We start from the raw sequence: 50626 nt of genomic DNA on the forward strand, positions 1-50626 counted from the left end.
TTTCTTTCATACACAACCAATGATTATTTTTGCAATAGCATATATAAAATGTATTTATTAGATTGTTAGAATGTTCACGTCCAAAAGACTCATCACTTGCTCAAAGGGGGGTCCCTCGAGGCCAGGCCCTTTCTAGTGGTAAATGGTTTGACCATCCAGATCTGTTTACACTTGATTGATATCCAGATACAATGGGTCCCTGACTACCTCCAGAGGCGGTCAGAAAGATCTGATCGCATTCAGATCACAATGCGTTCTTTAATCGTCTACACCTGTCTTAAAAAATATGTGCACAATCAGAATATGGACAAGATCAGGACAAAGGATACATGTTAGCACAAGGTGTAAACTGGGCTATCGAGACACATTATATCCTCTCTCATGGCAGGTCATTACTGTAGGTAGCCAGGTTAGGCAGGACTGATTCTGGTACTGTAGCAGTATTGAGTGTCTGCAGTATAGACATTGAATGGTTTGTGGGTAATCATGTGTGAGTTGAATTACAGTAAGGTTGTTTGGACAGGTATCTGTTTGCTTATATTCAGGTTTCGATAGTGTTTTAAGGCTTGGGGTGAAATGTGTTGATGATATGGTAGGCTGCTCATTTAAAATGTGATAGTTGATATTTGATCATTATGGGAGGAGGTTTTGAGCTGATCCTTCCAGAGTTGGCAGTGAATGTGAAAATACAGAGAAATATACTACTGTACCTTCTTTGAGAAAAATGCATAAAGTAGTTAAAACATTTCTCTATGTCACAATGGGGGATCACATTCCTGGCATTAGTATGGTCACAACTCTATGTCCTCCCTCAGCAGAAACAGACACATAGAAACTAAACTAATGTTCAGGGTATTTTCTTTGGTCTCATAGTAAAACCAATTGCGTAACAGGTCATGTTATACATAGGCAATGAGTGGAGGCTTAGAAAAGTTCAACTGAAATATATCATATGTTTCAACAAAGATGCGCCAATATGTAAAGTAAGTAAATTCTCTGAATAGTATGAGTGTTATTTCCACGTATTTAGGTTAACCATTAAACACACAACAAACAAATGGTTTTGTTTACTTCTGCAATCAATCAACCAGCCGCCTAGTATGGCCACCCTTTCATGCTATACAGATCACTTCTTAAAGTAACACAGTCATGTATCAAACTCAGATGTCATATTTCACTATCCCATGAGTACTATATGTCAGGTAAGGTGTGTTGATTGTAATCTTAGTGTCTTGCTTCTGGGAGGCACTTGATTCAAATCAAATCAAACTTTATTTGTCGCAAACGCCGAATACAAGTGTGGACTTTACCGTGAAGTGCTAACTTACAAGCCCTTAACCAACAGTGCAGTTCAAGAAGAGTTAAGAAAATACTTACCAAGTAGACTAAAATACAAAGTAATAATAAAAAGTAACACAATTAGAATAACAATAACGAGGCATGAAGAGTTAAGAAAATATTTACCAAGTAGACTAAAATAAAAAGTAATAATAAAAAGGACCACAATTAGAATAACAATAACAAGGCTATATAGTGGCTTGCGAAAGTATTCACCCCCTTGGCATTTTTCATATTTTGTTGACTTACAACCTGGAATTAAAATAGATTTTTGGGGGGTTTGTATCATTTGATTTACACAACATGCCTACCACTTTGAAGATACAAAATATTTTTTATTGTGAAACAAACAAGAAATAAGACAAAAAAACTGAAAACTTAAGTGTGCATAAGTATTCACCCCCCAAAGTCAATACTTTGTAGAGCCACCTTTTGCAGCAATTACAGCTCCAAGTCTCTTGGGGTATGTCTCTATAAGCTTGGCACATCTAGCCACTGGGATTTTTGCCCAATCTTCAAGGCAAAACTGCTCCAGCTCCTTGAAGTTGGATAGGTTCCGCTGGTGTACAGCAATCTTTAAGTCATACCACAGATTCTCAATTGGATTGATGTCTGGGCTTTGACTAGGCCATTCCAAGACATTTAAATGGTTCCCCTTAAACCACTTGAGTGTTGCTTTAGTAGTATGCTTAGGGTCATTGTACAGCTGGAAGGTGAACCTCCGTCCCAATCTCAAATCTCTGGAAGACTGAAACAGGTTTCCGTCAAGAATTTCCCTGTATTTAGCGCCATCCATCATTCCTTCATTTCTGACCAGTTTCCCAGTCCCTGCCAATGAAAAACATATCCACAGCATGATGCTGCCACCACCATGCTTCACTGTGGGGATGGTGTTCTCGGGGTGATGAAAGGTGTTGGGTTTGCGCCAGACATAGCGTTTTCCTTGATGGCCAAAAAGCTCAATTTTAGTCTCATCTGACCAGAGTACCTTCTTTCATATGTTTGGGGAGTCTCCCACATGCCTTTTGGCGAACACCAAATGTGTTTGCTTATTTTTTCTTTAAGCAATGGCTTTTTTTTGGCCACTCTTCCGTAAAGCCCAGCTCTGTGGAGTGTACGGCTTAAAGTGGTCCTAGGACAGATACTCCCATCTCCGCTGTGGAGCTTTACAGCTCCTTCAGGGTTATCTTTGGTCTCTTTGTTGCCTCTCTGATTAATTCCCTCCTTGCCTGGTCTGTGAGTTTTGGTGGGCAGCCCTCTCTTGGCAGGTTTGTTGTGGTGCCATATTCTTTCAATTTTTTAATAATGGATTTAACGGTGCTCCGTGGAATGTTCAAAGTTTCGGATCTGTACTTCTCCACAGCTTTGTCCCTGACTTGTTTGGAGAGCTCCTTGGTCTTCTTGGTGGTACCCCTTGCTTAGTGGTGTTGCAGACTCTGGGGCCTTTCAGAACAGGTGTTTAATATACTGAGATCATGTGACAGATCATATGACACTTAGATTGCACGCAGGTGGACTTTATTTAACTAATTATGTGACTTCTGAAGGCAATTGGTTGCACCAGATCTTATTAGGGGCTTCATAGCAAAGAGGTTGAATACATATGCACGTAACACTTTTCAGTTTTTATTTTTTTGAATTTTTGGGAACAAGTTATTTTTTTCCAATTTGTGTTGGAAGCATTTTTATTTTTTGAAGATTATTGAAAAAATAAATTGAAAATATGTCTGAAATAAGCAGTCTTTATAGAGTTCAGAGTGACTCAGTGATGACGAGGTGCAAACTAAAATCAATCAAATGAATTTATAAAGCCCTTCTTACATCAGCTGATGTCACAAAGTGCTGTACAGAAACCCAGCCTAAAACCCCAAACAGCAAGCAATGCAGGTGTAGAAGCACGGTGGCTAGGAAAAACTCCCTAGAAAGGCCAGAACCTAGGAAGAAACCTAGAGAGGAACCAGGCTATGAGGGGTGGCCAGTCCTCTTCTGGCTGTGCTGGGTGGAGATTATAACAGAACATGGCCAAGATGCTCAAATGTTCATAGATGACCAGCAGGGTCAAATAATAATAATCACAGTGGTTGTAGAGGGTGCAACAGGTCAGCACCTCAGGAATAAATGTCAGTTGGCTTTTCATAGCCGATCATTCAGAGTATCTCTACCGCTCTGTGCTGTCTTTAGATAGTTGAAAACAGCAGGTCTGGGACAGGTAGCACGTCCGGTGAACAGGTCAGGGTTCCATAGCAGCAGGCAGAACAGTTGAAACTGGAGCAGCAGCACGACCAGGTGAACTGGGGACAGCAAGTAGTCATCAGGCCAGGTAGTCCTGATGCATGGTCCTAGGGCTCAGGTCCTCCGAGAGAGAGAAAGAAAGAAAGAAAGAAAGAAAGAAAGAAAGAAAGAAAGAAAGAAAGAAAGAAAGAGAGAAAAAGAGAGAAAAAGAGAGAATAAGAGAGAGAGAATTAGAGAGAGCATACTTAAATTCACACAGGACACCAGATAAGACAGAGGAAATACTCCAGATATAACAGACTGACCCTAGCCCCACGACACTTAAACTATTGCAGCATAAATACTGGAGGCTGAGACAGGAGGGGTTGGGAGACACTATGGCCCCGCTCGACGATACCCCCGGACAGGACCAAACAGGCAGGATATAACCTCACCCACTTTGCCAAAGCACAGCCCCCACACCACTAGAGGGATATCTCCAACCACCAACTTACCATCCTGAGACAAGGCCGAGTATAGCCCACAAAGATCTCCCCCACGGCACAACCCAAGGGAGGGGCGCCAACCCGAACAGGAAGATCACGTTAGTGACTCAACCCACTCAAGTGACGTACCTCTCCTAGGGATGGCATGGAAGAGCACCAGTAAGCCAGTGACTCAGCCCCTGTAATAGGGTCAGAGAATCCCAGTGGAGAGAGGGGAACCGGCCAGGCAGAGACAGCAAGGGCAGTTCGTTGCTCCAGTGCCTTTCCGTTCACCTTCACACTCCTGGGCCAGACTACACTCAATCATAGGACCTACTGAGAGATGAGTCTTCAATAAAGACTTAAAGGTTGAGACCGAGTCTGCGTCTCTCACATGGATAAGCAGACCATTCCATAAAAATGCAGATCTATAGGAGAAAGACCTGCCTCCACCTGTTTGCTTAGAAATTCTAGGGACAATAAGGAGGCCTGCGTCTTGTGACCGTAGCGTACGTGTAGGTATGTATGGCAGGACCAAATCGGAAAGATAGGTAAGAGCAAGCCCATGTAATGCTTTGTAGGTTAGAAGTAAAACCTTGAAATCACCCCTTGCCTTAACAGGAAGCCAGTGTAGAGAGGCTAGCACTGGAGTAATATGATCAAATTTTTGGGTTCTAGTCAAGATTCTAGCAGCCGTGTTTAGCACTAACTGAAGTTTATTTATTGCTTTATCCGGGTAGCCGGAAAGTAGAGCATTGCAGTAGTCATTTTTGGACAGAAAGTTTCAGATTTTTTCAATGTTACGTGGATGGAAAAAAGCTGTCCTTGAAACAGTCTTGATATGTTCTTCAAAAGAGAGATCAGGGTCCAGAGTAACGCCGAGGTCCTTCACAGTTTTATTTGAGACGACTGTACAACCATCAAGATTAATTGTCAGATTCAACAGAAGATCTCTTTGTTTCTTGGGACCTAGAACTAGCATCTCTGTTTTGTCCGAGTTTAAAATTAGAAAATTTGCCACCATCCACTTCCTTATGTCTGAAACACAGGCTTCCAGGTAGGGCAATTTTGGGGCTTCACCATGTTTCATCAAAATGTACAGCTGTGTGTCGTCCGCATAGCAGTGAAAGTTAACATTATGTTTCCGAATGACATCACCAAGAGGTAAAATATATAGTGAAAACAATAGTGGTCCTAAAAAAGAGCCTTGAGGAACACCAACATTTACAGTTGATTAGTCAGAAGACAAATCATCCACAGAGACAAACTGATATCTTTCCGACAGATAAGATCTAAACCAGGCCAGAACTTGTCCGTTTAGACCAATTTGGGTTTCCAATCTCTCCAAAAGAATGTGGTGATCGATGGTATCAAAAGCAGCACTAAGGTCTAGGAGCACGAGGACAGATGCAGAACCTCGGTCTGACGCCATTAAAAGGTAATTTACCACCTTCACAAGTGCAGTCTCAGTGCTATGATGGGGTCTAAAACCAGACTGAAGCGTCTGGTAACGCAAATAATGTTAAAAGGACTGAAGACGAGGAAGTTTTTACTATATTTCAGTTTCATCTAATAGGGTAACACTGACTCACACGGCAAAAGAGAGATAGGGAAATCTGACTCCTGAAGAACTGAGGCATCTTTAAGATTTAGCCATCTTTGAAGTGAATGGTGGTTTTGGGGTGTGAATGGGAGCCAGTGGGTGTGGAAGGCAGCCATCCTCTCTCTCCCTCTGGGTCTATTGAGGCTGGGTGATAAAAGCCATCTGCCAGGGGCCACAGCCCCCTATTGAGATTCATTAGCTACCTCATCATTAACGCTTTCATCCATAGAGATCATACATCAATCAGCATGCCTGCCCATTAACACTGTCTACAATTCATCTTCCAGCAGTGTCAGTCTCTCAATATGTATTGTGTAAAATGTTCTTTCTCTCCCCTCATGAAAAAGCAACTTCTTCAGAGGTGTCATGCCCATAGGGGTCACATGGGCACTTGCCCCCTCAGATTTGTCATCTTAAATAATATAAAATAAATAACGTTTTTGTTTTGTTAAATTAATTACTAAACTTAAGAGGGGGCACACTGACTGGACCAGGCAAGGAGTGTTTTGGGGTGTGTTTTGAGTCATTGTCCTGTTGAAAAACAAATTATAGTCCCACTAAGTGCAAACCAGATGGGATGGCGTATTGCTGCAGAATGCTGTGGTAGCCATGCTGGTTAAGCGTGGGAGACTTGTTTCTGGAAAGGTGGATTTTTAGAAGTAGAAGCTCGAATTGTTTGGGCACAGATCTGGATAGTATGACAGAACTCTGCAGGCTATCTCTGCAGTAGATTGCCACTCCGCCCCCTTTGGCAGTTCTATCTTGACGGAAAATGTTATAGTTAGGGATGGAAATTTCAGGGTTTTGGTGGTCTTCCTATGCCAGGATTCAGACACGGCGTGTACTAAAGCAGTGAATAAAACAAACTTAGGGAGGAGGCTTCTAATGTTAACATGCATGAAACCAAGGATTTTACGGTTACAGAAGTCAACAAATGAGAGTGCCTGGGGAATGGGAGTGGAGCTAGGCACTGCTGGACCTGGATTAACCTCTACATCACCAGAGGAACAGAGGAGGAGTAGGATAAGGGTACGGCTAAAGGCTATAAGAACTGGTCGTCTAGTACTTTCGGAACAGAGAGTAAAAGGAGCCGGTTTCTGAGCGCGTTAGAATAGATTCAAGGCATAATGTACAGACAAAGGTATGGTAGGATGTGAATACAGTGGAGGTAAACCTAGGCATAGAGTGACAATGAGAGAGATATTGTCTCTAGAAACATCATTTAAACCAGGTGATGTCACCGCATGTGTGGGAGGTGGAACTGAAGGGTTAGCTAAGGCATATTGAGCAGGGCTAGAGGCTCTGCAGTGAAATAAGACAATAATCACTAAACAGAACAGCAATGGACAAGGAATATTGACATTAGGGAGAGGCATGCGTAGCCGAGTGATCATAGGGGTCCAGTGAGTAGTTAAGCTGGCTGGAGACATGGCGATTCCGACAGCTAGCGGGGCGGGGCTAGCAAGCTAGCAGCTTGCTTCGGGACAGAGACGTTAGCCAGGAGTAGCCACTCGGATTCCAGCTAGCTAGATGCGATGATCCAGACGAAAAGCTTCAGATCTTGCGGTAGGAATTCGGGGATATGGAGAGAAAATAAGTCCTGTATGCTCTGGTTTGAATCGCGTTGTGCAAACTGGGGAGAGATTTCGGAGCTAGAGGTCAGCTGATGACCGTTAGCAGTGGTTAGCTGACTACTAGCTAGTAGCTAGTTAGCTGGCTAGCTTCTGTTGGGGGATTCCGGTTCGAAAGTAAAGAAAAATACTTTTGAAAATAGCAGATCCATACCACATTGGATGAGGCGGGTTGCAGGAGAGTATATTGAAGTTGAGGTTTAGGAAAAATATAAAAAAGATATGCGAAGAAAAAATATAATAAAAGATATATACACGGGACACGGCAGGACGAGGACAAAAGACGTCTGACTGCTACGTCATCTTGGATATTCTCATATATTCTCATCTTGGATGTTGCATGAGGTTATCAGATTTACTGTACTTGATATTGCAATATTTGAGTTTCCAGTAATACATTATCAATAACATTGTTGCGTCTGTTCTGGTTGAGAGAATACCAAGAGTATGCAAAGCTGTCATCAAGGCAAAGGGTGTCTACTTTGAAGAACCTAAAATCTAAAATATATTTTGATTTGTTTAACACTGTTTTGGTTACTACATGATTCCATATGTAGTAATGGTATGTGATTCCATATGTTGCCAGCAGGTATGCCTGGTTTCTAGACTTTAGAAGACACTAAAATTGCTTTAATTATTGGGTTATGATACTACATCCCAGTGGCAGTTGTACTAAACTCCTAAGGCATAAAAGTTCTTAAAGAATCAATGTGCATTATTAAAATGATAAAACTGCAGGAAAAAGCTGTTTCAGGAGTTGGAAAAATGCAACATTCTAAAATAATGGGTGGATAATAATGGCCCCTCTTCATCTTTACCATGTCATGCTTCCTTCCCATCTCACCAACAGGCAAGCATGCATTTTACCAGTTTAGAGAAGAATATCAAGAGGATGTGAGAACACAATTTACAGCAGAAAAAACATAGCCAACATTCCGGATGTTGTACCTTCTAACGTGTGCCTTTAGCATTTCTACAGCTAGAGGTCAGCAGAGTACCATGTACAGTTTTGAGAAAGTTATAAATAGTTGGTCGGACCACTTCTTTTCATTGTTCAATATTATCTGAAAGAACAAGATATTCTTCAATCTCAACTAAAACATTCTAAAAGTTATACAATTGAGACTTGAGCTAAAATAGTGTCTGAGATCATGGTCCAATACTTTTAACTTTACAGCAAATCACCACAGCCACCAACCACGACAGCTTAATATTTTGCAATTGTAAAGTTACTACCTCATGACAGTTTTCTGCTCCCCACTTCCCTCTTTCACCAACTACTGCATGAGTTCAACCAAGCACGGGACAAGAATTTCAAGAATAGTCATTCTTCAAAGCCCTCACAAGAGCCCCACCCCGAGCAGTGCACTCCCAGTGTGTGTGTATGCTGCTTGGGCTGACAGAGGGGCCAGAGATGATCCCCACGCATTTAAAAGGTTAATTTGTTTGTTCTCCACAGAATGGTGACAAATGCAGGTCACGACCTGGGAACAATGACCTGCCAGTCTTGCTGAGGATAAGAAAGCCTTGTCTCTACTCCCTTTCTTCCTCTGTAGTCAACTGTAAAATACCTTTAAAAATAATGAAGTCATATCTCCTAATGCAGCCTGCTTTGCACCCTCCCACATATGATGGGAGGGTGCATATCTCTTTAACACAAGGGATCAATCATGTCCTTTACCCCTGAGACCTTGGAGGACCTGCCCTGCTGTACTTTGGTGTCAGGTGCTGGACACAGGATCAATAGGCTTCAGCAGGAAAATACTGGCCCACTGAGCTCCATATTAAATATGGAGGGGCTGATATTGACACAGCTGCTTTGGCCAGACGATAAAATAATACGTGGAATGAATGAGGTCACCCTGAGAGGATCATAAAGCATTCACACACCACTGAGGTCAATCCTTTCATCTTCCTCATACAACTAAACACTCTCCAAAGTTGCATATTTTGTGTACCTAAATAGATTAGAAGAGACAGATGTGATCAGCAGTATAATTTACAGAGACAATAAGCATGTGAGGATAACTTTATTTAATTTTAGCAGGGTTTTTAGCAGGGTTTTTAGTCTCAGCAAAGTACAGATGTGTACACACAGAGAGGTAGCGGCAGTATTTCATCTCAACCCCCCACTCCAAAACGACTGGAGGAGGCACACAGCCAAAGGCCTCTTCATTCCATATGGCAACAGCCTTGGACGCCTTCAGAAATAATCCCTCAGACAGTGCAAATCATCACAGTGTAGCTAAACAGATCGATTGTCAATACAGCTCATCTGTAGAAACTCCCCCATCATATAAACTTGCATAACAGAGGACAGTCCCCTCCAACAGATAATAGATAGGCACAACAGATGCTTATAACAGGTACTGACTGTATGATCATATAGCATAATAATATGCTCCCACAGATCCACATAGCAAATACAAACACAGGTATTCAACAAAAAAAATATTGTTCATTTTATAGTAGATTGACTCGTATGTCCAATATTAACACTGTTTTGTTCTTGGAGGATATACCATAAACATAAATAGCTTCTTCTCACATTGTAACATGTTTCTGGTAAAAGTCATATTTCTATGAAATACAGAGATGAATCACTTTTAAGCAAAAGTAAGGAATGTGTTTGTTACTATAATGCAAAAAAATGGACTATTGACGATTTAAACAATAATCTCAGGAGTAACAGAGCAGTCCCGGTAGTTAGTAGAAAAGCCCAACTAAAAATACATAGTAGAACCTTGATTTGAGAACGGTGATCTAAACCGTCTTTATAAATGTTCTACTGTATCTTATTTTAATAAAGGCAGGGCTGAATACTGCAATAAGTCAGGAGTCATAAACCTGAAAACAGAAGTGATAAAACAGAGATGTTTTCCGTAGACCACGCTAACATCATGGATGGATTACTATTCCTTATTCAGGTTTTTCTTTTAAGATACAAAAAAGCATCTGTATAAAGAAGAATCCCTCATACAAATTTCCCTAAAAACATATTGCCCTTCATTCAGCCACTTCTTCATATATTCAACAGTAAATAAATAGCAAATATTTCACTCAAATCAATTTAAGACCTTAATGCCTGACTTCATTACAAAATTGAATAGATATTCTAATGCACAATACAAAAATGAATGTTTCAAATTACGTTTGTTGCTATCAGACTTGATAAGCGGCTTAACATATTTGATTAAGGATATAAAATCTAGTGAGGGATTAATACATTTCAAAAAGGCATAAGAGGTTACAGAATGCTGTCCTTTACAGTGCATTACAAGGTGAATAATTGGATTCCCTTTACATCTCATTGCTGGATCATTCATAAGATGTAAGAAGACACGTGCAATGATTAACTAAGAACTTAGAAATTGTGCTGATAATTCAACTATTGCTAAATTATAATCAATAATTTACAAGACATTGTAATTAATCAATAACTATTATCTAACCATTCCCTGTCAATCTATGTACTGTGAAAGGAAGAGCAAACACACATCACTATGCTATTTGACCAGTTTTCCAAAAGCACATTGTGACCTGAAAGTGGTCTCTCTGAATAGGAGTCAGTCCACTTGGTCCTTCTGTAGTTTTAATAACATTCTCTTCATTGTGTTGGTTCACAAAGAGAATGTTGATATGATGTTGTCTTGGCTAGAAGAGCGTTTATAGCCAGATGAAGAGCGGAAGTAGGTCTCTCCGTCCGTGCTAATGTCATCCTCATCATCGTCGTCCAGAGGAGCAGAGTTGGTCTTACGCCTTCACGGAGGGGAAACTAGTGTTATTCTGGGTGGAGGGCTGGGTAAGGTAGTTTACACAGTATGAAAGAGTTACAGTTTGAGAGAAAGTGGGCTAAAGCCTACACACATTGCATTTTAATATGTTCGTGTTAGACTACATTGCTCAGGAAGGTGTGAGTAATACCCTAGAGCAGTGGTAGGGAATATGTTCAGATGTTTTACAGTGGGTTTACATAATGTGCGTGCCCCTGTGAAACTTCATAAGCATGTGCTTTACACTGTGGAATCTCTTGGTGCATGCTGTTAGCTTCAGCTGGCTAGAGCTGCATTACAATTAACTAGGTGAACAAATACCAAAGCCGAATGAGCATGTTCTTAGCGTCTTCTGTTAGCCTTGTGTATTTAGCATTTTTACCTCATCTCGCTGCGCAGGGATTTGAGCTGGCTCTGGAGCTGCTCGTTGGCCTCCTGCTGTTCATCCAGGTCTCTCTGCAGCTTCTTCTTGCCGTGTTCCAGCCGGTCAATCTCCTCCTCCGCCTCGTCCATCTGCCTCTTCAGGGCCTTCAGACGCAGGTTCAGCTGCAAGAGGAACACAGAGGGTTAAAACAGCTGTGTGTGTGTGTGTGTGTGTGTGTGTATGTGTTAAACACGACTGTGTGTGTGTGTGTGTGTGTGTATGTGTTAAACACGACTGTGTGTGTGTGTGTGTGTGTGTGTGTGTGTATATATATGTGCATGTTGCATCCTGACCTGGTCCTTCTGATCCTGCAGTGAGTGGTGCTCTTCATCAACTTGCATCATCATCTCCTTCACCTTCCTCTCCAGCTTCCGGTTCACCAGCTGCAGGTTGGCACGGTCCCTAGAAAACACAGCATCATGGGTAAGACTACCGATCTGCTACATGTCACATACTGTAGCAGTACATAGAACGCTCTGGAAACCACAAGGTAATTTGCCATATGCCACATACTGCATACATCTACACATAGTACACAGTATGACCTAAGAATGTAAAACTAAACTAACCAACCCAATGAACCAAGGTTAAGTGCAATGTGACCTACTTAACTATGAGAGCCAGACAGCTTCTGTAATGAGTCTGTAGGCAGCACTGGTCCCTATATCAGGACCTCTCTTCTCCCTCCAACCCCTACCCCAACCCCACCTCTCCCTAGGATCCCATCTCTACCCCAACCCCATCTCTCGCTAGGAACCCAAACCAACCCCAACCCTAACCGTACCGCTCCTCTCCCTCCAGCCTCTCCTCCAGCTCCTGGATCCGGCTGTCCAGCTGGCTCACCAGGCCCTCCTTGTTAGACTTCTGGGAGCCCTCCAGATGGGCTATTCTGCTCTTCAGGTCCTTGTTCTGTTAGAAACAGTGTGAGAAACAACTTTGATACACAGTCTTAATTCTACTTCATTTAGCTAATGTTTTGATCAACAAGACCATTTTCAGAGCAGGAGACTATAGAGATGGAGACAGAGAAGGAAAGATAAAAGACAGAGATGGATTAGATGAGTGCATGTTTTGGTATGAGCCTAATGGACTTTTCACAGATAGACTGCTGTTGTTTCCCCCCAGACAGGAAGGGAGGAAGGAGTGGGCAGAACAGGGCAGTGTGTACCTGTCTCTCCAAGGTCATCTTGTCACACTCCAGGTCCTGTCTGTCAGCCCTCTCCTGCAGGAGTTCATTCCTCATCTGCTCTACCTGTCAACCAGAGCGGAGAGGACTGTCATCGCAATGGTTACACACTCTGAGAACACAATTATTATGAGAGGCTGCTTGTGTGTCGGTAGGAAGAACCCTTCCTATATGTGTAGGTGTGCAGTTGTTGTAGTGTCTTACTCAAGGTGGAAAGAGCCTTCCTGTAGCTAATTGGGGGTTTGGATATTCTTATTTGGTTGCATTCCCCTGAACTGATCTCACGTCAGCTCTCAGTAATCTACATTCAGATAGACTCAGAGTAATAAATCAGTCATATTTAGATGAACCTATCATAGCTAGTGCTAGGAATGCACTTAAGCCCCACAATTCCTCAGGGAGTTGAACTTCTTCCAAAAGCCAGACAGAGAAAAATGTAAATGTTAGCTTTTAAGCTTGACTATTTCTGTGAAAGATTAGCAACCAAGAATAATAAACAACCTTTGACTCCTGGTTGGTTTGCTTTAATTAGTTAGGATTACAAACTCAAACTACTTCATTGTGTGAGTGAGAGAGTGAGAGAGTGAGAGAGTGAGAGAGTGAGAGAGTGAGAGAGTGAGAGAGTGAGAGAGTGAGAGAGAGACTAGTTCAAGAGAAGGGAATACAGATGAGGATGGAAAAAAGACAACTAATCGACACATTTTTTTGCAAGGGGAGCTTAGTATGGGTGATATTTTATGCCAATTAGTGTGTGACAGTGGGCTGCTCTGATGAACGATGGGCCACATAACTGGTGTGCCCGGTGCAGTGCTTGAGGGAGCTGATTCAGCAGACTGGAACAGACAGCAGACACTAATCTGCTTTGTGAGAGACGGCGGGAGGAGAGAGGAGAGATTACTCTCATTTAGACAGGAGAAGAGCACCTGGTGCCAGGAGAGACGCAGGTGTTCTTCCTGCCGCCCCCGCCCCCCTTCACTTCCAGCCATCATGGCCATGCAGACCCCACTCTCTCCGTCCCCCTCTCCCCCCAACCACCACATCCTCCTATCCTAACCCCATCCACTTCCCTATGACTGTACACCACGCCACTGTTGCCTTGGCAACTCACCTTGGCCCAGTGTTGCGGTAATGCCACTTTGTCTAGTGCTACTCTTTTCTCTGTGCCAGGAGTTTCTTGCCTTTAAGGAAATGTAAGTACTTGTTCACTCCTTTTAGGCCTCTCATACTTTTGTTCAGGTCTTTACGTTTTCATCCATTTCAAGGTTGGAGGACTGTGCAGACTTAGCCCTTTAATCTTACCATTGCGGGACAATGAACCTGACCGTAAAATAACTAGTCCTATCTTTGTTAAACATGAAGCATGCATCATGATTGCATGATGTAAATCAATGAGAGCACAGTGAATTGCAGAGGTATTGCAACAGGGTAGATCCTTGGAGGTAAATGCCCTTAGCACGTGTTGAATAATACAAAATACATCCTAGAGTAAAAAGCTTGTCCTGTACATGAATTGTATCTGGAATAATGTCACTTGCTCATGAAAAAGCACCGAACCAACAGTCTCCTGATTTGAGTTAGCAACCCTTTCTGACAACAACTCTTTCTTCAGGAAGCATGTACTCTTATCTCAATCTGAGTTTATAATGGCTACATCAGCAGGTTTATCAGAGGGGAAGGAAAGGTGCAGTGTTGAGGTCTGACTCCCTCAGGATGTGAGAACTATGATCAGCCACAAGAAATGGATTTGTCCCTGAGACGCAGTCACAGCTAAGTGAACTCCATAGCCATAAACTCGATACATTTGGCAGTGTGCATATTTTGGCTGAGGTGGTGCATTAAAAGGGGTCTTTTGTGACTGATGCATGAAAATTGGATTGGCGCTTTTACACCGAGCAGGCAGCCTGCCAAACTGAACGATTATGCAAGATCCTCTTACATGGCAATAACCCCTCTGCTCTCTAGAACACAAATTAACTGGGATAGTGGGATTTTTGGGGAGCTGTTCCATACGGGGGGGGGGGGGGCCCACACACACACACGCAATAAAGAATGGCTCGGTGTGTAGGTCTGTGTGTGTGGGTATTTGAGCTGTCAATGGCAGGAGGGGATGGCAGACAAGCACAAATAACTGATACAGGGTGTAAGCTTAGATGTATTATGCCAAGCTGCTCTGGAATGACTGTACTTGAAATGCTTTCTGTCTTTTGCAGATGATAAGGAAGTTAATGGAGTTTAGGAGTGTGACTCCCGGTCACAGGAGAGTCAGAGACAAATTGGTGAATGACCTTGGTGAACCATGATTAATGAATGTTAGAATGCCCCACTGACTGGAGGTCAGTTAGAGCGGTCAGTCAGGGATAGTGGTAAGGGACTCACCTGTTCTCTGCCTCGGTCTATCCTGACAATCAGCAGGTCTCCACTTTGCTTTTCCTCATCCAGATCCAGCTCCAGCTGATTGATCCTGTCCTGCAGTACACAGCATCAACATTGACAATGGTAATAACAATGACATTATTATTTGACCTTGCTATAAACATGGGGTTGCTTTTCTGAATGACAGCTTTAGATTTCCTTCTGCAGTGTTTTGCCATCACACCACCGTCAACAGCAGAGGCCTGCAGTACACATGACTTCTGTCTATAACAAACTCAGGAAAGAACCCAGCTAGCACATTTTGTTCCTTGGAAGTTGTGGGATTGTATGTTTTTGATTTCACATTGGTTATGGGAAGCTATACATTTCCTGACCGGTAAAACATTTTTTTTTTTACATGTTCTGAGAACAGAAGTAAAAATGTTGCCTGTTCTGGGAACGTGCATTTTTTGGTTGCAGGGAGGTCCTGAGAATGTTTTACTCTGGTTCCTTGAATGCTTTCCTAGGAGGTTTTATTAACGGTCTGAGAAAGGAATTTCTAGGTTATTTGGAGGTTTTTGAATAATTTCATTAAAATGTTCACTGAATCGTTTAATAACACTTTTAATAATACTGCTATCTAATTTTGCTTGAACCCTTTATCTCCAAGCATAGATAGGACACATAGAAATTAATTTCCTTAGGCATTTAATCTTTTATTGTGACACGGCATCAGTGAGATTCAAACCTATAAATTGTTGCATCCCTGGTTAAAGGAAGGAGGTTCTTTTTAGATATTGCAAAGAGAAACTAGAGAGTATAAAGCATTAACATAATGGAAACGGTTTATTTCCAACATGACAGCGGATAAAGCATAGCCGGTTCCAAGCTGAGTCCATCTGCACCCGCTCAAAGGTAGCACACTTGAATACCCTGGCCAACAACCAATGAGGGCCTGCCAATTAAGCTATGCGCATCCAATCAGATACATATTTCCAATATCACGCACTGAACACGTGCATACTATTTTAACCAGATGTGCATAATAACATGCTGCTTATCTCTCAAACTTCAATAATCTTCTGTTCTCTATCAATGGAATTAGTCGACTCAGCAAGTACTGAAATACCCACAGAACAACATAGTTTCTTAACGTTCTCTGAACTATTTGAGAATATGCCCAATGTCAAACCAGTTGGAGAACGTTCCTAGGACATTACGGGCATTTTTACTAAATGTAACCATGTTTGAACCTTTAGGAAACATTCTGTTAAAGTAATGAAATACCAAGAAAATAATGTTATCTTGTCAAGTTCCTTAAATGTGCTAAGAATGTTCTAAAACCAATCAACTATCCTGCACCATTCCCAGAAAGTTGTGGGAAGGTTGTATGCAAAATAACCATAGGACAACCCTGCTCTCACCAGCTCTGAGAAACATGGTTCTCAGAACATTATGTGCTAGCTGGGAACTGTTCCTTCCTCAGGACTGGAGTACAAACAGAGACGAAATGGAAGGACTAGCATAGACTGAAGACTCAAAGATAACCAATTAATACAGCACAAAAAGTCTGACACTTTAAATGGCAGAAGAAAGTCTCCATGAACACATGTATAAAGTGTATAATTTAGAGACCATGTGAAATTAATAAAGATATTCCTCCATACCTCCATGAGTTTCACCTGTCGGATTTTGTCATCCTTGGAGTGGGCTTTGATCTCTGCCTCCACCTCCAGGTGGTAGACTTTCTGATCCAGGGCCTTCTCCTTGAGGACCGCATCATCCCTCTCCCTCTTACACTGCCTCAGGTCTTCTTCCACATGGCTCAGCTGCAGGACACACACCACACATACTTTTTAAACAGAATGGGAATGAACAACAGGTTTTGTGAATGCCTCCTACTCATTTACCAGTACGGCACAGCGAACAAATAAACCACACGTGTCATACTGTTACAGTAACATCCCTACCTGTCATGTTTGCTTTAGCAATGCAATTTCAGCAGTGGCCACAACATGCCATCTGTTCCTTTAACAATAGTGACTTAAGAGAAACTTTCGCAAACACTAGCCTGGTGAGTGAAGAAGATGAAAGAAGAAAATACATTTGTCTTTAGCAGGTCTTAATGGGCATGCTTATAAGATAGATGTGGGGGTTGGGACAGACTGGAGATCTGAAGCAGATGAAAGTGACCTCATCACCAGGCCTTAGAGGACTGTATGGATCAGCGGGGAGGAGAGGAGGATGTGTGATCAGTCATTCCAGCTCTCACAACAATGACACTACATCCCCCTCTTCCTGTAGACCAGCTGGACAAAGATACATCAGCATATCCCATCTGTGCATATACATTACACTGAGTAGACTACATTACACTGGGTAGACTACATTACACTGGGTAGACTACATTACACTGGGTAGACTACATTACACTGGGTAGACTACAACACAAAGATGAACCCTTAGCAGCAAGGCCTCTCTCTTCTGTGAAACTGACACATTTCCATGGAAAAAGTGAGCACAATTCCAATGGAGTTTGAACTGTGTTGGACTGAGTCTGGCCACCTGTCTTTAACCTACTGTAGGAAATAGGTTTTCTTTAATGACATTCTGCAGGGGTTAGACACACAATGAGGGAGGGCATTATTAGATCAAATAAGCAATGCTTATCCCATATTCAACAAAAACATTCCAAAGTGTTTAGTAGGTCAAACCATACCCAATGAGCACTGGCCCTGGGTTATAACAACATTATGTGGGGCAGACCACAGCTACTAAGGGGTTATAGCTAGATTGTGAAAATGAACCATAGTAATTATAAAAACATTAGCTGGAGAATTCCTCAATTGAGGCAAAATGCCATGAAGAACTTTATAGAGGCGCACTCCAAATTCCATAAGCCTACCTAGCTACAACTCCCTTAATGTATGAGAACAATGGATGTAATGTAAGATAAAGTCACAGCTAATACTTTAATATTTTGTTAAATTAAAAGAGGTTCATAAATGCATCCTAGTGTCTGAAGTTCTAGATCGCTGAAACATTTTGATGCTTCACCTATAGAAAAACAATGATTCAGATTTCTCTTCCCACCCTCCAGAGCTCCAACTCTTCATGCTAAACCACAGATATCTATGAAAATAAAATATACATTATCTAACCTATTCAGCCCTGTAATACCACCAGGCCACCAGGCATCTCTACAGCTGTGACCTTCTGGTCCAGTTCAGGGCAAAGGGGAAGCATAAGAGGGGAGAGGACACACATTCCAAAGCCATGACCTCACTGTACAAACCCTGAGTGGGGGTTTACAACAAACTGAGTCAGGACAATAGGTCATTCTCCATTGTCATGGGGAGCACTGGCCAACCCACCTCCTCCTGCAGGGACTTAGCAGCCAGGCAGGACTTGTCCAGCTCCACACCCCGTTCCCTCAGCTGTCTCTGAAGCTCAGCCAGCTCCCGACGGTTCTTCTCCTTGTACACGTCTATCTGCTCCTGCAGCTCCTGGGTGGACGACTGAGAGGCCTCCACAATCTCACTCATCTACAGGGAGAAGGTAGAGTTAGCCTTGCTAACAAACAGACATGCATGCACACACTGACACATCCCTGTGGTGTGATATTTGATTGACTAAAGCAAGGATGTCCGAAGGCCTTTAGTTGGTCCACTCACCTCCCTCTGTAGTTTCTCCACTGTGCGGTCCAGCAGACTCCTCTCGTCCTCTATCTCATTCTTAGTGTTCTTGAACTGTTCTTTTTGACTCCTCTCCTCCTTCAGCCTCTCCTCCAGCTCTCTGTGGTCATGGTTCAGCTTGGTCAAGTTCCTCTGGAACAGAAAGAGTTTAGAAAGATATGTCAGAATGGTAAGGAGGACCAGCACTTATGCTTTATTATTCTCATCAGTTAATTCACCCGAGCTTGTGGTCAAAGCCTGGTCAATCTTACCTGTACATCCTCTAACCGTGTAGTCAAAGCCTGGTCAATCTTACCTGTACATCCTCTAACCATGTGGTCAAAGCCTGGTCAATCTTACCTGTACATCCTCTAACCGTGTAGTCAAAGCCTGGTCAATCTTACCTGTACATCCTCTAACCATGTGGTCAAAGCCTGGTCAATCTTACCTGTACATCCTCTAACCGTGTGTCACGATCGTCTTTAGGAGAGAGAGAGGACCAAGGCGCAGCGCGTGAAAAATACATCTTCTCTTTATTATCAGAAGGAAAACGAAACAAAACAACAAACAGACGACCGTGAAGCTATCAATCTAGATAGTGCTGACACAAACACTACACATAGACACAGACAATTACCCACAAAACCCTAGTGCCTATGGCTGCCTTAAATATGGCTCCCAATCAGAGACAATTAATGACATCTGTCTCTGATTGAGAACCCTTCAGGCAACCATAGACACAGCTAGACTTCTATACTAAACATAAACCCAACTACTCTAATAAACCCCCTAACCTTACAACCACCCTAGACACTACAAAAACACATACATTCACCATGTCACACCCTGACCTAACTAAAATAATAATGAAAACAAAGATAACTAAGGCCAGGGTGTGACATAACCCCCCCCTTAAGGTGCGAACTCCGGGCGCACCAGCATAAAGTCTAGGGGAGGGTCTGGGTGGGCGTCTGTCCACGGTGGCGGCTCTGGTACTGGTCGTGGTCCCCACCCCACCATAGTCACTACCCGCTTTCGTAGCCTCCTCCAACTGACCACCCGCCAACTTAACCCCACTGGATTAAGGGGCAGCACCGGACTAAGGGGCAGCACCGGACTAAGGGGCAGCACCAGGATAAGGGGCAGCACCAGGATAAGGGGCAGCACCAGGATAAGGGGCAGCACCAGGATAAGGGGCAGCACCAGGATAAGGGGCAGCACCAGGATAAGGGGCAGCACCGGACTGAAGGGCGGATCCTGGCTGGCTGGCTCTGGCGGATCCTGGCTGGCTGGCGGATCCTGGCTGGCTGGCTCTGGCGGATCCTGGCTAGACGGCTCATGGCTGGCTGACGGATATGGCTGCTCATGGCTGGCTGACGGATCTGGCTGCTCATGGCTGGCTGACGGATCTGGCTGCTCATGGCTGGCTGACGGATCTGGCTGCTCATGGCTGGCTGACGGATCTGGCTGCTCATGGCTGGCTGACGGATCTGGCTGCTCATGGCTGGCTGACGGATCTGGCTGCTCATGGCTGGCTGACGGATCTGGCTGCTCATGGCTGGCTGACGGCTCTGGCGGATCCTGTCTGGTTGGCGGCTCTGGCGGATCCTGTCTGGTTGGCGGCTCTGGCGGATCCTGTCTGGTTGGCGGCTCTGGCGGATCCTGTCTGGTTGGCGGCTCTGGCGGATCCTGTCTGGTTGGCGGCTCTGGCGGATCCTGTCTGGTTGGCGGCTCTGGCAGATCCTGTCTGGTTGGCGGCTCTGGCAGATCCTGTCTGGTTGGCGGCTCTGGCAGATCCTGACTGACGAATGGCTCTAGCGGCTCCTGACTGACTAACGGCTCTGACGGCTCGGGACAGACGGGCGGCTCTAATGGCTCGGGACAGACGGATGGCTCAGACGGCACTGGGCAGACGGATGGCTCAGATGGCGCTGGGGAGACGGATGGTTCAGATGGCGCTGGGGAGACGGATGGCTCAGATGGCACTGGGCAGACGGATGGCTCTGGCCGGATGAGGCGCACTGTAGGCCTGGTGCGTGGTGCCGGAACTGGAGTCACCGGGCTAAGGACACGCACCTTCAGGCTAGTGCGGGGAGAAGGAACAGGGCATACTGGACCCTGGGAGCGCACATTAGGCCTAGTGCGTGGTGCCGGAACTGGTGGTACCGGACTGGGGACACGCATCTCAGGGCTAGTGCGGGGAGCAGCAACAGGACGCACAGGACTCTGGGGACACACAGGAGGCTTGGTGCGTGGTGTAGGCACTGGTGGTAAAGGGCTGGAGACACGCACCATAGGGCTAGTGCGTGGAGGAGGCACTGGTGGTACTGGACTGGGGCGGGGAGGTGGCGCCGGAAATACCGGACCGTGCAGGCGTACTGGTTCCCTTGAACACCGAGCCTGCCCAACCTTACCTGGTTGAATGCTCCCCGTCGCCCGACCAGTGCGGGGAGGTGGAATAACCCGCACCGGGCTATGTAGGCGAACCGGGGACACCATGCGTAAGGCTGGTGCCATGTATGCCGGCCCGAGGAGACGCACTGGAGACCAGACGCGTTGAGCCGGCATCATGGCACCTGGCTCAATGCCCAATCTAGCCCTACCAGTGCGGGGAGGTGGAATAACCCGCACCGGGCTATGAACACGTACAGGAGACACCGTGCGCTCTATTGCGTAACACGGTGTCCGCCCGTACTCCCGCTCTCCACGGTTAGCCTGGGAAGTGGGCGCAGGTCTCCTACCTGCCCTCGGCCCACTACCTCTTAGCCCCCCCCCCAAGAAATTTTTGGGTAGTACTCACGGGCTTCCAGCCTTGCCTCCGTGCTGCCTCCTCATATCGCCTCCTCTCGGCTTTCGCTGCCTCCAGCTCTTCACGAGGGAGGCGATATTCTCCCGGTTGTGCCCAAGGTCCCTTTCCATCTAATATCTCATCCCATGTCCATGAATCCTTGATGCCTTGATCCTGTTGCCGCTTGTCACGCTGCTTGATCCGGGTTTGGTGGGTAATTCTGTCACGATCGTCTTTAGGAGAGAGAGAGGACCAAGGCGCAGCGCGTGAAAAATACATCTTCTCTTTATTATCAGAAGGAAAACGAAACAAAACAACAAACAGACGACCGTGAAGCTATCAATCTAGATAGTGCTGACACAAACACTACACATAGACACAGACAATTACCCACAAAACCCTAGTGCCTATGGCTGCCTTAAATATGGCTCCCAATCAGAGACAATTAATGACATCTGTCTCTGATTGAGAACCCTTCAGGCAACCATAGACACAGCTAGACTTCTATACTAAACATAAACCCAACTACTCTAATAAACCCCCTAACCTTACAACCACCCTAGACACTACAAAAACACATACATTCACCATGTCACACCCTGACCTAACTAAAATAATAATGAAAACAAAGATAACTAAGGCCAGGGTGTGACACCGTGTGGTCAAAGCCTGGTCAATCTTACCTGTACATCCTCTAACCGGGTGGTCAAAGCCTGGTCAATCTTACCTGTACATCCTCTAACCGTGTGGTCAAAGCCTGGTCAATCTTACCTGTACATCCTCTAACCGTGTGGTCAAAGCCTGGTCAATCTTACCTGTACATCCTCTAACCGTGTAGTCAAAGCCTGGTCAATCTTACCTGTACATCCTCTAACCGTGTAGTCAAAGCCTGGTCAATCTTACCTGTACATCCTCTAACCGTGTAGTCAAAGCCTGGTCAATCTTACCTGTACATCCTCTAACCATGGAGTCAAAGCCTGGTCAATCTTACCTGTACATCCTCTAACCATGTGGTCAAAGCCTGGTCAATCTTACCTGTACATCCGATAACCGTGTGGTCAAAGCCTGGTCAATCTTACCTGTACATCCCCTAACCATGTGGTCAAAGCCTGGTCAATCTTACCTGTACATCCTCTAACCGTGTGGTCAAAGCCTGGTCAATCTTACCTGTACATCCTCTAACCGTGTGGTCAAAGCCTGGTCAATCTTACCTGTACATCCTCTAACCGTGTGGTCAAAGCCTGGTCAATCTTACCTGTACATCCTCTAACCATGTGGTCAAAGCCTGGTCAATCTTACCTGTACATCCTCTAACCGTGTGGTCAAAGCCTGGTCAATCTTACCTGTACATCCTCTAACCGTGTGGTCAAAGCCTGGTCAATCTTACCTGTACATCCTCTAACCATGTGGTCAAAGCCTGGTCAATCTTACCTGTACATCCTCTAACCTTGTGGTCAGAGCACGGTTGGCACGTGACATCTCCTCCTCCTGCTCCTTGATTTCTTCCAAAGACTCTTCCAGCTGCCTCTTCTCTATCTGTGAGTTTACACATACACATATGCACACACCAGCATAAGACAATAGGTAACAGATCTGATCTTCAATGTGAAAAGTTTTATTACTGTCAATCTGATTGACACTCCTGTGCAGTTTACAGTGGCTCTCCTTTATATAACTAGCAGCTCATGTTACACCCGAGGATCTGTCTTTTTCAGCCATCTATTTCCTGTGTTTGAGAGATGCAAAATCCACTTGTAACTTAAATCTTGCTGGATTGATTGCTTTCATTTTACTCCTATGACTCTTTCATACTTTGCTTGTGCCTATTTGTTTTATTGGTTAACGTTACGACCGCAGAAATGTTTGTAATGACCTGTCAAACACACTCCGGTAACGTCTGAAATGGGCTGAATGGAATACATTGTCTTTCCGTTGCATCTATAAGAACACTAAAGCTAAGAAAAAAATAATTTAATACAGTTGAAATGTTAACAAATTACATGCTCTGAAATGAAAGCCACTTCTGAAATTGAACACTCGGATTATAGTGATATTATGTCTGATCTCGCAAACAATGTAAAGTATGTTTAGATAGGTGTAATCTAGAGCCATGCGTGTTGATTTTTAATCCAAGGGTATAGAGTAGACAGAGCAAGTGTTTGGCAATACATTTTATACCTGAATTCCAACCAAAATCTCTGAACTCCATTCATTATTTGTCCATGCCAGTAAATGTTTTATGCACTATAATTCAGTCAACATCTAATGGATTATACAAATTATAAAAGTTTGGAGTATCTTCATCCATTGACCAACAGTTGCATTTATGCAAATTGTTAAAAAAAGTTTTTAACAATTTCTATGACCGTTGCTATAGTTACAGTAAATAAGGTTTCTCTATTCCTCACCTCAAGCCGGCCGACTCTGTCCCCCAGCTTGCTCTCCTGTAGCTTGGCATCATCGATGATGCGGTTGAGTTTGGCCACTTCGTTCTCCAGCTCATGTGCCCGCTTTCTCAGCTTCTCGGCCTCCTGGCTAAGACGTCCCGCCTGGCCCTCCACTGCCCCCTTGGCTGCCTCCACTTCAGCCTTCTCCTTGCCCACTGCAGCACTGCTCTGGAGAGCCGACAGAAGGGTCAGTGCAAAGTAAATACAGGGTCGAAAGATGCAACGTTGCACAGAAAAGGACGCGATACTGGCTTGACAACTGGTTAAAAACAAAAGTCTACGGTCTTATTTACAAGGCAACTCAAATTCCTTCACAACTCCTCCGCAAAGAGACTCCCAAAACAATTCCTTCATAACAAGCTCACCCGCAAAAGGCTGGGGAGATTGAGGTAAATGGTCCAGTCCAGTAAATCTGCTCACTTCATTCTGAGTCCCCTGAGCATGACCAACACCAATGTCTCAATGGCTTTACCTGCCAGAGTTGTACAGTTGTGGGGCTGCTGCTTAAGCCTTATGGCTCTCGCTTGTTCACCGCTTGTCACTAAACATGATCAAATTCCATAATTAGATGACCCACTGTTGGTGGCAGCCTGTCTTGGTATGAACTTGGCTGCTGTGGCAGGACAGTGTGAAAGGAGGTCCCTGTGTGCTTTGCCTCTGCCCAGTTTTATCAATGGAGAGCCTGCCCTGGCTAGCCTGTCTGGGCTGCTGCTGTCCTAAGGGAGAGCAGTCAATGCACTCTGGGAAACCTGAATTCTGACTTCATGTAACCTCTCAGCTGACAACACACAGTACTCTATCTAGGCCCGCATTAAGTTTTGCATAGAAAAACAGATAGCAGGTTTTGCTGTGATGACGCTGTCAGAGAGGGATTTACTTTATATCCTGAAAGTGACAGTTTAAGAAGATATTGTAGCAGCCAGGCTCCCACATATTTGTTCAGAAACGAGAATATCTGGAAATGAGGCTATGCTTGACAGAATACCAGACAACAGGTTTGACAGTTTCTTGTTCTGTTTACTACAGTGAGAAATGCCCGTGCTGCACGCCTCCACAGAAACAACCAGGAACTTACATTCATATGGGGTTCATTACTGATACAAAGGGCCAGGATTTTCCCTAACCAGGAAAAACTGGAAGCCCTAGATAAAAGTTATACCCAAGGCCCAGAGTTTTTCCTGGTCAGATCACGTGGCTCCTGGCCTTTCTCGTTACAGTACTGGGCCTATATTTAATTGACTAAATATGATTCTGTAAACACAGGTGATATTTAAGCAATAATGCACGAGGGAGTGTGGTATATGGCCAATATACCACGGCTAAGGGCTGTTCTTAAGCACGATGCAATGCGGAGTGCCTGGATATAGCCCTTAGTCGTGGTATATTGGCCATATATCACAAACCCCTGACGTGCCTTATTGCTATTATAAACTGGTTACCAACGTAATTAGAACAGTAAAAATACAAGTTTTGTCATACCCGTGGTATACAGCCAATCAGCATTCAGAGCTTGAACCACCCAGTTTATAATATAGGCTATCAGTTTTCTCCCCATTCATGTTATACAGTATGCAGGCAGGGAGGGACTGTTCATTATGAGGAGGAATGTCTGCTCCCAGGGGGATTAGAGGCAAACGGTGCAGATTAACACACTGTGGTTCAATTCCCCTTAGCCTCACCTGGACAAGCAGGCAGGCAGATAGGCACCTCTCACTGGACAGGTCCAATAGAAGCCTGTGTATACACACACACTGCACACACCTGACGCACGTACCAGTCACATACTCCACTCACACCTGACGCACGCACACAGACGCATCTGTTTCTCTCTCACACACACACACACACACACACACACACACACACACACACACACACACACACACACACACACACACACACACACACACACACACACACACACACACACACACACACACACACACACACACACACAAAGACACACAAACACTGTGCTCCAGGTGAGCACCAACGCTGACTCACTCAGTGGAGAGTGAAAACCATTCACTAATGAAACAGCATGATAAATAGCAGACAGCTAATGACATGAAACTACTTCAATTACAAGACCGGTGATTAGCAGTCATAGGTTAAGATACAGATGTCTTACTAAATATGTGTCTTAAAAGGAAGCTATCTGACTTAGTGCTTGGGAATGTGCTTGAATCCCCTCATCTGTCATTAGAACCACTGTACTATGGTCCCTGTAGTGACTCATTATCTGTCCACAGAGCTGAAAGAGTCCAAAGTCCGACCACCTCGCCCCCTCACACATCCCCTCACCACTGGGTGAGGTGGAGGACCCTCATTGGTCACTGAGGCTTGGTGTTCCAGTGTTTGAGCGGAGGGTGGGAGGCGAGGGGTTAAGGTCACGCAGTGGAGGGGAGAGCAGAGAAGACAGATCATTAACCATACCACCTCCAGGACCCACTGAGGCCTGTTGGGCCTGTTCCCCTCCCCGACACCCTTATCCCTGCCTGGGTCAGCTGGGGCACAGGAGGAGCCTGCAAGTACACAGACTCACTGATATGCAGGTGTCACTGGAATTACCTGTAACCCAGACGAGGATATTCCCACACAAAAAAACATCCTTAAAATGTATCAACGAAGGCAGTCTTATCTCTTTCAAAACATTAGGCATCTTTCACCTGTCTAGAACTGTACAGAATCCAAGGACAGCAGGGGGTAGAAGCTTGTGAAAAACATCACTGTTTTACAGGTCACTTAGCCTACTTAGCTGGAATATGTGAAGATTGTAGTATCATCTCTGTATTCAAAATGTAATCAACTGGGGCTGTGGGTAGAGGGTAGAGGGCAGGTTGAGGGGGAGGGGAACATACAGAAAATGTTGTTGAGTTGAGTTCTCAGTTTTTTCTCATACAAACATCCCCTCACCCCCTCTTTCACTGTCCCATTTCCCACCCTGGGCTCTTTGAGAGTCCAGTCTGGGCACTAACACTCAGAGGGCGAGGTGGAGAAAGACCCATGGGTGGTGGAAATTCACAGGGTGCCCTGGTGATCATTGTTCCTTGTGTTTGCCATTTTGTACTCACTCAGACTGTTACAAAGCCTCAAAATTAACAATTTGGGTGTTTGATTTCAAGGGCTGTCTTGTGCACTCTTAAACTGTTTGTCTATAGTCCGGCATTAACTACCATTGTGCGGCCAGTAAAAAGAGTGGCGCTAACAATGCAGTGAAGTATGCATGGCCCAGTGTGTGAGCTCAGAACACACACAAACCCCTGCTGAATCTGCTTTGGAGCCCAGGGAACAAACAATGGAGTTTGCTGATATTCCTGCACCAATTACGGTCCATAAGAAACCTGCCAGGGTAATCCCACACCCAGCAGGCCCCCCCCCCCCCCTCTATTCACATTTATAGGCACATAAATATCACTTTTTAAAATGACAAGACAGTTAATCCACTCTAAATCCACAATGCATCAAAAAAGTCTAATCTGACTCATAACTGAATCAAAATGTTTATCTTTAAACAAATCCTGAAAATAAAGATAGTGGTGTACTCATGCCCTTGTCAGTGAGTAGCATACCCTCTGATTGGTTGTCACAGACAAACTGGTGTCATCTATACTACAGAGATTAAAGTAAAAGTCCTGACACACCCCTAAACACATTTTATGTGTTTACTATCACATGCATTCACAACAGTGAACACAACCTTTTATATGAGTGCACTGTTGTGGGCATGAAGCATTCACAAGGTTTTAGAAATAATACCTATTTCAGACAGTAAAACTCACAGTGTAAGATTACAGTAAATCAAAAATAAGTAACTATAGTGGAGCACAGTGTTCTGCTCCCTCTGCTCTACCATGGCCTTGGGAAAGGTACAAAGCAACACTTCTTTGATTGAGCTGACACATTGTCAAGTTGCTATAATGTCCCAGCAGCATCCCTGACAGAAAGGCTTTAGTTAGGAGCTGAGGGGCAGAGTGTTCCCCCTACCTAACCTAGGACCCAGGCCAGGATGCAGAGAAACACAGGATATCCCTCTACCCCAGTTGCAACAACACACTGGTGGTGACATCATTCAAACAGACATATACTGGCCACAACCACAAGTGAATAAAATCAACGCTCAACATCACATCATTTATAATTGTTTACTTCAGTCTACCTTAGTTAGAGGGTACTGTGAGCCAAGGTTGATGCAGCCTCATAGCATTATGGTCCTGTTTTCAAATGACTTCCATTCATGTGCTCTCCCCAATGGAAAGTAAACATGGGATAAGAGGGGAAGTCGAGATAGGCAATCGTGACTAAATAGAAGCACAAAGATGACCAAGGTCCTTCCAGGAACGGGTCATATCCTGTGTGATATCAAGTTAACGGTATTCAACACCATGTATTCTGTCTTCAAGGAAAATAAATAGCACCACAGATCACTCAAGCTCTTCTCTGGCAATGAATAAGCCGCAAGAAGCAGTAAGAAGGTATGCATTACATTAGCGTCGCTCTCCAACAATAGCGTCGCTCTCTCTGCCTAGTAAAGACAGGTTTGTGACGGCTTGGGAGAAGAATTGGCAGTGGAAATTAAAACTTGTTGTTTGAGGAGCACTGGCATCTCTCCAGTCACAATAAGATGCCAGCCATCAAATCTTGTCTTGTCCTTCAGGACATGAAAACAGAAACCTTTTTAAATGGAGGCTCTATTGATAGGATTTCAGGGGTGTTTGGGTTTAATAGAGAATGAAATAGGCCAGTGCAGTGAGAAGGCAGTCACAGTAGAGCTTTGCGGGAAACTGGCCCTTTTGTGTCCAAAAATTGGAACCAGAGAATTAACATTTACTGTCACAAAACTCCAAGCCTCCACAGAATGTGGCATTATTATTGTGTAGCACATCACCAGAAGGCCAGTGGCTTCAAAAGAAGGAAGTGGGATGCCAAAGTCCACACTATCCACTATTATTTTTTTCTCCCCAATTGGTAGTATTTACAGTCTTGTCTCATCGCTGCAACTCCCGTACGGACTAGGGAGAGGCAAAGGTCGAGAGCCATGCATCCTCCGAAACACAATCCAGCCTAGCCGCACTGCTTCTTGACACAACGCACATCCAACCCGGAAGCCAGCCGCACCAATGTGTCAGAGGAAACACTGGCGACCTGGTCAGCGTGCACTGCGCCCAGCCCGCCACAGGAGTCGCTAGTGCACGATGAGACAAGGATCGCCGGCCAAACCCTTCCTAACCTGGACGACGCTAGGCCAATTGTGCGTCGCCCCATGGACCTCCCGGTCGCGGCCAGCTGCGACAGAGCCTGGGCTCGAACCCAGAGTCTCTGGTGGCACAGCTAGCACTGCGATGCAGTGCCTTAGACCACTGCACCACCCGGGAGGCCTCTATTATGATCTTAAATGGTTGATATGAGGCCAACCCAGAGTGATTATAATATCAAAAGACCCTTCAGAAAGTCATTATGGTAGGACAAAACACCGACATTGAGCATAGTACTTCTTTTCACTCTTGGACGAAAGCCAGACCTTGGGGAATCATGATGCCTGGTCGGGCTGGGGAAAACTCACAGTCAAATGACTGGGCTTTGAATGTCAGAGCTGAGGTCAGATCCTGCTGGTGGGAGAGTGACCAGTGCCACTTGCAACCTGAGCAGACTACGCCACTGGACAGTAAGTCCATGCTAAATACGTTGACTGTACTTGCCAGTACTCCCTACTCTGTTGGATGTTTAAAAGCAATGTACCAACACAAACGGCCTATTGAGTGGAGAAACCACATATTTCCTAAGTCTCGGTGTGAGTGAGTTAAATCCTTAGCTTTCTACCTCTGGTCTTAAAGCTGCGGTACATCACAGTCTTGAGCACACTGACCCTCTACTCCACACTCCTGGGGGTATTTGTTGGAATCCCCAAAGCCTTGCATGCATTTTGGCACAGTAGGCTCCCTCCCCACCAGCTCAGCTCTGCAAGGCAGTGACGCAGCAGATGAACAATAGGCCCATGAATTCAGGCCACAGCCTCCTTTCACACAGGCACGACCCTCACATGGCAGGGGAACAACTTCTCTCACTACACACACACAAACAACCACCTCTCTGCAAGGAGATGCAACCAAAATGGGTGTGCATCCAATGAGCCAGTGAAAAACTATTTCTGGGCAGAACATTACAGGCAGCAGCATATCACAGTTCATCTAAACAATTCTGAGCAGTCCTAACTCCCAAGTCTTTTTGAAGACAAATTCTTCAAACAGGGAAGAACATGATAGCAAACAGATGGACACAAAAAGTGCTGAACTTTGGCTATGACACCCATTCCTCTCTTTTGCTGGTAGATTTCCAGAGAAATCCCTTCCCTCTATCAATCCCTATATTTCTCCCTCCCTCTCTCCCTTCCCAGTAAATCCTCACCTTCCAGCTGTGCCGGGAATGGAACACAGCAGAGCGCTATCATCAACTGGGGAAACACACTGCCTCCTGTGGGACTCTTTACCTTCAAACAGCCCTGAGGAGGTGCTCACCAGGCCACATGGCTTCAATGATTACACACAAAAATAAATCAGTCACAGAGAAAATAAAGACAGTCAGGGATCACTCAAGTGAAGGGCTAGAAGCTGGGGGGATGGGGCTGCCAGTGTGTCAGGGGATGTATGGGATAGGGCTATACGGGCTGAGGCTTGGGACTGGGGCTAATTAATTTAGGAATGAAAATACAACAGGGACTGTATGGGTAGGGTGGAGGGGATCAAGGCTGAGGGATGAGAGTGTGCTGGAGCTTGGAATGGGGTTGAGCCTGGAAATGGAACTAGGGGCTAGGGCTGGTACTAGAGGCTGGGGTTGGGACTACAGGTTGGGGGTGTCTTGGGTCTGGGGTTGTGGCCCTCTGAGAGTGTTGAGAATCAGGAATGTCCCTGAGAGGGGGTATAACAGCAGCCCCCTGAAGAGGCATGGTCACGTCCCACCCCTCCCGACCCCACCCACTGGTCAGAGCTGGAGCATTGTAACAGAATATGCAGGAGGGAGGGGGTCTGCTGGGTGCACATTCTCTAACCAGCCAGGAACATTCTCTGACACACCCTTCTCTCTGCTCACTGCACCTTATCTGTACACATTTTTCACATTCCCTCAAGTATCACTGTTGTGAAAAACCTGACTTCCACAGAACTGATCTACTCTATGAATATTGTTGTTTGACCTCTATAGTTTCTACCTCTATAGATTAACATCTGAAAAATGGCCCATGCTACAACTAAATAAAAATACAATTGAACCTAAAATCTCCCGGGTGGCGCAGTGGTCTAGGGCACTGCATCGCAGTGCTAGCTGCGCCACCAGAGTCTCTGGGTTCGCGCCCAGGCTGGGCTGGGTTCGCGCCCAGGCTCTGTCGCAGCCGGCCGCAACCGGGAGGTCCGTGGGGCGACGCACAATTGGCATAGCGTCGTCCGGGTTAGGGAGGGTTTGGCCGGTAGGGATATCCTTGTCTCAGTATGTAAAAAATGTAATAAAATGTATGCACTCTACTGTAAGTCGCTCTGGATAAGAGCGTCTGCTAAATGACTAAAATGTAAATGTAAACCTAAAATGCAATGACACAAAACAAACACACATATTTTCAGGGAGATGTCCACTTCATAACTGCTCTGACCCACTTTATTCAGCATATCCCAACCATATCCCAAACCCCTGCTGCTATTATTGTGTGAAACAAACTCATCATTCATCTACTGAGGTCCACAATTACCCCTGCCCTTTCAATGGATGAACAGAGAGAGAGGAGGAACAGTGAGGAACACTGCACAACCCATGAACTACAGCTCATTAGATTAGTGACGGCTTGCCACTGCAATTAACGGGCAACGGGAACGATTTAGCGCTCCAGTTTCCAGCATTATTCTCTGCATGGGGCAGCCCTATCAATGCACATTTCATGGCCGAAGGAGAGAGGAGCAGCATTTCAATGGGAGACAGGACAGATGAATGCTTGACCGCGCACACTTTATACTAAGTAATTCAGCAGGCTGTGCGATTGCTCACTCACACATGCAGAAATGATTATTACTTTCAATCCTGCCAATGCCTGGTGGATAAAAGTACAGTAGGCTGTAACCGCTATAAATAGTTTTTGTGTGTGACAACCTAACAATGGATTGGTACTTTAAGGGAAAGGCCCAAATTACTGAAGATAAACTGATAGCAGCCAAACTGTCTGAATACTGAGTAACAATAAGGTCAGAATCTTGAATCTCACAATCTTGTCACTTGTTTATAAAGCATTGGTGACGAATTCTTGATGACAAAATCTTCCCCAGAAATGGAAGTACCTTTTTTCAAGCAAGAAAATTATCTCAGAAGGGGCTGGCTGCTGTGTAGACCCCCACCACAGCAGGAGGAAGCTCGGGACAAGGAGAGGACTTCCAGGCCCTGACACAAACAGGAAGCATGTGAGCCAGGCAACACCTATGCTCAATGCTCCTCTAGCCTTGTCAGTGTGGTCCTCTTATGCCTCTCTCCTCCATTAGCCCTATTTATGCTCTTACCTCACTGCCCTCTCTACCACTTCCCTACCCTGTCTTCTCTTCACTAGTCCATTTCCCTCTCCCCATCCCCTTTCCCAAGTCTTTAAAAGGCCTTGTTTGGTCCTATTTTTCTTCCTGTTGAGCCACCCAGTAAAATATGTTTACAGCAAAACAACACCTCAACATCATGAAATACTTCCTAAAGCGTTTTAATGACACTATATGTCATCTAGGGTAAACAGAGTCCAATAAGTTCCCATGAAAAGTGATGACAAGTTGGTTTAACTGTCAGATAGCTGAGTCTTTTTATCTTGGTTGGTTCAGCTGAACTACAGAGAAGGGAGTGTTTTGCCCAGCACAGTTTAACCGTTTTCAGACTTGTTTTTCAGCCTTCAGCTGGGGTTGTTATTAAAGTCTGTGCAGTGAAATGCAGTTAGGCAAGTGCAAGAAGAGAGAGGAGTAGAGCAGTTCATGTATAGAACTATGACATTCTCTAACACTGTCACCATGCAATTAATGATTCACTAACTCTTAGAGGACATTCCAGACATTCATTCAAGTATGCATACTGTATGTATACTTTCTGTATGTATCTTCAACCGATCGCTGCCTGCACCTGCCCGCCCGTCCAGCATCACTACTCTGGACGGCACAGACTTAGAATATGTGGACAACTACAAATACCTAGGTGTCTGGTTAGACTGTAAACTCTCCTTCCAGACTCACATAAAACATCTCAAATCCAAAGTTAAATCTAGAATTGGCTTCCTATTTCGCAACAAAGCATCCTTCACTCATGCTGCCAAACATACCCTCGTAAAACTGACCATCTTACCGATCCTCGACTTTGGCGATGTCATTTACAAAATAGCCTCCAACACCCTGCTCAACAAATTGGATGCAGTCTATCACAGTGCCATCCGTTTGGTCACCAAAGCCCCATATACTAACCACCACTGCGACCTGTACGCTTTCGTTGGCTGGCCCTCGCTTCATACTCGTCGCCAAACCCACTGGCTCCAGGTCATCTACAAGACCCTCTAGGTAAAGTCCCGCCTTGTCTCAGCTCGCTGGTCACCATAGCTGCACCCACCCATAGCACGCGTTCCAGCAGGTATATCTCACTAGTCACCCCCAAAGCCAATTCCTCCTTTGGCCGCCTCTCCTTCCAGTTCTCTGCTGCCAATGACTGGAACTAACTACAAAAATCTCTGGAACTGGAAACACTTATCTCCCTCACTAGCTTTAAGCACCAGCTGTCAGAGCAGCTCACAGATCACTGCACCTGTACATAGCCCATCTATAATTAGCCCAAACAACTACCGCTTCCCCTAATGTATTTATTTAGCTCCTTTGCACCCCATTATTTCTACTTTGCACACTCATCTACTGTCAAATCTACCATTCCAGTGTTTTAATTGCTATATTGTATTTACCTCGCCAACATGGCCTATTTATTGCCTTTACCTCCCTTATCTCACCTCATTTGCTCATATTGTATATAGACTTATTTTTCTACTGTTTGTTTGTTTTACTCCAGGTGTAACTCTGTGTTGTTATATGTGTCGAACTGCTTTGCTTTATCTTGGCCAGGTCGCAGTTGTAAATTAGAACCTGTTCTCAACTTGCCTACCTGGTTAAATAAAGGTGAAATAAAAAAATTAAAAATTAAATGTAACATTTTAATCTCAATAAACACAAAAGCCTGATTTCCTTATAATAACACATAATGAGGGTTTCATTTCCTCAGTAAATAAACAATGGAACACAAAAGTTATACAATTTCAATGGCCTTTGGATAGCATTCATTATTTACTTGTTCCAAACAAATGAAATATCTTAACAGCTGGTAGACAATGATGGGGCGTAATCTTATTTTTCCAATTCCAATACACAGTAGTCATAACAAAAACAACTTAAAGAGTTTTTGTTCGAAATAAAACGGTCGTATTGTGTTAGTTACTAAAATTGAACTTAATTTTGAGGCACAACTTTGAAGCTGGTCGAAAGTTCCTGGTAATTTCACTTCAAAGCTATCGAATATCTACTGATGCCGAACATATGTCAACAAATACAATCCCAAACAAACCTTCTAAACAAACCCTTTACTACACAAAATGCACGTGATGCCATACTCTAGGGTTTGCCCAAATCTCCCATTAACATCAATACACCCAGCAAACAGGTGACGTCTTAAGGACATTTGGCGACGTGCCCATTAAATCCCGAAAGGGTTTCGACACAACGTTATCCCACTGACGGTCTAAGAATGTTCTAAAAATGTTGCGTGATGTACCCAAGGGAACGTTCTCTCGGGGACCATTTCATAGTTCCCGGTTTGTCCCGGGGATGTTTTTAGGATGTTCTTGGGACGTTGTGTCATGGTCCCCTGGAGGTTTTGTCTAGTTCCCAGTTTGTAACAGGGACGTCTTTGGGTGGCTGTGACGCTGTGTCATGGTCCGCTGAAGGTTTGTCCCAGGGACGTTTTTAGGATGTTCTTGGGACATTGTGTCATGGTCCACTGAAGGTTTCCTGAACATTCTTGGGATGTTGTGTCATGGTCCCCTGGAGGTTTTGTCTAGTTCCCGGTTTGTAACGGGGACATTTTTAGGGCATTCTTGTGACGTTGTGTTATGGTACCCTGAAGGTTCTTGGGATATTGTGTCATGGTCCCCTGGAGAGTTTTGTCACGTGATGGTCCCACATGTCCCAAACCATTATAAGTAAAGTAATGAAATGGTATGAGGGTTTTAAGGTAAGTGGTACGCTGTTCAGCTAATAGTGTACAAATCTTTAATGAATAACAATATGATCACATTTGACATGATCACATTTTAAAATGACCCCACATGGAATTTGAACTCCGAATTTGGGTATGCTGATCTTTCTGCTGTGCCACAAAGTCTGTAGATTTTAAAAGTCCCTGACACATTCATTACCTACAATACATCTCTGCACTTAGCGAAAGAGTGCCATCTACACTGCTCTTTTAGTTATCAGTTCCTCTGACTATTCTCTCATTGATTTCGTTTACTAAATTCAGCAATTTGAGTTTGGGTTTGCATTATATTTGTCTAATGTTGGGGGGGCATATTATTCTGTTTTAATGTTACTCCTGAATCACTATGTGTTTTTAATAGAGCTGAGATTTACTTTGAAGTGCAAGGTGTAGGAATAGGCCTGCTACAGGTGAAATCAGTTACTGATACAGACATGGTGGCGTAGCAGGAAGATTGGAATTCCATGAACTAAGATGTTGTGAGTTCAAATCCCAGGTGAGGACATGTTAAGCAATAATTACTGTATGAATAAACATACACAATGTAATCATGTATGTCAAATATGTAACACTGTATGTTAAAAGCTATGTTTGTGGTGTGGGTGTCCCAAGCATTGCCAAAAGACAAAGACACGCACCCCCTAAAAAATGTATTAAAAAAAAGACAAAGCGTTGTGACTGGATCAGTGGTCAACCAATCAGGGCCAACCAAACATTTTACCCAGGGCACACGCACCCTACTTAAATTACACATCACCCCTTGTTACTGTTGCCAAGCCCATTGGCAACAGTAACAAGGGGTGATGTGTAATTTAAGTAGGGTGTGTGTGCCCTGGGTAAAATGTTTTTTGAGGTGAAGGAGAATGTTTCTTTGCAACCAAGGCACCATGACACAACGTCCCAAGAACGACCTAAAACGTCCTCAGGGACGTCCCCGGACCAACCAGGAACTAGACAAATCCTCCAAGGCACCATGACACAACATCCCAAGAATGTCCTAAAAACATCCTCGGGGACGTCACCGGGACTAACTGGGAACTAGACAAAACCTCCAGGGGACCATGATACAACGTTCTGACAACCTTAGGCCATGGGTGGCTGGGGAACATCAGTTACCTGTTTGGCCTTCTCCAGAGACGTCTGCAGCTTGCGGATCTCCTTCTCATACTGCTCCCTCAGTTTATCCACCTCCTGGTCGTGTGTGGCCACCTCCGCCTTCAGTGCTCCCTTCAGGGCAGTCAGCTCCCTCTCCCTCCTCCTCAGCACCTCCTCCTGCTCCTCCTTGACCAGCAGCACCTCCTGTAAGTCCAGCTTCATTTGCATCAGGTCCTACACAGCAGGAGAGGAGGAAGTGGTGACAGTGTCTCGCTAAAATCTCACTCTGAGATTAACTGCTACCTCAACAGGTGACGTGCACATAAATCTCCAGCACTGCCATTATTGCCTGAGAAATTCTGCTTCAGCAAATGTGCCAGGAAGAATAACATGTTTACACATTACCAACACTGGCACTACAATGGTATTGATGTGGTGGTTATTATGGGACCGCAAAGCCCTTTCCATGCAGGCCGCTAAGCTCCTCTATGGCAACGCTCTCTCCTCTGAGAGCTGTGGGACCTGGCCTGTGTATTACCTCCATCATGGCATCCTTCTCTCTGTCGGCCACCGCCGTCTTGGCGCCATCCAGCTCGTCGTGCATCTCTGACAGCTGGTCCTGCAGGTCCCTGATCTCCGTCTGGTACTGCTCCCTCTCCATCTTCACCTGGAACAGCCTGCCAGACCACACAGAGCAGCATACAGTCACAACACACACACCATCACCTGAACACCTGCACCCTGCTTCACACAATGGAACGATACCACCTGCTAACAGGGGCTATGATGAGCACCCGGGCACTGATCTACCAATCACATCACAGTCACACCACCTGCCCACTCCAACTGTAAGGGGTGCGTAACTGGTGGCAGAGAAGTCAGGCGCAGGAGAGCAGAACTGGGTAATAATCGGAGCAGTTCAATATACAAAACCACCGGCATCCAGAAATACAACGTATGGGTACAATACCCGTCGCGCACCAGACAACAATGTGCACAAGCACTTACAACAAACAATTCCGCACAAAGACATGGGGGGAACAGACACGTAATGAGGGAATGAAAACCAGGTGTGTGAGAAAACAAGACAAAACAAATGGAAAATGAAAAATGGATCGGCGATGGCTAGAAGACCGGTGACGTTGACCGCCGAACACCGCCCGAACAAGGAGAGGAACCGACTTCGGCAGAAGTCGTGACACCAACACAGAGAGTGTCTGTTTAGTGACAGGGAGTCCTGCATGCCAATGTAGAGTAAGTAGATTGAACACTACTTATTCCCCAGCTCAGTGTACTTATTCCCACATACTGACATGAACCTTCTTCAAATGAGAGAATCCATTCTTGAAAAATGGAATCAATTATACAATGGCTGAGAGTAGTTGAGTGATTCTTTCTTTATAAGGCGGGCCCCTCTCTGTCTCTGTCTCTTATTTCTATGGAGTCCATGACATAGACGTCTCTATGTCATTAGATTACAGGGGAGTCTGGCTCCACAGGGCCTCCACTTTCAGCTGCCATCCGCCAGGACGGCCAGTCTCTATTGTGATTGTCCATGATCAGGATCAACAAATCCATCCCCAGGTTTAACAGATTAGTCCAACATCAACAGACATTTAAGCCATGATGATATACACTCATCACTTTGTGAGGCTTTGGTGTGGGACTCTGCAGTGTATATTAACACAAAATGTCAGAGGGGAAGGAGAACTATAGGAGGCCATTATGTTCAGACAAAGACAGAAACTCTAATGGCCGAAAAGAGACTGCAAGCCCAAGGAACACATTAGAACATATAATCCCCCTGTGACCACAGAAAACAAACTACAACTTTCTCCTCCACAAAAACAATAAAAGGTATAGATAAAACAACTTTTTCCCAATAAGAGTTGTACATCTGAGGATTATCCCCATTGTGCTGGTTTCTTAAGCCGGGCTTTGTCGACCTGTCACTCCTTGCCTCACAGTGTATGCCCTGGTCTGGTGGTCAGTCACTTACTCCTCCAGTGTGGTGCGGAGCTCAGCCTCTGTTTTGGCCAGTTTGTCCCTCAGTCGGGAGCATTCCTCCTGGCTCCTTTCCAGCTCCGTCTGCAGGTCCTTCACCCCCGCTCTGGCCTTTTCATTGGCCTCAGTCAGACCCATCTGCTTCTTTAACACGCAAGGACACACACACACACTTTAATAAAACACCATTCCTCTCACCACACCAAATAAATATGAAATGCATGGCGTTCATAGTATAGTATCTGAATTACAGTTTTGACAACGTACTATCTAACCAATAAACTCAGTGGCTGTGATGTCTACTGGTCTGCTTAAGTTAGCTATTAGCACCAATAGGATTATTGTGTCTTAAGAGGCAGGGGCCAGGGATTCTCATGTCCTGCACAGACATTTAAGATAGCAGCTAGATTCAACATGTATGACATTGCACCATAGTATTACCTTGGTTTGCTCCTCCAGCTGCTTTTTCAGTTCAACAACATCCTTCTCCAGCGCCACCCTCTGTTCCTCTAGGGCTTTGGCTTGGGTAGCTATGTCAGGAGACTGGGAGGGGGAACAGAGACAGGAGTTATATTTGACTCCATTTCCCTTTTCAAAATCACTCACAGTATATTTGCATGATAGCGTTTTCGTACAATACAAAAACATGTCGGTTGCTTCGGTTCATGGCAGATCTCAATGAACAAAAGGAAGGGTGGTGACTAGTTTCTCTCCATACTGCACTGGTTTACACATGGCAGTCAGTGGAGGCTGGTGGGAGGAGCTATTGGAGGAATGGCTCATTGTAATGGTTGGAATGAAATATATGGAACGGAGTTAAACATGTGTGTGATACCGTTCCATTTTTTCCATTCCAGCCATTACAATGAGCCCGTCCTCCTATAGCTCCTCCCATCAGCCTCCACTGTTGGAGGTGGTAACCACAGTGGCTGTTGTCAATGCTAGGTCAACACAGCCTTGTGGCTTGTATGCTGCTCACTAAGCGAAAGCTTCTGGCCTAAGGCTAAGATAAGAGGCTCACAGATTTAGCTGTTTGTTGAGTTTAATTACAACAACTCCACAACAATGCCTCACTTTGTTGTCGCTCCCCGCTGCCCGTGACTTTAATGTCTGGATCTTCTCAAACACCAGGTTGACCTTCCTCTTGGTGGTGTCCTCGTTATCAGTGCTCCTGCGGACACACACACACACACACACACACACACACACACACACACACACACACACACACACACACACACACACACACACACACACACACACACACACAGTCAGAACACAGGTGCACTCCAACACTCGACTGATCTGAGGGTAAAGAGGGGTCTCTGTGTGTGGTAGGTGGATCAGATCAGGGTCTAATCCCAGACTGTTCTGGTTCCTGCTCTGCCGGGGGCCAACTGCTTTGATGTGTCACCTCGCGACCTGCTCAACCTCATTACAGCCATCCATTAGGAGGCACATTCAGGGGAATGTGTCTCCCTCCATCCCTGGCCATGCTATACAACTGGGCTGTATGCAGGGTGCACCCTCTTTCTTCCTATATTGGACAGAAAATGAACAGAACATTGGGTTGCCACAACCCGGGGAAGGTTCTAAGGTTCCATTCCATTCCACTACCTGACAGGGGAGTTCTAGCCCCCCTCCTTCATAAAAGTTTAATAACTTCAGCTGGTGAATGTTTGTCCTTTCTTTGATGACTCAGCACACCACTTCCATCTGTGTTCCTTTCCATTGACTTCTGACTCCTGACCTGTGACCTGACACATCCAAAGCAGTTTCCTGAACTTGCTGGGCATCGACCAAGCCTGGAGCACACATGGAATGTAGACACTTAGGAACTAAGGCATTTTAGATGTTTAGGATTTAAAATGCAAATCTTCTAAAACTATGGACACAAATGTACAGTCGAACCATGACAGAATGCTCTGTGAGAGACACAGAACTTGACTGGGATTGGATAGGAACTCCAAGATCCAGCTTTACTGATGCTGTGATTTACATGTTATCCTATTGGATATATGCACTGGACTTTCAGACTTGGCTTCTTGACGAACATACTTGGTTTAAGCTTTGTAACCCCCCCCCCCCCCAAAAGCCTTTTAACCTAGTCTAGCTATAAAACTTTCAGAGAGTGAAACCAGCTACGCTATAGCTTTAGCTGGTGTAGCTTGGTACTGAACAACAACAAAACTGTCTAGCACCTCATCTTACTATTTAATAATATAAACCATCATGTATCACCCTTACCAGTTCATCTATCTAAACCAAGAAGTACACCATAGAGATACTAATCTGAGATGCTTCCCACCGATAACTCCTCCATTTCCCCCTACTGTAAGTGATGGTATTTATAACGTGGGGTGAAAGGTGAACATCAAGAATCAGGTGATAAGCAGAGCAGGGTTGATACCCTACATTCCTCAGTAGAGAGGGAGAGAGAGAAATGGGAAGAGGAACGAACACCACTAAGCAGCTGCATCGACCACAGCTTAGATATGGAGGTGGAGACTGAATGGGAGTATAAATTCCTTCACTTTTATCACAAACAGTCAGACTCAGATAAAAAACAGTTAAGTGCTCCCATGTGGCATTTTGTTTTTCAAATTATGCTTTACTTAAAGATGCACTATGCAGAAATCGTTCCTCCATTTCCTGTTTGCAAAATGTTTAATAGTTTGCTTAATTTCAGTTTATGTGGCAAAAGAAGCACGTATAGAATCATTGTACCATCTAAACCACTGTGATTTTTTTTTCCATAACCAAAAATATTGTATTTTCAGCTGTTTGAAGCTGGTGTACAAAACCAAAAGTAAAAAAGGCAAAAACAAAACTTAAGAATGGGAAGCATAGAAATAACGCACATAGAACAGATCTACCGTTTCATAGACTTTCTTTCAATGAGAATGACAGCGTTTCTATGTGAATTTCTATGTGAATTTGGTGGGGTAGCCCAAAAAGTTACATATTGCAGCTTTAAGAGTGTAACTTGGCACATGTTATGTTTAGACTGTGCAGTTTACTGCCCGCTGCATAGTGAAAGTGGTACTCATGGCGTCATCATCGTATAGCATTTAGCCGTACCTTTATCCTACTTCTCCTCTGTTCCTCTGGTGATGTAGAGGTTAATCCAGGTCCTGCAGTGCCTAGCCCCACTCCCACTCCCCAGGTGCTCTCATTTGTTGACTTCTGTAACCGTAAAAGCCTTGGTTTCATGCATGTTAACATGAGAAGCCTACTCCCTAAGTTTGTTTTACTCACTGCTTTAGCACACTCTGCCAACCCGGATGTCTTAGCCGTGTCTGAATCCTGGCTTAGGAAAACCACCAAAAACCCTGAAATCTCCATCGTCAACGAGAACATTTCCCGCCAAGATAGAACTGCCAAAGGGGGCGGTGTTGCAATCTACTGCAAAGATAGCCTGCAGAGTTCTGTATTACTATCCAAGTCTGTACCCAAACAATTCGAGCTTCTACTTCTAAAAATTCACCTTTCCAGAAACAAGTGTTTCACTGTTGCCGCTTGCTATAGACCTCCCTCTGCCCCCAGCTGTGCCTTCGATACCATATGTGAATTGATTGCCCCCCATCTATCTTCTGAGCTCGTGCTACTAGGTGACCTAAACTGGGACATGCTTAACATCCCGGCCATCCTACAATCTAAAATAGATGCCCTCAATCTCACACAAATTATCAATGAAACTACCAGGTACAACTCCAAATCCGTAAACACGGGCACCCTCATAGATGTCATCCTAACTAACTCGCCCTCCAAATACACCTCTGCTGTTTTCAATCAAGATCTCAGCGATCACTGCCTCATTGCCTGCATCCGTAATGGGTCTGCGACCAAGCGACCACCCCTCATCACTGTCAAACGCTCCCTAAAACACTTCTGCGAGCAGGCCTTTCTAATCGACCTGGCCGGGGTATCCTGGAATGACATTGACCTCATCCCGTCAGTAGATGATGCCTGGCTATTCTTTAAAAGTGCCTTCCTCACCATCTTAAATAAGCATGCCCCATTCAAAAAAAGTAGAACTAGGAATAGATATAGTCCTTGGTTCACTCCAGACCTGTCTGCCCTTGACCAGCACAAAAACATCCTGTGGCGTTCTGCATTAGCATCGAATAGACCCCGTGATACGCAACTTTTCAGGGAAGTTAGGAACCAATATACACAAGCAGTTAGGAAAGCTAAGGCTAGCTTTTCAAACAAAAATTTGCATCCTGTAGTACTAACTCAAAAAGGTTCTGGGACACTGTAAAGTCCATGGAGAATAAGAGCACCTCCTCCCAGCTGTCCACCGCTCTGAGGCTAGGAAACACTGTCACCAGCAATAAATCCACTATAATTGAGAATTTCAATAAGCATTTCTCTTCGGCTGGCCATGCTTTCCACCTGGCTACCCCTACCCCGGTCAACTGCCCGGCACCCTCCACAGCAACCCGCCAAAGCCCCCACCATTTGTCCTTCACCCAAATCCAGATAGCTGATGTTCTGAAAGAGCAGCAAAATCTGGACACCTACAAATCAGCCGGGCTAGACAATCTGGACCCTTTCTTTCTAAAATTATCTGCCGAAATTGTTGCAACCCCTATTACTAGCCTGTTCAACCTCTCTTTCGTTTCGTCTGAGATTCCCAAAGATTGGAAAGCTGCCGCAGTCATCCCCCTCTTCAAAGGGGGTAACACTCTAGACCCAAACTGCTACAGACCTATATCTATCCTACCCTGTCTTTCTAAGGTCTCCGAAAGCCATGTTAACAAACAGATTACCGATCATTCCGAATCCCACCGTACCTTCTCCGCTATGCAATCTGGTTTCAGAGCTGGTCATGGGTGCACCTCAGCCATGCTCAAGGTCCTAAACGACATCATAACCGCCATCGATAAGAGACATTACTGCGCAGCCGTATTCATCGACCTGGCCAAGGCTTTCGACTCTGTCAATCGCCACATTCTTATTGGCAGACTCGACAGCCTTGGTTTCTCAAATGATTGCCTCGCCTGGTTTACCAACTACTTCTCTGATAGAGTTCAGTGTGTCAAATCGGAGGGCCTGTTGTCCGGACCTCTGGCAGTCTCTATGGGGGTGCCACAGGGTTCAATCCTTGGGCCGACTCTCTTCTCTGTATACATCAATGATGTTGCTCTTGCTGCTGGTGATTCTCTGATACACCTCTACGCAGACGTCACCATTCTGTATACTTCTGGCTCCTCTTTGGACACTTTGTTAACTAACCTCCAGACGAGCTTCAATGCCATACAACTCTCCTTCCGTGTCCTCCAACTGCTCTTAAATGCAAGTAAAACTAAATGCATGCTATTCAACCGATCACTGCCCGCACCTGCCCGCCCGCCCAGCATCACTACTCTGGACGGCTCTGACTTAGAATAAGTGGACAACTACAAATACCTAGGTGTCTGGTTAGACTGTAAACTCTCCTTCCAGACTCACATTAAGCATCTCCAATCCAAAATTAAATCTAGAATCGGCTTCCTATATCGCAACAAAGCATCCTTCACTCATGCTGCCAAGCATACCCTCATAAAACTGACCATCCTACCGATCCTCGACTTCGGTGATGTCATCTATAAAATAGCCTCCAACACTCTACTCAACAAACTGGATGCAGTCTATCACAGTGCCATCCGTTTTGTCACCAAAGCCCCATACACTACCCACCATTGCAACCTGTACGCTCTCGTTGGTTGGCCCTCGCTTCATACTCGTCGCCAAACCCACTGGCTACAGGTTATCTACAAGTCTCTGCTAGGTAAAGCCCCGCCTTATCTCAGCTCACTGGTCACCATAGCAGCACCCACTCGTAGCACACGCTCCAGCAGGTGTATCTCACTGGTCACCCCCAAAGCCAATTCCTCCTTTGGTCGTCTTTCCTTCCAGTTCTCTGCTGCCAATGACTGGAATTAACTGCAAAAATCTCTGAAGCTGGAAACACTTATCTCCCTCACTAGCTTTAAGCACCAGCTGTCAGAGCAGCTCACAGATTACTGCACCTGTACATAGCCCATCTATAATTTAGCCCAAACAACTACCGCTTCCCCTACTGTATTTATTTATTTATTTATTTTGCTCCTTTGCACCCCATTATTTATATTTCTACTTTGCACGCTCTTCCACTGCAAATCTACCATTCCAGTGTTTTACTTGCTATATTGTATTTACCTCGCCACCATGGCCTTTTTTTGCCTTTACCTCCCTTATCTCACCTCATTTGCTCACATTGAATATAGACTTATTTTTCTACTGTATTATTGACTGTATGTTTTGTTTATTCCATGTGTAACTCTGTGTTGTTGTATGTGTCGAATTGCTATGCTTTATCTTGGCCAGGTCGCAGTTGCAAATGAGAACTTGTTCTCAACTAGCCTACCTGGTTAAATAAAGGTGAAATAAAATAAAAAATAAATCATGTTGCCTACTAGTGTATTAATATATTAGCAATTCATACAAAAAAAATGCCATTAATACCCTTTGAATATATTAGACATTTCTGTCAAACTGGAAAATGTTCTGCGATAAAAAGTGAACCGGGAACATTACATCAGTGAGGTAAAAACTCACCCATCCTTGAGGTAATTAAACAAAATCTGTTTTGCCGTCTCTTCATGTGTTTGTTGTGAAAGCTCCTGCTGACCTTTCAAAAGATCAGGTGTCACCTGGATGCAAGAAGAAATAAACAGAGAGCCATCAGAGTTCTGACAGATACTTTCACATGCAGCTACGTAGTAATAGAGAATGATTTGTTAAACAACTAACCTAACTGTAATCATAAATAATGTATTGTTTACCTGCACATCCATATCTGCACTAGGCTTCTTGCCCAAGTTAGAGGAAGGCATGGATAGAGAGGTTGTAGCCACACTTGTTAAAATCTTTGTGCTTGGTGAAGATTGACCATCCTCAGCATCTGTACTGTCCAGGGGTAACGTAGAGGAGCGATTTAGCACCGCCTTATACCCCTGGATGGAGCCTGCTGCTTTAGAGGTCATGCTCTGAGGGGAGGCTGGAGCACTGCTACCACAGGCCGTAGCTTTGGCACTTGGCTTCCCCTCCACCGCTGTCACCCAGGAGTCTTTACTCCCAGACACCTTCTGCAGATACAGCTGTGAGGGGCGGAGGACGTGCTCCGTGGACCTCCCCTGGTTCTTGCTAAACTCATCCATGTATTCCGACTCTCCCTGGAGGCTAAAGGGAAGGGCGCTGTCCACACTCCTAGAGCGCTTCCTGTCCTCTGGGTTAATCCTGTTCCTGCGGCCCGCCCTGCCCCGTCGCTGGTGACCACCATCCTTACCGTCAAACTTGCCGATGAGCTCATCCACGCCGGGGATGGAGCCTGTGTCAATGTCTCGGCCTGTGCCGGGTTGGAAGGGGATGTAGCGTCGGTTCTGGTGGCGGTTGATGGTATCTGCGTACAGCGCCTCCAGCTGGTCGGTAGAGGAGGTAGAGGAGTGGCGGGAGCGGGACGAGGACTGCAGCACGGGGCCGCTAGAGTCAACTCTGCGCAGGGGGAGGACGTCTGGCTCATGGTGGCTGCGGTTCAGGCTAGAGTTGGCACTGCTAATGGATCTGGCAGACCGGCAGGAAGCCTTGGTCTGTTCACTGGTAGGGCTGGACACAGCATAGGGCTGGGGTATGGGGACACGTTGGGGCAGCTGGGGCTGGGGTGGAGACTGAGACTGGGGTGGAGACTGGGGTTTGGATTGTGGCAGAGACTGGGGTTGGGGTTTGGACAGGTGCTGAGACTTGGGTTTAGACTGGGGCTGGGCCACCTGGGTCTGAGACTTAGACTGTGGCTGAGCCAGCTGGGCTTGAGGCTTGGATTGAGACTGGACTAGTTTGGTTTGAGGCTTAGAGGGGGCTGGCTGGGGCTGGGGCTTGGGCTGAGGCTGTGTTCTCTTCTGCAGGGCAGGACTCCTATGATCCAGACTGGATGACCTGGCATGGGCGACTACTGGGGAGGTGGATCTGGGAGAAGAGCCCTGGTAGGTGCTCCCAGTCTCCGCCAGGGACATCGGCCGGGGAGACAGGCTGTGGTTACCGTCCAGGTTCAAGGTGTTTTTCTCTGGGTCATAAGGCTTGAGGATCTCTGGGTGCCTCTGGAAGTTCAGCAGGGTGGACGCTGGCTTCTTCCCCTGCTCTGTGACTCCATTGTGAGAGCCCCCAAACTGCATCTGCTTCTGGGACCTGTACTCAACAAAGGGGCTGTCAGAAACAGCCTCCCTGCTTCCTTTGAAGTCATACTCATGGTAGTTGTCAATAAAGGAGCCCTGTGTGTCATTGTAGCCATTACTATTAGGATCTGTATAGGAGTTGGACCCACGGTCCTGGTTGTTCAGCACCACGTACGGGTGTCCATCAATCCCCTGGACCCTAATGCTGAGGCCATAGGAGCCAGCTCCATTGTGAGGCCTGGAAGAGCGGGCCGGCTGATTGACTCTGTACGACTCCATCAGGAATGCAGCAAGATAATAAATCCCTCTCCCTGGATCAGGCCCACCTCTGTAAAAAAAGGGCATAATCTGGTTTAGTCTGAAATGAGATGCCATCAGATTTAATAACGTCAGCAAATGTTTCACTGCTCCATGGCCTGCTAATGAGAGTTAAAGCCTCACAACATTTGATTATGTCATCTGGTCTAATTTTCCTTTTTTCTGTACTTAATGGTCTCTGTGTCTAGAGAGTGGTTCCACAGAGAGCACCCTAACTGTTCAGCTCCACCACAGATTGCCTAGCAGTTAAGAGCATTGGGCCAGTAACCAAAAGGTTGATGGTTCGCCATTCTGCCCTTGAGCAAGGCAGTTAACCCCCAAAAACAACAACAACTGCTCCCCGGGCACCGATGATGCCGAATAAGGCAGCCCCCTGCACCTCTCTGATTCAGAGGGGCTGGGTTAAATGCGGTTCAATGCATTCAGTTGTGCAACTGACTAGGTTCTCCCTTTTCCTGCCAAATGAAGGAGTGAGACACTGCACTGCCCTAAAATAACATAAGAGAGGCCAGTCTTTATCAACACACTGAACTTGAAAAACAGTGAATCAACATTTGCTACACTCTTTTGAAGGGCAAATATGACCAGGTACTGTATACGAAACCATAACAAGCAGGTGACTAACTGGCATCTTAATGCGCTGTAATTGGCTGTTACTAACAGGCATAAGTGAATAATTATATACATGGTATGAATGAATATTTACTGCACATAAAGGTGTAAGCAGGTCTAATGGCCTGACAATAAAAAACTGGTATTACAGCTTAGTGACAGACTCCAACGATATGTCACACTACACCTGGAAATCCCATGACTGTGCGTAGCTGTAGCCTATACAGTAACCTTCTTGAATGTCTTTGCTAGTGAATGTGTGTGTGTGTGTGTGTGTGTGTGTGTGTGTGTGTGTGTGTGTGTGTGTGTGTGTGTGTGTGTGTGTGTGTGTGTGTGTGTGTGTGTGTGTGTGTGTGTGTGTGTGTGTGTGTGTGTGTGTGTGTGTGTCTGTCTGTCTGTCTGTCTGTCTGTCTGTCTGTCTATCTGTGAATCTATTGTACCAACCTCTGCCAATCCTTGTAAAATACACTGTGATTTGCAGTCCCTGTAGAGGGCCCTGGTTGGTGTAACAGTGTACCATGGGAGGAGCAGGGTAATAGACTTACAGCAGGGCCATTGTCATCAACCCCACTTAACACCACAGCATTAAGAGAGACACTACACCACTGAAGACAGGAACCTGTGCTGATAGGTTCAACTGTTTCTACTATACTTGTCAAAAATATACACAAGTAACTGAATATTTAGACCACCTTGATACTATTGGGTATTCACATTATAACACACAGATAAAGTAGAGATCAAGTTCTTTGACTCAAGTATCTGAGTGTCTTCTGAGTAAAGACATATATTTGTGAATTATCTGCCAGATTACAAGTAGTGTGTAGTCTGAAGCTGAGGACAGAGCATAGGGCCATTTGACCCTAAGAAACAGGTCTGTATCAGCTAACAGGAAGGCCAGCAGAGACACACAGCATCACAGACATCAGTGGGCACCATGTGTTTGTATAGACAATGGTCTCTTATCAGAGACCTGTAGGCTCAGCTGATAATGTCCTATTCCACCCCCAAACAAACAAATGCATAGATGAATGTCATGAATGGCCTGGTGTTACAATAGCAGGACAAATGGTGAAAGGGATGGGAGGGCTATGATAAGGAAACAAAGGTAACAGCAGATAATGTCACTTTGTAATGAAATGCACAGACATGCCCGCAAGGCCTTCGAGGAAATTTCAATAAATCACTCTTTCAAACTGAAAACGAGTGTTGCCTACTGCTCTACAGAATTGAACCAGCATGTTGATATAGAAGCGATGCAGCAGGCTCTTCCTGATTCTATTAATACTCAGAGGACAGAACATCATACTTTCCAGCCATTGAAGGGAAGGGAGAACAATGAGACCAAGTTAGCCCCTTGTCCAAAAGGAAAGGCACTGTGGAGGACAGAAAACAGCAGAAGACAATACAATAGCCTCTTTCACACCAAGTATCACATGTATCCAACAACACAAGGGCTGTGAGGTGTGATTGTAGCTCTTTTCCTCTCATTGTGTTACTCTCTGCAAGGGAGGAAACACTTGCTGAGCCAATTTCTCCCCCCTGCTCCCCTGCGATCCATAACTAGAGCACTACCCTCACCACGGTCCCCATACACCTCAGACCAAAGGTCAGTGCTGAGAGTGGGTTAGGATGTCAAGGCCCTGTCTTTGATCTTTCCAGGGAAAGATTGAGAACAGAAAAAAAGGAGAATAATCTACATGTGCAGTGCACTGACTGGTTCTCTACATCCTGGGGGTGTGTTGTTATCACAATACACCATTCAGGCCTGTAAAAGACAACTATAGGAGAGCACATTAGGACACTGCCTTGATTCCAGATTAAAAACGGAATACAAAAGAGTTACATTCATGGCAGATTTGATATTATTACTGTACTCATGACAGATTGAGTTTATTCATATTCCAGGGAGAGCTATTAAGCCTTAGAAATATTATGCAATTCATAATTCAAAATCCCTAAAACAGATTATTTATGGAAGAAAATCAGTTACTTATAGCATGTTATGACATGTAGATCTCATGCATTCATACCATGTACATAACAGCAAGTCATGGAAAACCAGGAGAAAAGAGGTGGACATTTTATTCCAAGGAATTTGCTCTTGGGTAAAGTTAGCCATGCATGGTTTTAATAATTGTTCCATACTGAATACATTAATTAATCTATTCATATTACAGAATGTGGTATATGATATTAAAGAATGTGTAACATGTTTGATTAAAAATAATTTTGGAATGCTGAATAGATTCATTTAGTATACAACAATTCTTCAAATTCTAAATACTGTAAGTAATTTCTACAATGTATAAATTGTATACAAACATATTCCTCTTTAATATCTATTGACTTAATAGAAGTACTGTGTGAAAAAAAAAATTGCACTGCTATTTTAATTGGAACAGGGCAAGATGAGCAAAGTTTTCAAAAGTTTATACTGATGCTTTAGTTTAGGGTACAACAGGTGGTTTAACTTCTTATTTACATTAACATGAAATAACTCGATTTTGAATGTAGTTTTCTCTATGATGATTATTTTAAACAAGTAAACAATTTATCTAAATATGTGTTTATAGCGGCCACTGCCCAGTAAGTAAACTAAAGTTCCCACGCTATGACGCATTCAATGACTACTGTAACAAAAAGTGCAAGAAGAGAAACTTGTCACTTACCAGCTGCGCTTTACGAACAATAATCGCGTATTAGTTGTTCAATAATGGCCAAACGTTTAAGTGGCATACTCCACGGAATTGTTCGATATCTATTTGTTGCAGGTCATGTTTTCTGAATAAATTCAGTTTAGAGACGCCTGAAGCTCTGCAATACCCCGCCCCCTACTAAGAACTCTGTAAACCCGCCCATCTCAAACCCTACTACCAAACAAACACTAAACCTCAAAACACTGACCTAGGACCAGATTGACAATGTTAACCTGAACACTCTGTCAACCTGTTTGACAAAGTGTCCCTTTATCAGTTTCAAAGATACTCTGTGGCGAGCCACAGTTGCTACAGTTAGGCCCTACTAAAGTTCATCGTGGCTGATATGAATAGCCCATATTGATGTTGATTGCAATTTGTGAATCAAAATGAAAATGTATACTGTATGGAACACGTCATATGGCAGGGCCCATCACGTTCTATATCATCCTCATTAATCATACATGAAAATGTTGGTGAGCTATTTTACAAAATCCTTCAG

General features: G+C 44.9%; 1 protein-coding gene across 1 annotated transcript; it reads right to left on the reverse strand.

Moving 5' to 3' along the window:
• Positions 1–9284: 9284 nt before the first annotated feature.
• Positions 9285–50233, reverse strand: LOC120047292 (cingulin-like protein 1). The gene is made up of 19 exons (XM_038992820.1): positions 50098–50233; positions 45113–46823; positions 44886–44980; positions 39375–39471; positions 38742–38843; positions 38296–38444; positions 36835–36973; positions 36318–36530; positions 23874–24080; positions 22897–23001; positions 18678–18830; positions 18378–18548; positions 16671–16832; positions 15028–15117; positions 12634–12717; positions 12250–12374; positions 11759–11867; positions 11424–11587; positions 9285–11027 (listed from the first exon to the last, which is right to left on the reverse strand). The coding sequence occupies exons 2-19, from the start codon at positions 46772–46774 to the stop codon at positions 10889–10891; spliced, it is 3966 nt and encodes a 1321-aa protein (XP_038848748.1). The 5' UTR covers positions 46775–46823; positions 50098–50233; the 3' UTR covers positions 9285–10888.
• Positions 50234–50626: the final 393 nt, after the last annotated feature.

The sequence above is a fragment of the Salvelinus namaycush genome, chromosome 1, assembly GCF_016432855.1.
Source record: "Salvelinus namaycush isolate Seneca chromosome 1, SaNama_1.0, whole genome shotgun sequence".
Classification (NCBI taxonomy): Eukaryota; Metazoa; Chordata; class Actinopteri; order Salmoniformes; family Salmonidae; genus Salvelinus; species Salvelinus namaycush.

Coding starts and splice junctions, on each gene's coding strand:
- LOC120047292 (XM_038992820.1), bottom strand. CDS start 46,774: ATGGAGTCGTACAGAGTCAATCAGCCGGCCCGCTCTTCCAGGCCTCAC. Junction 11,588..11,758: donor TGCAGGATCAGAAGGACCAG/GTCAGGATGCAA, acceptor TTCCTCTTGCAG/CTGAACCTGCGTCTGAAGGC. Junction 11,028..11,423: donor TCCCTGCGCAGCGAGATGAG/GTAAAAATGCTA, acceptor CCCTCCGTGAAG/GCGTAAGACCAACTCTGCTC.